Raw genomic sequence first — 72,089 nt, 5'->3', positions numbered from 1 at the left:
TAAGTGGAGAAATATGTGAAGCAGGAAAAATTACAGCCGATGGGGAAACAGAGTGTGAGGGAGAGAAGGGTGGGTCCTAGACCTGTGTTATAAATTTAAGTAAGGGTAGATTTGAGAGCATGAAAGTGAACATGGAAATGAGGTTCAGGGAGAACTCAGTAGTGGTCAGCATTGAAGGACATAATTCAGATTACACACAATAAATACATTCAAAATGAGAAAGGAAAACTTCCAAATGGAGCACCCACCATCCGCGTTTAAAATGACATTGAAGTTCAATAAAAAGCAGATAATTGCTAAACGTTGGCTGGTAAGTCAGGAACAGAAAATAAAAGTCAGCTCAAAATGGCAAAACGATTGACAAAGAGTGAACAGTTAGAGTACAACTGGAACCTAGCGAGTAATATTGGGGCAAGAACAAGGTGGGCTGTGGTGAGAGGCCTTTATTGACTTTGCTCATAATCACCCACATTAACACCAAATCTCACCTCATTAACATGCAGATGCCCATTCAATCATTCTCTGGATAGAAACTAGACACTAACAATTCCAGTCATGGAAAGAGGTCTGACTGGGAACCTGGTGATTCCCAAGGGGGAGGGGGGGCAGTGCAATCCCAAACCTGGCAAATTGACCTGACGGGACTGGGCTCAGGGCCGGAGGGTATGTAGATGCAGATGAGTTGGTTGGGGACTCGGAGAAGTGTGAGGTCTGAGAGGTTAACAGGGTGTGGGGGTGTGCTAGCAGGAAGGGCCATTTTATCCTTGAGGGTTCCCCTGTGTGCAGAGGAGGAGGCTGGAACTCAGTGTCTGAGGGAAGCCTGCTCTTGCCTTCCATCCTGCTGTGACTCAGAAATGAAGATGGCTGCACCTGAACATGAGGCCAGCAGGGTAAGTGTTTGGATGTGCAGCCTCGGGTGGGGGTGGGGTATCTGCAAGTCCATGCAATGGGAGGCCCCTTCAAAGGGCAAGGTCACTCAGCACACACCCAAACACTGAAGGGCAGACCCTTTAATATTGTACCTTGCAGCTCCTTCCCCAAACAGCTCAGAGCATTTAGTGTCATACAGGTTTACAGCATGGAAACAGGCCCTTCGGCCCAACTTGTCCATGCTACCCAGTTGGTACAATTAAACTTGTGCAGTTTGTATACGTTTAGTCCATATCCCTCTCTGCCTATCACAACCATGTACCTGTCTAAATGTTTCTTAAGTGACAATATTGTACTCACTTCTATCACTACCTCTGGGAGCCCATTCCAGACACTCACCACCTTCTGTGGGAAAATGTTGTCCCTCTCAACCTATTTGTGTATCTCCCCTCTCGGCCCTGTCTAGTACGATTATTACCAACACTGCCTCGACTGTTTTACTTGCTCTCATTATCTTCTCTCCTGTCATCAACCTTCTGTTATGTCTCCCTGCTCCTTTGGATGTCCCCCAACACCTGTCCTCATCTCCCTGCCAGATTAGTTTTACTCATCACAAGTGGCTCTCACAAATCTCCCCACCAGGATATTGACTCCCTCCAGTTCAGTTACAAAATGTCCCACTTGGGCAGATCACCTCTGCCCCAGAACATGTCCCAATGATCCAAGAATCTGAATCCCTGCCCCTGCACCAGCTCTTAGCCACACATTTCATCTGCTAAATCCCCCTTTTCTTGTTCTCGCTGAAACTAATAGTTCCCAAGTTACTTCCCTTGAGATCCTACATTTTAACCATCTGCTTAACTCCCTTTCATGACTCTTCAGGACCTCACCTCTTTTCCTCCCTATGTTGTTGGTACCAATGTGTACAATAACCTCTGCCCGCTCATCCTCCCCCTGAGGAATTCGATACAATGTTCAGAGACACCCTCAGCCCTGACACCAGGGAGGGAGCACACCATCCTGGAGTCTCGGTCACAGCCACAGATACCCTGTCTGTGACCCTGACTGGCGAGTTACCTAATGTTCTATGTAATTGCCTTCCCAAAGGTTTGCAGCTAAGCCATTCATGGTACCACAGGCCTGTCTGCTGCTGTTGCACTTTCCTGAGAGAGGTTATACCCCCCAACAGTATCCCAAATGGTATCCCTGTTAGAGAGGGGAAAAGCCACTGGAGACTCCTGCACTACCTGCCTCTCCTGGCAGTCACCCATCTCCCTGACTGAACCTGTGGTGTGGCTACATCACTGTAACTCGTGTCTATCACACTCTCTGCCCCTTGTATGCTCCTCAGTGGATCCAACTCTTTTTCCACCTCAACCACACAGTTTGTGAGGAGCTGTAGCTGATCACACTTCCTGCAGACTCAGTCGTCAGGGACACTAGACTATTCCCTGATCTCCCACATCTGGCAGAAGGAGCATTCCACTGCCCTAACTGCCATCTCTGTCAACTCACAGGAAGACAAAGAATAGAATTTTAACTTACCCGTACCACGTTGCTGATCACCCTCCTCACCGAGTATCCCAGTATCCACGAAAACTCACACTTAAACCTCCAGCAGCACTTCAACAGCAAAGCAGCCCTTCTCAAAATGGCCGCTCCAACAATGGCCTCTCGGCTGGAGCTTGCCTCCTTTTTGTTCACTCCTGGTGGCTGAGCTGATTCCTCCCAGAATCCTCCTCAGTCAGTTCTCAGCAGCACCTTTTGTTAACTTGGGAATATCTTGAATATCTTGGGAAGTCCAGTCATTTCTGCAGCACATTGGTGTCTCTAAAAAGTGAGAGCGTAGTTGCCAGGGTGACAGTGTCCTGAGATTTCCCTATTGCCTGTATACGGTAGCTATGGGTTACCTCCCACTTGGGGCGATGGAGCGGTGTGCAGTGACAGGGATGGCTGGGTCCAGTCCCTGTAATGCCAGATTTGCAGTTGGACAGAGACTCACAGGCAGATTTGATTGTAATGGTTGAACGCATAGATGTGAAAAACTATTTCCAATAACATGTCGCCTGTGCCACCAGCACATCTGCTTTCTCACTCTACCGCCAGGTCTCGGTGCTTCCTGAGGTCTGCGGCTGGTCTGGAGAAAGCCTGCCCTACACTGGAGCCCATTGGCCTTGGAGGGTCTGGTTGGGGGATCCTGAGGCTGGGTGGGTGTGCAGGGCCCTCACACACTGACTAACAGAGGCAGGTGCACCTCCCTCATTCTGACCACACAGAGAACAGGGAGAGGGCAGAGAGAGAGTGGGAGGGAGAGAGAGAAAGAGAGAGAGAGAGAGGGAGAGAGAGAGAGAGAGAGAGAGAGAGAGGGAGACAGAAAGAGAGACACAGAGAGAGAGGTTTAAATATGAGGAGAGGGAGAGGGAAAAAGTAAGATGTAGAAGATGGAGAGACAAATCGAAAGAAATGAATTTTCAGAATGGAATTGGATAAAAATTAGAAGGGGATAGATTTACAGGACGATGGGGAGAGAACTGAGAAGGGGAAGGGTGCTGTGTCTCTGTGACTCTACGTACAGGACGATAAGGATGGGACCGGGGGTGGGAATAATTAGACAGGTCAGGCCTTGAAGGAATTTGAATTCAAAAATGAGAACATTAAAAAGGGAAGTTGTTGGATCAGGAATGTTTGTTGGTCAATTAGCACAAAAAGAAATGGTAAACCAAACATGATAGGAGCTCAGAATGGGCACAGGTTTGACACTGTGAGGTTAAAGATGATATCAGTGGAATACTCGAATCTGGATTCATCAAACCCAGAGACGGTGTCGTGTGTAGCATCCCGGATGAAGCAGGCAGGAGACGGAGATATTACAGAGGGGATGGTAAACAAGCTTTGCAATGGAGAGGATGTAGGGTCAAACCTCAGGTTAGGGTTAAAGGGAGCCCTGAGGCTACAAACATTTTGGTTCAGCCTGAAGCCAGGGGGTGGATCAAGGCAAATGATAGAAAACTGAATGTGTGACAGGAACCAGGTGTGACAGGTATTGGGCTTCACAAGATTCAAGTGAAAATAGCAGGAGTCTAGTAGTTTATAAATCAACTGGGAGGGAGACAGAGACTTAGTTACAGCAGGAGCAGCAAGCAACAGAATGGGAAATGACAAGAACAGTAATAAAGTTAAACCATGATCCACAGAATTACCACCCAGACAGAGACACTTACCTGGAATACCAACAGCAGCGAGAGTCGGATAGTAAATGTGTTGAAAAATCAGAAGTATGTATCGGATCCGACGTTCCAAATACATCTGGTGATAATTTACAGAAAAATAGTCAATTGTCCCAGAGAGACTCCGGCCCATTGTGGGAACATTGCAGTCTGCTCTCCTCAGATTCTGATCTGTCATCTCTCCCTGTTTCGAGGAACGTTGCAGCTGAGACTCATTTATTAATAGAAGGAGGAATCCACCCAGAGACTCAGTTAGGGCCCACAGAGATTGACATTAATTACAGTCACTGAACAAACAGGGTCATTGAACTCCTTTCAATCCAGTGCCTTTGTCCCAGAGTAAAGTTAAACTTATACCTGGTCTGGGTAGAATGTGTGAGGGATGCTGAGTAAAGGAACAATGAAAATATGGGAGAGGGCCAAGAGGACTGGATGTTTGTAATAGTGTCCCCTAATGACCAAGATAAAATATAGTTTTATTTATTTGAAGAAGAGTTGAACAAGTGACAGCTATTATGGGCTTAATGGAGTTCTTTGATAAAGTAAAGTTCTTTGGAAATGCTGAGTTCAGCATGTTTCATGTTCCAGAAGGAATATGACTTCGAAAAGGTGAAGTGTTATTTAATTGACAGGTTAGGAAAATTCAAACATGTGAATTAAAGGACTAATGGCATTCTGACTATAACACAGACTGAGGGACATAACTCAGAGAGAAACACTGTCAGTCTCATTCATCGCTCACCACTTCCAACCAGTGGCTGTAATTCTTTCTCTCTCTCTCTCTCTCTCTCTCTCTCTGTGCCTTGTGGGTACCACCAGCATCTCCACCACCCCCACAGTAACATGGCCGTTTCCCACACAAGCCATCTCCTCCCCATGAGGACGAGAGTACTGAGGTGTAAAAGACACCCCACCAGCTCTGACTCTGAGACCTCGGTGGGAAGGTTAGCCTTAGAGAGTGTGGCAGCACAAGCTGGCGAGCACCTCACTGCCACAGCTCCGCAGCTGGCTGAGGAAGAAATGCCCCAGGCCGCTGGCACTCGGAGGGACCGGCAGTGACCAGGCAGCTACTCAGGCAGGAGAGGGACCCGTGGTGTCAGCAATCAGGACCCACATCTGAATGTACAGTGTTTAGCAGCAGGCAGGGAAATGGGAAACAATGGGTTCAACTCTTTGCAATTTATAGAAATGATTTGGATGGAGGTACTGAAGATATGGAGCTAAATGTACTGATGACACAAAGCTAACGTGGAAAGTGAGTTGTGAAGAGGACATGAGGAGCCGACAAAGGGTATGGATTGGTTCATTGAATGGGCAAAGATCTGGCAAATGGAGGAAAATGTGGGGAACTGGGAAACTGTCCATTGAGTCAGAAAGAATTAAAAACAAACACCTTATCTGAAAGGTCAGAGGTTGCAGAGCTCTGAGGGGCAGAGGGATCTGGGAGTCCTGGCCCATGAATCACTGAATGCTAGAATGTAGTTACAGCAAGTAATCAGGAAAATCTAATAGAACATTATGGCTTATCAGGAACAGAATTGAATGCAGGAATTGAAGGGAAGATGTGCTCAAAAAGATTAAATCTGTGATTAATTTGATGTAAAGTGGACAAGGACTAAAGCATGCTGGGAAATGGAAACCGGCCTTGACCAAAGTGATTGTGCTAATCCACATGCTGCAGAACCCAGGCAGGCTGCAGCTACCAACAGACAGTTTGTAACGAACCTGGTTATTGCAGACGCTACAATACACACCTGAAGTCAGGGTTGAATGGTGTCGATGCAATGTCATCCTCAGGATGATCGGAAACATTGAGATACGTACCAGACACGGGGGAGGGGGGGGCACCTCACACCCTTATTTGGAGGAGGGTATGTGTTCCCAGCACCTCCAGCAATGGAGACCTGAGGATGACCTGACCATCGTCATGCCAACGCCTGGCTGGGTCGGATTGATCAGGGTGATCGAGCCTGATCAATCCATTGGTTAATGGTGAAGACCCTCCCAAAAGGACACGAAGATTTAGAGTGTAAGAATTGCCACAACACTACGCTCAGGGCGGAAACTCGAGACAAACCACCAAGAAAGGAAGATACCCCTGAAATCATTGGGAGATGACCAGGTGACATCATGATGTGGGGCACGGTCGAGTTCTAGTGTGGGGGGATATGATCATCCAGAGTTAAAGTAAAGCACAAGATAGCATTTGTAGTGTAAATGGTTAAATTATATTGTATTTTGTTATGATAGTGTTAGTTGTGTCAAATAAATGATTATTATTGTTTATTATTATGAAGAGTTTTCTCAGTTCTTTTGCTGGATATGATTTAAAACACACTGTGTAGCAGGGACAACAAATTGGCCCCCCAAGATCAGACCTCGATAAGAAGTGACTTTGTCGCTCTGAGATCGAAGCCCGTGGAACCTAGGATTCCTTGAGATTTTGCCTGAGATGGTTGTTAAGAGGACAGCTGTCCCACGCGAAGGTCAGGGGTTCAAGTAAATCAAAGAGAACAGAATGGTCTAAACTGAACTGTGCTTTAAAAGATAAAACCACAGATGTTTACTCCTAAACCAACAAACGTCTGTACTGTGTGTCTGTGTGTGTGTCTGTGTGTGTGTGGGAGAGAGGCACAGAGTGTGTGTGTGTGACCGGGAAGGGAAAGCACTGAATGTCAGGAGACACCCGATGTGTTTAGGACCAGATCATAACAAAAGCCATACCCTCAGTCTTATCCACCCCTTATACCCCATAGTTTAATTGAAAATGACAGAGAATGACACGAGAGTAGAGTATGGGTAACAACGCTGAGACAGTATATTAGTTAGAAAAAGCGCTCCACGTGGGCAGAATTTTGTTGTAGCGATGAAATGGGCCCAGGATCCCCAGGGCAGAAGGACTGGGATAATTTTATCAGAACTCAAGGGAAACGTGCTTCCAAACTCGAGGAGTTCACAGCGATAATGTGCTGTCGACGGCAATTCTTAGGGACAGAGCGGGAATTAAATTCCATCTGTAAGGAACCAAGGGACGGAAAAAGGGAAATCCCGGAGTTAGAATTGAAAATGCAGCTCTGGTCCAGAGAAATCAAGTAAACCTCCTACCCACGGGGCAATACCATACCCAATGAGAATGAGCATACTGAGATCCCCAACACAGTGTCAGCTAATGAAGCTTCTGAGAAGGCAGGAAGGGAGTTGGGAAATAAATGGACTGTTTTAATAGGATGGTTATGGGAGGGGATTTTAATCTTCCAAACATAGACTGGGACTGCCATTGTCTTAAGAGTCTAGGTGGAGAGGAATTTATAAAGTGTGTACAAGAAAGTTTTCTGATTTAGTATGTGGATGTACCCACTAGAGAAGGTGCAAAACTTGACCTACTCTTGGGAAATAAGGCAGGACAGGTGACTGAGGTGTCAGTGGGGGAGCACTTTGGGGCCAGTGACCATAATTCTATTAGCTTTAAATTAGTGATGGAAAAGGAGAGACCAGATCTAAAAGTTAAAGTTCTAAATCGGAGGAAGGCTAATTTTGACGGTATTAGTCAAGAACTTTCAAAAGCTGATTGGGGGCAGATGTTCACAGGGAAAGGGACGGCTGGAAAATGGGAAAACATAAAAAATGAGATAACGAGAGTGCAATGATAGTATATTCCTGTTAGGGTGAATAGAAAGGTTGTTAGGTGTAAGGAATGCTGGATGACGAAAGCAATTGAGGGTTTACTTAAGAAAGAGAAGGAAACATATGTCAGGTATAGACAAGGTAGATCGAGTGAATCCTTACAAGAGTATAAAGGCAGTAGGAGGATACTTAAGAGTGAGATAAGGAGGGCAAAAAGGGGACATGAGATGACTTTGGTAAATAGGATTAAGGAGAATCCAAAGGGTTTTTACAAATACATTAAGGACAAAAGGGTAGCTAGGGAGAGGACAGGGCCCCTCAAAGATCAGCAAGGCAGCCTTTGTGTGGAGCCGCAGGAGATGGAGGAGACACTAAACGAGTATTTTGCATCAGTATTTACTGTGGAAAAGGACATGGAAGGTATAGAATGTAGGGAAATAGAGGGTGACATCTTGCAAAATGTCCATATTACAGAGGAGGAAGTGCTGGATATCTTGACATGCATAAAAATGGATCAATCCCCAGTACCTGATCAGGTGTACCCTAGAGCTCTGTGGGAAGCAAGGGTAGTGATTGCTGGGACCATTGCTGAGATATTTGTGTAATCGATAGTCACAGGTGAGGTGGTGGAAGACTGGAGACTGGCTAACATGGTGCCACTGTTTAAGAAAGGTGGCGAGGACAAGCCAGGGAACTATAGACCAGTGAGTCTGACGTTTGTGGTCGGAAAGTTGGAGGGAGTCCTGAGGGACAGGATGTACATGTATTTGGAATGACAAGGACTAATTAGGGAAGGTGAACATGGCTTTGTGTGTGAGAAATCATGTCTCACAAAACTTTTTTCACAAGTATCAAAGGGGATTAATGAGGACGGAGCAGTGGATATTATCTACATGGACTTCAGTAAGGCATTCAACAAGGTTCCCCATGGGAGACTGGATCGGAAAGTTAGATCTCACGGAATATACGGATTACTAGCCATTTGGAAACAGAAGTGGCTGAAAGGTAGAAGACAAGAGGATGGTGGCACAGGGTTGTTCTTCTGACTGGAGGCCTGTAAACAGTAGATTCCAACAAGGCTTGGTGCTGGGTCCACTACTTTTCGTGATTTATGGAAATGTTATGTATGTGAGCATAAGAGGTATAATGAGTAAGTTTACAGATGACATCAAAATTGGAGATGTTGTGGACAGCGAAGAAAGCTACCTCAGATTAAAATGCGATCTTGATCAGATGGGCCAATAAATGGAAGATGGAGTTTAATTTAGATAAATGCAAAGTGCTGCAGTTTGGGAAAGCAAATCTCAGCAAGACTTAATCATTTAATGGTAAGATCCGAGGGAGTGTAGATGAACAATGAGACCTTGGAGTGCAGGGTCAATGCTCCTTGAAAGTGGAGTCACAGGTAGATAGGAGAGTGAAGAAGGCGTTTGGTATGCTTTCCTTTATTGGTCAGGGTATCAAGTACAGGAGTTTGGAGGTCATGTTGTGGCTGTACAGGCTGTACACTGGTTTGGCCACTGTTGGAATATTGTGTGCAATTCTGGTCTCCTTCCTACTGAAAGGATGTTGTCAAACTTGAAAGGGTTCTGAAAAGATTTACAAGGATGTTTCCAGGGTTGCAGGATTTGAGCTATAGGGGAAGCTGTTTTCCCGGGAGCATCAGAGACTGAGGGGTGACCTTATAGAGGCTCATAAAATCATGAAGGGCATGGATAGGATAAATAGACTAAGCCTTTTCTAGGGCGTGGAGGAGTCCAGAACTTGAGGGCATAGGTTTAGAGTGAGAGGGGAAAGATATAAAAGAGCCCTAAGGGGCAGCGTTTTCATGCAGAGTGTGATATGTGTGTGGAATGAGCTGTGAGATGACGTGGTGAAGGCTGGTACAACTGCATCATTTAAAAGGCATCTGAATGGGTATATGAATAGGAAGGTTTAGTGGGATATGGGCTGGGTGCTGGCAGGTGTGACTAGGTTGGGTTCGGATATCTCGTCAGCATGAACAGATTGGACTGAATGATCTGTTTCCGTGCTATACATCTCTATGACTCTGAATCTATGACCTGGTCTGGCCTACATATGACTCCACACCCACAGCAGTGTGATTGATTCTCAGTTGCCCCCTGAACAGGCCGGGCAAGCCATTCAGTTGTACCAGTCATTGCAAAGTCTCAAAGAAATGAAACTGGACAGATCACCTGGCACCGCCCTCAGCACCGGAAAATGCAGGAACAGCCCTGTCGATCCTGCAACGTCCTCCTTACTGACATCTGGGGGCTACTGCCAACACTGGGAGAGCTGTCCCATGGGCTAGTCAAGCAACAACCGGTCATAGTCATACTCACAGAAACATACCTTACAGACTCTGTCCTAGTCACCACCATCACCATCCCTGAATATGTCCTGACAGACCCAGCAGAGATGACAGCACCATGGGGAACAGTCAGGAGAGAGTTCCCCTGTGAGTCCTCCATATTGACCCTGGACCCTACGAAGTCTCATGGCTTGAAGTTAAATATGGACATGCTAATTAACACATACCATCTCCCTCAATTGATGAATCAGTTCTCCTCCATGTTGAATCACACTTGGAGGAGCCACTGAAGGTGAAAGGACACAACATGTACCCTGGGTGGGGGGGGGGGGGGGGGGGGGATTTCAATGTTCACCATCAAGAGTGTCTCAGCAGCAGTACGACTGATTGAGCTGTTCGGGTCGGAAAGGACAGAGCTGTTAGACTGGGTCTGTGGCAGGTGGTGAGGGAACCAACAAGAGGGAAAAACTTACTCGACCTCATCCTAACCGTGATGAGGCTGCTCCTTTAACAAGGTGATGTTGGCCTTGGTTTTATTTTCAGGAGTTCGTAAAAACACAGCTTCTGAAAAGACTGGGTTTGATGGGTTTTAGGGCCAGTTTGATTATAGCTAACAGATACTGCCTCAGGCAAAAATCTTTCGAGATTTAGAAAAAAAGGTGAAATGGGAAGTGGCCAGTTCTCCCAACTCAGCTGCTCAATGATTTGGTCTTGTTTTTGGCAGCCTGGCTATTCACTGAAAGCAGTCAGGCAGGTTTAAAGCTGCTGGACCCAAAGGAGCAGGTCCGTGCTGATCCTCCTCTCTCTCTGACATCTCTCCTGGAAGACCCTGTGTTTGAGTTTACCTTGTGTGCCCAGTAGGATTGTCACAAACATTTGGAACAGCATCATTAAGTTGGGATAATTTGTTGGGTTTTCAGATAGGTTAAATTATTTGGTATACTGATGTCTTTTTCAGTGTTTAATTTGTCAATATCGAAAATAAATCCTGTTTTGTTTAAAACTATGTGATTTGACCAGTTGCATCCCTCCTGAAATATCTGCGTTACACCTTCTTCAAACAATTGGCAAAATGAGGGTCAGGGCTATTTTCTTGAAATGTTTTGAGGGGGTCGGGCCTGGTCTATAACAGATTGGGGACTCTTTGTGGGATTTGTTCTGCAGTTCCAAATTGGGATTAGGGTTGTTGGTCTCGAAGACAGTGGGTGGTAGGTGTTCGTGTCTTTTGTTCCAGGTGTTGAATTCAGTCGGGTCAACCAGTGCTTGGGATAGCAATGACTCTTTCAGTCACCAATAGATTTCTGGGGATGGAAGAAGTGACTTTGGGGGTTTTACAAGCTGCTGGAATTAGCGGACAAGCTGGGGTTGGAGCTATCTCCTTCCGTAAGGAAAGGAGAGATAATTACAGCAATTCAACACCTGGAACAGCAATAGCTCAGCATTTCAATTTGCAGAACAAAAAGGAAAAGAGAGAGAAAGAGAGAATAGGGCGAAAACGAGAGAAGAGAGTGAGGAAAAGTAGAAAGAGAGGGAGTTTGAACTTCAGAACATAAAACATTACCGTGCAGTACAGGCCCTTCGACCCTCGATGTTACACTGACCTGTGAAACCTATCTGAAGCCCATCTAACCTACATTATTCCAATGACCATTTAAATGCCCTTAAAGTTGCCGGGTCTACTACTGTTACAGGCAGTGCATTCCACACCCCTCCTACTAAAGAAACTACCTCTGACATCTGTCTTATATCTCTGACCCGTCAATTTAAAGCTGTATTCCCTCGTGCTGGAAATTGTCACTGCGACAGGAAAGCCAGTTTAAAGGGATGGTGATGAACACTGAAGGGAAGCTTGATGAGGAGGAGAGTGAGGATGAGCAAACCCATGGTAGCCAGGAGACTGGTGAGAAACTGTTTAAATATATTCAAGCATGGCCTCAAGTTGATGAGGAGGATATGGAAACTTATTCCATCTCAGTTGAAAAGGTGGTTAAAAGAATGCAGTGGCCAGTGACAATGTGGGTTTTGTTGATCCAAATAAAACTTGTCAGTCGAGCTAGTGACATATTTGCATGACTATCAGAGGAGGTATCAGAGGAGGTATCTGGGGGGTATGAGGAGGTGAACAAAGCCATTTTAAGTGTATTTGAGCATGTGCCAGAAGCCCACAGACAACGCTTCAGGATTCGAAGAAGGGAACCACTGAATTTGAAAGGATCAAACAAAGTAATTTTGATCAGTGCATTAAAAATGGAGCAAACATACAACGCTCAGAGAGAAATGATTATTTTGGAGAAGTTCAAAAATTCACTCCTTGAGCAAGTGAGAACTCATGTGGAAGAGCAGAGAGTTAAACAACAAGGTTAGCAGCTGGAATGGCTGGTGGTTATGAGTTGGTCTATGAATCAAAGTTTGTCTTCCAACATCGATATCAATCCGTGAGGGATAGTAATTGGGGAAAAGAGAAATCCTGACGTGGAAAGGGAAAGGTAGATCTCGGTGAAGATCATAAGGATAACTTACCCACAGGGTATAAAAGAAACACGAGAAAGAGACAAAACAGCTCTGTTTTTTTCACTGTAATAAATAGGCCGCATGAAATCACAGTGTTGGTGGGTTAGCAAAAGCACTGGGAAGCCAGATATAGGAAAACAGGATAAGCCAGTGAATTTTGTTAGAAAGATAACAAAAAGCACAGTGGAGGATAGAAAGTTGCACTGGGAATGTACAAGCAGGTCGGAGGTCAGTTAACGAGGAAGTGCCAGATCTTCTTAAACCATACACCTGTGAAGGTAAAGTTTACTCACATCGGGCAGGAGCAGCAGGTAAAGAGATTACAACGTTAAGAGATACAGGATCCTCTCAGTCTGTGATGATGAAAGATGAGGAGATATGTACCACTGAAGGTACATATTACCAGGAAAGATACGAGTAACAGGAATTCACAGTGAGACAAGAAGCGCTCAGTTATGTAAAGTGAGGTTAGTGTGTCCAGTGAAGAGTGGAGATGTTGTGGTGGGAGTACTGAACAAACTCTCAGCTCCAGCAATACAGTTTGTCCTTGCTAATGATATAGCTGTGTCACAGGTAGGAGTGCTGCCTCCTGTGGTTGAAAAGCCAGTGGAAACTCAGGCAACTGAGCTATTGCAGGACCTGTATCCTGGGATTTTACCTGACAATGTGGTAACAAGGTCACAGAGTCACCAGTTGAAACAGAAGAGATCAAAGAGTAAAGATAAGAAAGTTGAAGTGGAATTAATAGAGACCCCGTTTGATCACATGGTTGAGACAAGCCCGGAGCAGATAGATGACACAGCAGATATCTTTAGCTCAGATAGATGAACAGATTTACAGCAGAAAGATGAAAATTTAAGGCAATTATATCAAAAGGCATACACAGTAAACCAATCCTAATGTATCCCTGAACATTATTATCTTAAAAATTATGTCTTAATAGGAAATGGAGTCCATCACATATTCAGGCAGATGAGAAATGGGCAGAGGTTCATCAAGTTATATTGCCAGTGAGTTATAGAAAGGAGGTGTTGCGAGTGGTACATGAGCTACCTCTAGGGGGTCAGTTAGGAGTGAGAAAAGATCACGCTGAAATACAAGAACATTTTTGCTCGCCTGGACTGCACTGGTTGAATTTTGCCAGACATATCACATTTGTCAGGTAATTGGAAAACCCCAGGCTATAATAAAAGCTGCCCCTTTAATACCTGTTCCTGCATTTAAGGAACCTTTTATGAGAGTCATAATTGATTGTATCGGACCCCTACCAAAACCAAAAAGTGGGAATCAGTATATGTTAACAATCCAGGATGTGTCCACGAGATTTCCAGAGGCTGTCCCATTATGCAATATCACAGCTAAAAGGATTGTAGAGGAGTTACCCAATTCTTTCACGAGGTATGGTGTACCCACAGAGAAAATCAGATGAAAGATCAAACTTTACAGCAAAATTATTCAAGGAGGTTATCCAGAGCTTAGGAATAAAACAATTCAAACCTACAGTGTACCATCCAGTATCGCAGGGAGTACTAAAAAGGTGGTATCAGACATTAAAGACCATGTTGAGGGCTTACAGTCAAAACTATCCAGATGGTTGGGATGAGGGAATTTATACTTCTTGCGATCAGAGATGCACCAAATGACTCGACCAAATTCAATCCATTTCATAGAATCCCGACTGCATGGCAACAGGCCCTTTGGCCCATCATGTCCACACCGATCCTCCGAAGAGTAACCCACCCAGACTCATTCCCCTACTCTGTATTTATCCCTGACAAATGCACATAACCGACACATCCCTGAACGCTATGGGCAATTTAGCATGGGCAATTCACCGAACCTGGACATATTTGGATTTGGGGAGGAAACCGGAGCATCCAGAGGAAACCCAAGCAGACACAGGGTGAATGTACAAACTCCACACAGTCAGTCGCCCGAGACAGCTCAGAAGAAAGAACCAAGTCCAGAGGATTCTGAATTGGGCATTCCACCAATTAAATTGGACAAGGATGAAGTTGTCAAAAATTGGGATAAATGATTGAGTTACCTTCCAGTGGAAAATCAAAATGACCTGAAAGTTATTGCTCTCACATGGGGAGGTATGTGGGAAGAAGCTGGGAAGTACTTCCCGAATTATGTATGTTGTCGATGAGAGGAGATGCTGTTCCGATTAAGCAAACTCCTTACCGGAATAACCCTCTAAAGTTGGCACAGGTTCAAAAGGAGATTGAACACATGCTCCAAGATGACATAATCGAAGCGAGTTACAGTGAGTAGAGCTAAACCATAGTCATGGTGCCAAAACCAAATAGTACCCAACGGTAAGGTGTGGGCTATTGCAAAGTCAACGCAGTTACAAAGTCTGAAGCATATCCACTTCCGTGTTTGGAAGACTGTGCTGAAAGTGTGGGAGAAGCAATGCGTATTTCTAAGTTAGATTGCTCAAAAGATACTGTCAGGTGCATTTGTCCGAAAGTGCAAAGACAATTTCAGCTTTCGTAACACAGAATAGACTGTATCAGTTTAAAGTAATGTTGTTTGGAATGAAAAATGTGCCAGTCATGTTTCAGAGACTAACCAATAATATCACTGCTGGATTACCCAACTGTGTCATATATATTGATGACCTGGTGATTTTTAGTCACATACGGAATGAACATTTGCAACGATTTATCAGACTTGTTCCATCAACTTCGGAAGGCAGGCTTGGTGATAAACCTGGTTAAAAGTAAACGGTCAAAGCCCAGGTCACCTTCCTGGGCCATGTTATTGGACAGGGATAAATGACCCCATGGGATACAACAACCAAGGGAATTGGGGAGTATCCCATGCAATCGACAATAAACGCAGTACTACAATTCCTGGGATTGAGTGGACTTTCCCAAATTTTAGCAGTATGGCTGCTCTACTCACGGAATTGCTAAAGAAAGGCAAGGCATTTCAGTGGACATTGGACTGTCAGAGGCATTTGACAGCCTGAAAACTGTGTTAGCTACTGTCGCAGTACTAGCTACACCGAATTGTGCAAAGCCATTCAAGGTGGCTATTGATGCAAGTGATGTGGGTGTTAGTGCTGTGCTCTTGTGGGAAGATGCATATCTGAGACAATCTTACACACTAATCATAACCCATTGAAATTTCTGGAGAAATTTAAGGGCAAAAACGCAGTCTGTTCAGATGGAGCCTGTTGCTTTAGCTATTCAATTTGAAAATTGTGCACGTGGCAGGATGACAAAACATGATTGCAGATGCAGTGGCGAGACTTGAATGAGAAATGGAGGCATTCATGGCAGGAGTAAAATAGACTGAAATAAAATGTACCAATGCATGTTTGTGTGATTGTTGTCATTGTAATGTATGTGTCTGTTATGAAGTACAAAGAGTTTACAATTAAGGGGTTTTAAATTGAAGCCAGCTTTGGTTTAGTGGGTTCATTTCATTTTAGGGTGAGGTACGATGGTGCTGCTTGTTTAACAAGGTGATGTTATACTTGGTTTCAGTTTCAAAAGATTGTAAAAACACAGAGTCTGAAAAGTCTGGGCTTAGATGTGTTTTTGGGCCAGTTTGATTAACAAATAACAGATACTGCCTCAGGCAAAATGCTTTCAGCTTTTATATCAAAACAATGAAAGGGGAGAGGCCAGTTCTCACAGCTCAACTTCCCTGTGGTTTGTTTTGGGTTTTTTGGCAGTCTAGCTATTCATTGGGAAATGTCAAGCTGTTGTAAAGCTGCTGGACCCAAAGGTGCAGGTCCATGCTGATCCTCCTCTCTCTCTCTGACATCTCTCCTGGAAGACCCTGTGTTTAGTTTACCTATGGTCTTCCAGGGGTGTTTAAAGGGTTTTGTTGCATGCATTTGAAACAACATCATTAAGTGCGATAATATGTTGGGCTTTCAGATAGGTTACGATATTTGGTATGCAGTTGTCTTTTGTTTCTGTTTAATTCAGTAATCTTGGAAATAAATTTGTTTTGCTTAAAACTATGTGGTTGGACCAACTGCATACCTCCTGGAATATCCACGTTACAATTGCTTTAAATAACGAACACAGTTCGGATCTTGACTACTGTAAGAATAATCGGGTAGTTATGGTCAGGGATTTTAACTTTCCAAACCTTGACTGGGACTGCCTTAGTGTTAAAGGTTTAGATGAAGAGGAATTTCTTAAGTGTGTACAAGGCAATTTTCTGATTCGGTATGTGGATGTACCTACTAGAGAAGGTGCAAAACCTGACCTACTCTTGGGAAAGAAGGCAGGGCAGGTGACTGAGGTGTCAGTGGGGGAGCACTTTGGGGCCAGCAACCATAATTCTATTAGTTTTAAAATAGTGATGGAAAAGGATAGACCAGATCGAAAAGTTTAAGTTCGAAATTGGAGAAAGGCCAATTTTGACGGTATTAGGCAAGAACTTTCAAAAGCTGATTCGAGGCAGATGTTCGCAGGTAATGGGACGGCTGGAAAATGGGAAGCCTTCAGAAATGAGATAACAAGAATCCAGAGAAAATATATTCCTGTCAGGGTGAAAGGGAAGGCTGGTAGGTATAGGGAATGCTGGATGACTAAAGAAATTGAGGGTTTGGTTGAGAAAAAGAAGGAAGCATATGTCAGGTATAGAACAGGATAGATCGAGTGAATCTTTAGAAGAGTATAAAGAAAGTAGGAGTATACTTAAGAGGGAAATCAGGAGGGCAAAACAGGGACATGAGATAGCTTTGGCAAATAGAATTAAGGAGAATCCAAAGGTGTTTTACAAATATATTAAGGACAAAAGGATAACTAGGGAGAGAATAGGGACCCTCAAAGATCAGCAAGGCGGCCTTTGTGTGGAGCCATAGAAAATGGGGGAGATACTAAATGAATATTTTGCATCAGTATTTACTGGGGAAAAGGATATGTAGGGAAATAGATGGTGACATCTTGCAAAATGTCCAGATTACAGAGGAGGAAGTGCTGGATGTCTTGAAACGGTTAAAGGTGTATAAATCCCCAGGACCTGATCAGGTGTACCCGAGAACTCTGTGGGAAGCTAAGGAAGTGATTGCTGGGCCACTTGCTGAGATATTTGTATCATCGATAGTCACAGGTGAGGTGCCGGAAGACTGGAGGTTGGCAAACGTGGTGCCACTGTTTAAGAAGGGCGGTAAAGACAATCCAGGGAAGTATAGACCGGTGAGCCTGACCTCGGTGGTGGGCAAGTTGTTGGAGGGAATTCTGAGGGATAGGATGTGCATGTATTTGGAAAGGCAAGGACTGATGCAGGAGAGTCAACATGGCTTTGTGCGTGGGAAATCATGTCTCACAAACTTGATTGAGTTTTTTGAAGAAGTAACAAAGAAGATTGATGAGGGCAGAGCAGTAGATGTGATTTATATGGACTTCAGTAAGGCGTTCGACAAAGTTCCCCATGGGAGACTGATTAGCAAGGTTAGATCTCATGCAGTACAGGGAGAACTAGCCATTTGGATACAGAACTGGCTCAAAGGCAGAAGACAGAGAGTGGTGGTGGAGGGTAGTTTTTCAGACTGGAGGCCTGTGACCAGTGGAGTGCCACAAGGATCGGTGCTGGGTCCTGTACTTTTTGTCATTTACATAAATGATTTGGATTCAAGCATAAGAGGTACAGTTAGTAAGTTTGCAGATGACACCAAAATTGGAGGTGTAGTGGACAGCGAAGAGGGTTACCTCAGATTACAACAGGATCTGGACCAGATAGTCCAATGGGCTGAGAAGTGGCAGATCAAGTTTAATTCAAATAATGCGAGGTGCTGCATTTTGGGAAAGCAAATCTTAGCAGGATTTATACACTTGATGGTAAGTGTATAAATCCTGTTGCTGAACAAACAGACCTTGGAGTACAGGTTCATAGCTCCTTGACAGTGGAGTCGCAGGTAGATAGGATAGTGAAGAAGGTGTTTGGTATGCTTTCCTTTATTGATCAGAGTATTGAGTACAGGAGTTGGGAGGTCATGTTGCGGCTGTACAAGACATTGGTTAGGCCACTGTTGGAATATTGCATGCAATTTTGGTCTCCTTCCTATCAGAAAGATGTTGTGAAACTTGAAAGGGTTCAGAAAAGATTTACAAAGATATTGCCAGAGTTGGAGTATCTGAGCTCCAGGGAGAGGCTGAACAGGCTGGGGCTGTTTTCCCTGGAGTGTCGGAGGCTGAGAGGTGACCCTATAGAGGTTTACAAAATTATGAGGGGTATGGATAGGATAAATAGACAAAGTCTTTTCCCTGGGGTCGGGGAATCCAGAACTAGAGGGCATAGGTTTAGAGTGAGAGGGGAAAGATATAAAAGAGACCTCAGGAGCAACTTTTTCACACAGAGGGTGGTACGTGTACCGAATGTGCTGCCAGAGGATGTGGTGGAGGCTGGTACATTTGTAACATTTAAGAGGCATTTGGATGGGTATATGAATAGGAAGGGTTTGGAGGGATATGGGCCGGGCACTGGCAGGTGGGACAAGATTGGTTTGGGATATCTGGTTGGCATGGACGAGTGGGACTGAAGGGTCTGTTTCCAGGCTGTACATCTCAACGACTCTATGACTTCCTTGAAATGTTTTGAGGGTGTCTGACCTGGTTATAACACTCAGCAATCTGCCATGAGCAGATACATCTGTCCATGACAGTGTCAGGAACAGCGATCACCATACAGTCCTTAAGGAGACAAAGTCTCCCTTTCACAATGAGAATAACCTCCATCGTGTTGAGTGGTTCTATCCCAATGCTAAATGGGACAGACTTCAAACAGATCTAACAACTCATGGGTTGGCATCCATGGTGTGATGTGGGCCATTAACAGAAGCACAGTCTGTGACCTCATGGTCCAGCTCATCGTCAACTCAACCATGACCATCATGCCAGGGATCACCCGTGGGTCAATGGAGAGTGCAGGGGAGCATGCCAGCAGTAACACCAGGCACAGCTGAAGATGTGGTATCAACCTGGTGAAGCCACCAAACTGAACTACTTGCATGTCAATCAGCATAAACAGCAAGTGACAGACAGAGCTAAGCGAACCCATAACGAATGGATCAGATCGAAGCTCTGCAGTCCTGCCACATCCAATCGTGAATGGTGATGGGCAATTAAACAACTCACTGGAGGAGGAGGCTCCACAAATATTCCAATCCTGAATGATGGAAAATTCCAGCAAATCAGTGCAAAAATATAAGGATGAACATTTTGCAGCAAACTTCAGCCAGAAGTACTGAGTGGATGATCCATCTCACCCTCCTCCAATGTTGCCCAGTATTACAGGTACCAGTCTTAAGGCAATTCGATTCACTGCAATGACATCACAAAATGGCTGGATACACTGGATGCTGCAAAGGCTATAGGCACTGACAACATTCCAGCAATAATACTGGAGTCATGTGCTCCAGAACTTGTTGCTCCCCAAGCCAAGCTGTTCCAGTACAGTTATAACATTAACATTTACTCAACCATGTGTAAAATTGCCCAGATACGTCCTGTTTCTATGAAGCATTTCAAATTCAACCCGGCCAGCTACCGCACCCTTCCATCTATTCTCGATCACCAGTAAAGTGTTGGAAGGTGACATCAGCCGTGCTATTGAGCAGCTCCCAGTCAGCAATAACCTACTCAGTGACGCCCAGTTTGGGTTCACCAGGTCCACCCAGCTCCTGACCTCATTACAGCCTTGGTTCAAATATGGACAAAAGAGCTGAATTCCAGAGGGGAGGTGAGAATATAGCGTAACATCAAGACCAATTGGACTGAGTGTGGTATCAAGGAGTCTGAGCAAAACTGGAATTAATGGAGGACAAGTTCCCCAGTGGTTGGAGTCAGGCCAGACACAGATGAAGATGGTTGTGATTATTGGAGGTCAGCCATCTTAGCTCCAGGACATCTCTGCAGGAGGTCCTCAGGGTAATTTCCTTGACCCAATCATCTCCAGCTGCTTCATGATAAGGTCCTGAGAAGCAGCTTCCCTCCATCATAAGGTGAGAAGTGGAGATGTTCACCGATTATTTGACAGTTTTCAGCATCACTCACAACTCCTCAGATATTGAAGCAGTTCGTGTTCAAATACAACAAGATCTGGATAATGTCCAGGCTTGGCTTGACAAGTGGCAAGTTATATTGACAGCACACACATGCCAGTCTATGACCATCATCAATAACAGACAATCTAACAACTGGCCCTTGAATTTAAATGGTGTGAACATCACTGAATCCTCAAATGTCAACATCCTGGGGATTATATTGACCAGAAACTCCACTGGATTCGCCACATAAACACAGTGGCAACAAGAGCAGGTCAGAGGCAGGGTACACAGTAATGAGGAAATCATCTCTTCACTTCCAAAAGCCTATCCGCCATCTACAAGGCAGAAGTCGGGAGTGTGAGAGAATGAGTGAATAAGTGAAGTTCCAACAACACTCAGGAAGCTGACACCATCCAGGACAAAGCAGTCTGCTTGATGAGCACTACATCCATAAGCATCCATTCCCTCGAACTCCGATGCTCAGTTGTAGTGGTGCGTAGTATGTGCTGTAGAAAATCACCAAAGAACATCAGACAGCAACTTCTAAACGCACAACCACTTCCATTCAGAAGGACAAGAGCAGAAGATATATAGGAATGCTACCTCCTTCAAGTTCCCCTTCCAGCCCCTCACCATCCAGATTTGAAATAGATCATCGTTCCTCCACAATGACTGGGCCAAAATCCTGGAATTCCCTCCCTAATGGCATTGTGGGTCAACCCACAGCAGGTGGACTGCAGCAGTTCAAGAAGGTAACTCCCCACCACCTTCTCAAGGGGCAACTAGGGACGGGCAATAAATAGCGGGCAGCCAGCGATGCCCAGATTCCACCAATGAATATGTAATTTCCTCGACACATCTCCATGCTGTTCTCTATACAGATTCATCCCCTGCACTGTCTGATACTCTGACTAGTGACATGGTGAATGCCTGTCACTCTGCACTAAACACTGAGATAAACCTAACAGCCCATAAGTAAACACAAAGTGAATGAGCCTTTAGAAAGTTAGCTCAGAGCCAGATGCATGAAATGTGCCCATGCCCCTGACTGTGAACCAACCTGGCCGAAGCAGGTACGACATCACTGTCTCTGAGCTCCACAGTGAAGGGTGAGTTAATCTGAAAGCAGCCAGAATGATGTGGTGAGGCTGGGGTGTGGTGATGCCCACACACACCGACAAAGTGTGGGAGAGGACAGTGTTGATGGAGCATGCAGTGAAATGGTGCTGATGGTGGAGATGGATGAAGACCTGGAGAAGCAAACAGTGAGCTCCTGCCTCCAGGTAACTGCCCAGGCTTTCCTGTTGGGAACTGGCACCATCTGGTTTCCATAGGAACTGAAGGAAGGATTAGAATCTCCATCGAAATGAGGCAAGACCAGCTCCTAATGAGATAGAACGGCATGAAAATGAAGTGGTCACCCCTCACTAGTGAGATTCAGAATTGGCTGCTTCAACCAGAAATGGGAAAATTGGAAATAGGTTTCACAACAAAATGTAATGCTTTTATTCTTGCCATATTTCCCCAACTTTCTTGTCTTTGCTCATACAACTCAAGGCAGCAGAAAATCCAACTCTATAAAACTTACTAACAATGTAATTTTTAATCTGCTGACAGGATTGAGGATCCCACAATTGCTCAAGCCAAGTACTGTCAATGCTGGTCATCCTGCAGGACCACATGGACACCAGAACCATGATCTGACCCCTGACCCCTGAGGGTCTTGACCTCAACATGGAATAGAATTGGCCCTGTCAGTGACTTAGAATCCCTACAGTATAGAAACAGACCCATCAGCCCAACAAGTGCACACTGACCCTCCGAAGAATAACTCAAATAAAACCACATTCCACTGTCTATATCTACCCCTGACTAATGCACCTAACCTACATCTCCCTGAACAATGGGATGGGCAATTTAACATGGTCAATTCAACAAACCTGCACACCTTTAGATTGTGGGAGGATACCTGAGCATCCAGAGTTATTGGGGCAGGTGACACCGCGCTGCTGGCATTCTGCTTGAACTGAGCATAGAAAGCATTGATGGTATCGGGGAGGGATGTGTCTTTGTCTGCTATCTTGCTGAGCTTCATTTTGTATCCCGTTATGTTGTTTCGGCCTTCCCACAGGCAGTGGTTGCCTGAATGGTTGGTTTGGACATCTAACTTGGCCCGTATTGCCTCTTAGAATTTCTGATGGCTTTGCGGAGGTCACATCTGGATTTTCTCTAATGGTCTGGGTTATCCAACTTGAATGCTGAGTGCCTGGTGTTCAGTAGGGACTGGATTTCCCAGTTCATCCAAAGTTCCCATTTGGGGAACAGCCGGAGTGACTTTGGCACGCAATCGTCCATGGAGTTGCTCATGACCTCTGTGACTGTGGTGGTGTAATCGTCCAGGTTTTTCGCTGAGTATTTGAACACAGTCCAGTTCACTGATCCCAAACTGTCCTGCAGATGCTCTTCCACTGCCTTGGACCAGCATTGTATTTCTTTCTGAGAAGGATCCTCCCACTTTAGCTTCTCCTTGTAAGCTGGGAGGAGGGACACAACATTGTGATCTGATTTTCCGATGTGTGCTGCAGGGGGTGGAGCTGTCGGTGTGTTTGATGGTTGTGTAACACTGGTCCAGGATGTTGGGTCCTCCAGTGGGGCAGGAGATGTGTTGGTGGGACTTTGGCAGCGCCCTCTTGAGGTTGGTTTGGTTGGGGGTCACCAGCCACGATGAATAAGGCCTCGGGGAATTTTGTCTTGGAATGTTTATGGCGGTGTAAATTTAATCCAGGGCTTTCTTCCTGGTTATCCTCCTCGGGGTCAAGACACTGATAGGGCCGATTCCGTTCCCGTCGAAGTCAGGTCACTGCAGGGTCAGAGGTCAGATCATAGCTCCGGGCATCCATGTGACCCCTATGGGAAGCTGATGGGTCTGCTCTGTGTCCTATAGGATGACCAGCATTGAAAATAATCAGGCCTGGGATCCTCAAACCTGTTGGTAGATTAAAAAAGAACATTGTTCGTTAGTTTTACAGACTTGAATTTTCTGCTGCCCTTGAGTGGGTCTGAGCAAAGGTAAGAAAGTTAAAGAAATATGGCAAGAATCAAACCACTATTCCAGATAAAAGAGCGAATTCTGAATTGCACTAGTGCGGGGTGACCACTTCATTTTCATGCCGAAATATCTCATTAGGAGCTGATCTTGCCTCATTTCGATGGAGATACCAATCCTCACTTTAGTTCCTATGGAAACCAGATGGTGCCAGTTCCCAACAGGAAAGCCTGGGCAGTTACCTGGAGGCAGGAGCTCACTGTTTGCTTCTCCAGGTCTTCATCCATCTCCACCATCAGCACCATTTCACTGCATGCTCCATCAACACTGTCCTCTCCCACACTTTGTCGGTGTGTGTGGGCATCACCAAACCCCAGCCTCACCACATCATTCTGGCTGCTTTCAGATTAACTCACCCTTCACTTGGAGCTCAGAGACAATGATGTCATACCTGCTTCTGCCAGGTTGGTTCACAGTCAGGGGCATGGGCACATTTCATGCAGCAATATCGGATGCATCATCTGGCTCTGAGCTAACTTTCTCAAGGCTCATTCACTTTGTGTTTACTTGTGGGCTGTCAGGTTTATCTCAGTGTTTAGTGCAGAGTGACAGGCATTCACCATGTCACTAGTCAGAGTATCAGACAGTGCAGGGGATGAATCTGTATAGAGGACAGCATGGAGGTGTGCAGAGGACATTATTTATTCATTGGTGGGATCTGGGTGTCGCTGACTGGGCTAGTATTTATTGCTCAGCATTAGTTGCACTTGAGAAGGTGGTAGTGATTTACCTTCTTGACCCGGTGCAGTCCACTTGCTGTGAGTTGACCCACAATGCCATTAGGGTGGGAATTCCAGGGTTTTGACCCAGTGACAATGAAGGAATGGCGATGCATTTCCAAGTCAGGATGGTGAGGAGCTTGGTGGGGAACTTGAATTCCTATGTATCTGCCACCCTTGTCCTTCTAGGTGGAAGTATTTATGGATTTGGAAGGTGTTGTCTGATGATCTTTGGTGCATCTTGTAGATTTTACATACCTGCCACTGAGCGTCAGAGGGGAAGGGAGTGAATGCTTGTGGATGTAATGCCAATCGAGCGGCCTCCTTTGCCCTGGATGGTGTCAAGTTTCTTGAGTATTGTTGGAACTTCACTCATTCAGGCAAGTGGGGAATATTAGAACACACTCCTGGCTTGTGCCATGGGGAGTCAGGAGGTGAGTCACTCTCTGTCGTATTATTAGCCTCTGAACTGGTCTTGTCATTACTGTGTTTATGTGGTGAGTCCAGTGGAGTGTCTGGTCAATGCTAACCCCCAGGATGTTGGCATTTGGGGATACAGTGATGGCCACACCATTGAAAGTCAAGTGTCAATTGTCAGATTGTCTCTTATTGGTGATGGTCATAGCCTGGCTGTGTGTGCTGCGAATGTTACTGGCCACTTGTCAGCCCAAGCCTGGACATTGCATTTTAACACAAACTGTTTCAATATCTAAATGATGCAGAACATTGCTCAGTCATCGCTGAACATCCCCACTTCAACTTTATGAGGGAGGAAATGTGCTTATGGGCACCTTATGCTGAAGCAGCTGGAGATATTTTTGCCAAGGGCAGGACCCTAAGGAACTCCTGCAGAGATGTCCTGGAGCTGAATTAACTGACCTTCAACAACCACAACCATCTTTCTATGTCTCTGGTCTGACTCCAACCACTAAGGAGTTTGCCCCAGTCATCCCCCCCATCCATTCGCCCATCAATTCAGCTTTGCTAGGGGTCCTTGATGCCACCCTCAGTCCACTTGGCCTTGATATTACAGTCTGTCACTCTCACCTCCCCTTTTGAATTCAGCTCTTTTGTCCATGTTTTAACCAAGTCTGTAATGTGGTCAAGAGTTGAGTGGGGCTGAAAATGTGTTGCTGGAAAAGCAGGTCAGGCAGGTCAGGCAGCATCCAAGGAGCAGGAGAATCGACGTTTTGGGCATGAGCGCTTCCTTAAGAGTTGAGTGCTCCTGGTGGAACCCAAACTGGGCGTCACTGACCAGGTTATCACTGAGCAGGAGCTGCTCAATAGCAGTGCTGATCACAACTTCCATCACCTCACTCGTTATCAAGAATAGACTGATGGTTTGGTAATTGGCTGTTTTGGATTTGACCTGCTTTTTTCTGTACAGGACACACCTGGGCAATTTTCCACACGGTCGGGTAGATGCCAGTGTTGTAACTGTACTGGAACAGCTTGTCGAGGGGAGCCGCATGCTCTGGAGCACATGTCTTCAGTATTATTGCTGGACTGGTGTCAGGGCATAGAGCCTTTGCAGTATCCAGTGTCTCCAACCATTTCATGATGTCATGTGGAATGAATCGAATTGGCTGAAGACTGGTATCTGTAATGCTGGGGCCCTTGGACGGGGGTGAGATGGATAATCCACTCAGCACTTCTGACGGAAGATTGCTGCAAATGTTTCATCCATATTTTTTGCAATGATGTTCTGGGCTCTTCCACCATTCAAGGTGGGAATATTTGTGGAGCCTCCTCCTCTAGTGAGTTGTTTAGTTGTCCACCTCCTTTCACAGCTGGATGTGGCAGGCCTGCAGAGCTTAGACCTGACCCATTGATTGTGGGATCACTTGGCTCTGTCTATCACTTGCTGTTTATGCTGATTGGCATGCAAGTAGTTCAGTTTGGTGGCATCACCAGGTTGACATCTCATCTTCAGCTGTGCCTGGTGTTATTCCTGGCATGCTCTCCTGCACTCTCCATTGAACCAGGGTTGATCCCCTGGCTTGATGGTCATGTTTGAGGGGGGGATGTGCTGGGCCATGAGGTCACGGATTGTGCTGCTGTTAATGGCCCACATCACATCATGGATGTCAAGTCTTGAGTTGTTGGATCTGTTTGAGGTCTGTCTCATTTGTCACACACATTCGTACCACACAACACGATGGAGATGACTCTCAATATGAAGACAGGACTTTGTCTCTTTAAGGACTGTACAGTGATCATGCTTCCTGATACTGCCATGGATAGAAGCATCTGTAGCTGTCAGATTGGCAATGAAGGGGTCGAGTATGGTTTTTCCTCTTGGTTCCCTCACCACCTGCCGCAGACCCAGTCTAACAGCCCTGTCCTTTCTGACCCGACCAGCTCAATCAGTCGTACTGCTGCCGAGACACTCTCAATGGTGAACATTGAAATCCCTCCCCACCTCCCCTCCCTCCCCCCCCCCCCCCCCCCCCCACCCAGGGTACATGATGTGTCCTTGTCACCTTCAGTGGTTCCTCCAAGTGTTGTTCAACATGGAGGAGAACTGATTCATCAGCTGAGGGAGGACGGTACATGGTAATCAGCAGGAGCTTTCCTTGTTCACGTTTAACCTCAAGCCATGAGACGTCATGGGGTCCACAGTCAATGTTGAGGACTCACAGGGTAACTCCCTCCCAACTGTATACCCACTGTGCTGCCTCCTCTGCTGGGTCTGTCAGGACATATCCAGGGATGGTGATGGTGCTGACTGGGACATAGAATGTCAGGGAGGATTCAGTGGGTATGACTATGTCGGACTAGTCTGTGAGACCCCTCTCACAATTTTGGCACCAGTCCACAGATTTTAATAAGGAGGACTTTGCAGAATCGACAGGGCTGTTTCTACATATTCGGGTGCCAAGGTCGGTGCCAGGTGATCCGTCCAATTTCATTTATTTGAGACTTTGTAATGACTGGTACAACTGAATGGCTTGCCAGGCCAGATCAGGGGCAATTGAGAATCACTCACACTGCTGTGTGTCTGGAGTCACATGTAGGACAGACCAGGTGAGGACAGCAGATTTCCGTCCTTATCGGAAATTAGTGAACCAGATTCTTTTGCAGATTTTTTTTAAACAATGTACAAATTCCACGATCTGTCGTGGCAGTTGTTCCCCAGAGCATGACTGAGTTATTGGATCGATGGTCTCCTAATAATATTAGAAGACCATCACCTCTTTGCCTCCACTGCATGGAGGTTAATGGGAGATTGAATAAAATTATTTAAAAAATCACTCCACACCAGGTTATAGTCCAACAGGTTTATTTGGAAGCACTAGCTTTCATAGCACTGCTCCTTCTCCCTTGAGAATGTGACTTTTAAAAAAGGTTTTGTGATTTACATATGAGAAAACTGAATCCAACATGGTCATTCTAACAGATGAGAGACTGAACAAACAATCCAGGTTCTTTTCAAAACATGATTTCAGTTCTGTCACACTGTAAACTTTTGCTATAAATTCTGTGTCTTAAATTCTTATTCCAGAGCAGAGTTCCAAAAGCTACTGCTTCCAAATAAACCGGTTAGACTATAACCTCGTATTGTGTGACTTTGACTTTGTACACCCCAGTCCAACACCGGCATCTCCAAATCATGGGAGACTGCAAGAAGGTGTCTTGGGGACTGTATGGAGGTCTATAGAGGACAGCATGGAGGAGTCTTAGGGACTGCATGGAAGTGTACGGAGGACTGCATGGAGGTGTACGGAGGACTGAATGAAGGAATGGAGAGGATTGAATAGAGATGTAGAGAGGATGTCATGGAGCTCACAACAATGACTCTTCTTCCTCAGGAGGCTAAGCAAATTCAGCACATTCATAAGGACTCTCACCAATGTTTATAGCTGCACCATATGAAGCACTCTATCTGGGTACATCACAGCTAGGTACGGGAACAGCTCTGCCCAGGACCGTAAAAAAACGACAGAAAGTTATGAACACAGCACAGACCATGACACAAGCCAACCTTCCATCAATTGAAACCATCTGTAGTTCACGTTGCTGCTGAAAGACAGGGAACACCATCAAATACTCCTCCCACCTGATCAGACTCTCTTCCAACCACTTCCATCAGGCAGGAGATGTAGAAACATCATCACACACAGCCACAGCTTCTTCCCTGCTGTTCTTCAACTGCTGAATGGACCTCTTTAACTTCAAATGTAATACTGATCTTGCATTTGTGTATCTCCTTTGCAGCTGTAACCCAGCATGCCTTGCTCCACCTCAATAACCAATGATCTGTCTGTATGTTATGTTGTATCTCTACTGCCCGCGAAACAAAACATTTCACTGTACTTCAGTCCATGTGATAACAATAGATGAAATGCTGTACATGGGTCTGAAATGGTTAATGTTGATTGAGTGTAAAAGGACAATCCACAGTGACCATGACATGGTGGGAGGATCTGGGAGGAGTCGAACAAGAGATCAGATCCTTCTGACAGTCTCTGTTACAATGGACAACACATCCTTCTGATGTGGAAATAATCACTGAGAGGCAATGAGCCCCACCCTGTTTATTAGAAGAGACTTTGGCTCCAGTTAGGAAACAGTTCTCAGGGCCATCATATATCGAGAAGATTGTAAGTAATTGGAGTTATAGAATTTAGTGTAAAAATGTATTTAATCGGTTGTTTTTAGAGAAGTTTTACAAACATACACATTTGTTAATCTTACAAAGGGAAAGAGGCCAAATCTTTCCAAAACCGTCCACAAAAACAAAGTTATCTTGGACAGTCACACAGCCGCACATATTCCCAGAACGGTCCCTCACCAGTGGGTGGGTTGCAACAAAGCAACTGCATTAGAAACATTTACATTATGCTGCAATTGATGAAGAAAAAGATTCAAAATTATCACTGAATAAAGGCTGGATTTTTAATAATTTTACACACAAGTATTAATAATGTTTTGCTTTAGTGAAAAGGCTGTTCATGTCGAAGAGAGAAGACGTCTCCAGTCTTTTGTCAGCTAAAACTGCCCTTGAGAATTAAAGCCATGGATACAGCAATGCTTAGAGGCCTGTCATTCTGAGATAGAACAACAGTCTTTAAACAAAGGCATTCTGGATTAGTGGTGCTGGAAGAGCACAGCAATTCAGGCAGCATCCGAGGACAGGCAAAATTGACGTTTCGGGCAAAAGCCCTTCATCAGGAATCGATTCCTGATGAAGGGCTTTTGCCCGAAACGTCGATTTTGCCTGTCCTCGGATGCTGCCTGAATTGCTGTGCTCTTCCAGCACCACTAATCCAGAATCTGGTTTCCAGCATCTGCAGTCATTGTTTTTACCTCTTTAAACAAAGGCAATTGATGCAGATGGGAAAGCCAATTAAAATAACCATTAACACATCATGAGCAGGTTGGTGTCAAACAGTAAGTTTTAATTAACATTGAGCACAGGGCCAAATGAACTACAAAACAAGGGTTCACACACCACATTGTGAGAGCTCTCAATATCCTGGGGGAACTTGAAGTGTGCTCCTGGCCCAGGTTGGGTTTTGCTTGATCAGAGGGATGCCTTTTTTGGGTTTAGCAACTTTCAAAGACAGGAGTCAGGGGCTTTTGTCAATCTGAGCACTTGAGGTATTCTGTCTCAAGGAAGGAAGTGGTTTTGTATCCGGGAGTTAGGTTTCAGACCCAGTTTGATGCCTGTCTTGTATTAATGACAAGGATAACTGGACAAGTGAATGGCAATGAGAAGAGAGACGCTCAGTTCAGGACTGAAGGTGTCATATTGAATGCACACAGGATAAGGAATAAGGGAAATGAGATTGTGACGCAGATCAAAATTGGCAGGTATGACATGGTGGGTGTCACAGAGACTTGGCTGTAAGGGGTTCAGGTTTGGGAGATGAATATTCAATGATATACATCCTATCAAAAACAAGCCATGTGGGCCGAGGGAGTGGTGATGCCTTATCAGTATAAAATGAAATTAACTCAATAGTAAGAAACAAAGTCAGGTCAGATGGTGTAGGATCTGTGTGGGTAGAATAGTGGAACTGCAAATTTGAAAAAGACATATTTGGAGTTATATACAGGCCTCCAAACAATCCTCAGGAGCTGGGGTACAAGACACACCAGGAGATAGAAAAGATGTGTAGGAAAGGCAAAGTTGCAATGATCACGGGGGATTTTATTATGTAGGTGGATTGAGAAAATCAGGTTGGTTGTAGATTGCAAGAAAAGGAATTTGTGGAATGTCTAAGAAATGGCCATTTAGAGCAGTTTGTGGTGGAGCCCACGGGGGAACAGGCAACTCTAGATTTAGTGTTGTGCAATGAGGCAGACTTGCTGAGAGAGCTTAAGGTGAAGGAATCCTTCGGAGGCTGTGATCATAATATGATTGAATTTACTCTGCAATTTGAAATGGAGAAGATAAAATCAGGGATAACGGTATTACAGCTGAATAAAGGAAAGTACAGAGGCATGAGGGAGGAGCTGGGGAGAATTGACTGGGAGAGGAGCCGAGCAGGAAAGACAGTGGAACAGCAATGGCAGGAGTTTCTGGGAGTAGTTCAGGAGACACAGCAGAGATTCATCCTGAGGGAAAAGGAAGCATGGTACAGGGAGGATGAGGTAACCATGGCTGACGAAGGAAGTCTGGGATAGCATAGAAGCAAAAGCATGTAATGTGGCAAAGGGCAGTGGGAAACCAGAGGATTGGGAATTTACAAAGACAGAGGGCAACAACAAAAAAAGAAATAATGAGGGAGAAGATTAAATATGTGATTATGTATAAAATATATTAAATATTTAGAAGGAGTCAGGCAAATTATGGAAAATGATGGACCAATCAACCGAGCCTTGGTTGTGGGTAAGATCCTTGAATCCATTGTGAAGGATGAGAGTTCTGAATACTTGGAAGTGTCTGGTAAAATAGAGTGGAGTTAGCATGGTCTCATCAAGGGAAGGTCAAATCTATAGAATTCTTTGAGGAAGTAACGAGCAGATTAGATCAAGGAGAGACAATGGATGTTGTCTACCTGGATTTCAAGAAGGCATTTGACAAGGTGCTGCAAAGGAGGCTACTGAGTAAGGTCAGGGCCCATGGTGTGAGATGCCAGGTGCTAGCATGGATAGAAGTCTGGCTGTCTGGCAGAAAGCAGAGGGGGGTAAAAGGGTCCTTCTCAGGATGGCAGCCGGTGACAACAGGTATTCTGCAAGGCTCAGTGTTGGGACCCCAACTTTTCACTTTGTACATTAATGATCTCGATGAAGGAACTGGGGGCATTCCAGCTAAGTTTCCAACTTATACAAAGATAGGTAGAGTGACAGACAGTATTGAGGAGGAGGGCAGGCTGCAAGAGGATTTGGACAGAGTAGGCGAGTTGTCAAAGAAGTGGCAGATGGAGCACAATGTGGGAAAGTGTGAGGTCATGCACTTTGGTAGGAAGAATAGAGGCATGGGGTATTTTCTAAATGGGGAGAAAGTTCAGAAGTCTGGAGTGCAAAGAGACTTAGGAGTTTTAATTCAGGATTCTCTCCAGGTAAACTTGCAGTTTGAGTCAGTAGTTGGGAAGGCAAGTGCAGCAAAGGCTTTTATCCTGTGAAGACAAGAACATTAAAGCAGGAGTGTACTTCTGAGGCTCTTTAAGTCTCTATACGGCTCTGGTCCGAACACTTTTGGAGTATTGTGTGCAGTTTTGGGGCCCATATCTCAGGAAGAATGTACTGTCCTTGGAGTGTGTTCAGAGAAGATTCACAAGAATATTCAAAGGGGTCAAGATTCAAGAATCAAGAGTAGCTTTATTTGTCTTTTCTACCATATACAACCGATACAGGAAAAAGGAGACAGAGTTCCTCCAGGACCAAGGTGCTACATGGACAGCACAAACTACATGATCATACACAGGGCAGCATAGAGTGCAAAGAAATGCAAAACACGCAGGACAGCAGAGTAATTGAAATGAAATATTTAAAAAAATTACCAGGAAAGAAAAGCTTAACATATGAGGAACATTTAAGGATTCTGGGTCTATATTTGATGGAGGTTAGAAGAATGAGGGGGGATCTGATTGAAACATACAGAATAATGAATGGCTTGGACAGAGTAGATGTTGGGAAGATGTTTCCATTGGCAGGAGAGATGAGGACCCAGGGCAAAGCCTTAGAGTAAAGGGAAGGCCTTTTAGAACGGTGATAATGAGAAACTTCTTTAGCCCAGACAGTGGTGAATCTATGGAACTCATTACTACAGAAGGCTGTGGAGGCCACATCATTGAATATATTTAAGACTGAGGTCGACAGGTTCTTGAGTATCAAAAGGATCAAGGATTACAGGGAGAAAGTGGGAGCATGGAGTTGAGAAACATATCAGCCATAATTCAATGGTGGACCAGACTCATTGGGCTGAATGACCTAAATTCTGCTCCGATGTCTCAGGGTCTTAAAACAGTTTTGTCTCTTGCATGTTCTTCCAATCAAGTTTTGTTGTCAAATGCTTTACTCAATGAAATTGAACACAATCAGATATTGTCCACTATTTCAGTGTCCCTGTCTCGCCTCATGTATAATTGAGTTCAAACAAATTGAACTCATCCAAACTCTGCAAACTCCCTTTAAAACTGACAAAGAATTTGTGGCAACACATACCACACATATTTCACATTACTGTACAATAGTTTGTGGAAGGATCTTTCTGATAACAATGGACGAAGGCTCGCTGATGGCTTGTATGGAAGAGATATGTGGACTCATCACTAATGAGGGATTCAATGGGATAGAAGATAGGTGGAAAAGTGGTTTAAGGCTTCAGGAAGATCAACCAAGAACTATGGCAGATCAGACTCAAGTGCAAACTGACCTGCTCCTCATTCATATTAGTGTGTTCACATCTATCCCAGTGAGAGTGCAAACCAAACTCATTGTCTCTTTGTCGTAGACACTAGAGAGGACAGATTGTCCCAACTGTATCGGTGTCATGTACATTGAGTAGAGTAGACTGACCGCACTGTCTCTATATCATTGACCCAGAGATAACAGGCCAATCACACTGTGTCTGTAGTAGATCATCAGGCCTGCCAACTGAACATACTCAGTTTCTGTCACAAAGATTGGAGAGAGCAGACTCCCTTCACTGTGTCTGTATCACTGACCCCACAGAGAGGGGATTGGATTGATTCTGAAACTGAATTCTTCAATCCATCTCATAATTTAATGAGCTTTCCCATTCGAGTAAGAGGGTATTTTACCATGTTCTTCAGCTGTTTCCTGAATTTAGTCTGGGTCACGACATATATACAAGTGTTTGTGCAGCAACTTAGGAGCTGGAGAATGAATCCGATATCTCGGACAAAATAATGTAGATGTATGGCCCGATACCCCATCTGACTCATGCGTTTCCATAGAGAGTATAGCATGAACACTGACCATAACAGGATGAAATTCCCTGAGATAACAAACAATAAAATGATGGACTTCCTTCGACTCCCCATTTCTGGGTCACTGGGATTCTCCCCACTGCTGTGAGCCTGAAGTCTCCTGCGGGCTCTGCTGGCCACTAAAATGTGCCTGACACTTAAAGCATTGAGCAGCAGAATCAGAACAAATGGCACTGCTGGGTTCAGGATATAATGAAGGCACTCGATTGTTCCCCAGACTGGAGATGAGAGAATATCAGTTGGTACTGAACAAAACCAGGGCTGATTCCTGAGCAAATACTGAGATGTGAACATAAAGTACCAGAAAATGTTCTTCAAACCACTCAGCACAGTCACTGTTCCCAGAACCACAGCTGCTGTCTTCTCAGTACAAAATTTAATTTGCACATTTGGGCAGCAAATGGCCACATATCGATCAAAGGTAAAAGTGACTGTAAACCAGACAGAACAGTCAGTGGCTGCAAAAAGGAAGACAGCATGGATATTACAGATGGGGATGGACCGTAGGAAACGTAACTCTCTCTTATATATGATTGGAATGTGTCTCAATAGCAGATCGAGGATAATAACTAGTATGTCTGCTGCTGACATCGCCACCAAGTATCGCGTAATACATTTTGAAAGACCACACTTTCCTTGCAACAGAATTATAATTGTTATGATGTTTGCTGTGGGGAAAGAAAATAAACAGGAAAATTAATCAAGCTGGTAGAATAGTTACCAATTACACAGAGTACATCATGTGATTTCTTTGTGTGCCCCTGTTAGTGAAAATGTATTGATGTATTTATACGCATTATCATGTAACCTGCTGGATCCAAAAAAGTCAGCCATTATTTAGGAAGTCATGTTTGGGTTGAAACAGAAAATGAAGAAATGCAGTTTGAGAGATGATGTGAAGATAGACACTATGCTGACATGTTATTAAACTGTAAACAAGGGAAGCTGAAAATGTGTTGCTGGAAAAGCACAGCAGATCAGGCAGCATCCAAGGAGCAAGAGAATTGACGTTTCGGGCATGAGCCCTTCTTCAGTAAACAAGGGAATGCAGGAAATATCACAAAGACCATGAGATATATGCTTTAGTTTCTGAAGTAGAACAGATGTCAGTGACCCTGTATTGGGGTGGTGGAAATGTCCTGTTCTTCATCTTTACAGAGTCATTCAGAATTAGTGTGGACAGATCATCCCACTAGATTCTTAGTATCCAGTGACCATGCTGGATATCAGCACACATATTCTGCTCCTGATCATTATCCAATGAAGGTGGATTAATGTGAGGGTAGCTCAGTCGATGTTATCCTCTGATACCTACTCAGAGGTAGTTTCCATGTGCAGCTGATGGCCTATTGAGTTGAGATGGTAGAGGTTGCTACTTTGGAAAAATCTATCAAAGGGCTCTTCCACATCTTCCACATGCCGCACATTGCTGCTGGGCTGCATTCATGGTGGAAACCGGCAATGTTTGTGGATGTGGTGCCAGTCAAGGGCGTTGCTGTATTATCAAGTTTCTTGAGAGTTGTTGGAGCAGACGTCACCCAGACACTCATGACTTGCCCTTTGTAGATAGTGGTCAGATTTGGGGGAGTCAGGAGGTGAGGTACATATTAAAGAATCACCAGTCTCTGAGATAGTCTTGTAACACTGGTATTTATATAACTGATCCAGCTCAGACAATGGTCTATTGCAACCCCTCGCCCCTCCCCCAGGATGCTGACACTAGAGAATGCATTGATGTCATGAAAAATAGTTACAATCTCTCTTTTTGGAGATACCTGACAGTTGTGTGGAGCAACTGTTACTTGTCAGCTCAGGCTGGAATATTGTACAAATGTTGTTATATATGGACATAGTATCTGACAGATGTTGGAGATCAGAATCAAAGAGTGTGGTGCTGGAAAAACACAGCCGGTCAGGCTGCATCCGAGAAGCAGGAGAATCTACATTTCAGGAATTCTGATGATGGGCTTATGCCTGAAACATCAATTCTAGCTCCACAGATGCTGCCTGACCAGTTATGCTTTTCCAGCACCAAACTCTTCGATCGTGTCTGATGAGTCAGGAATGGGACTAAACATTGCAAACAATCAACGAACATCCTGAATTCTGACCGTTTGATGGAGGGATTGTCCATGATGAAGCAGCTGAAGATAACTGGGCCGAGGACACTTCCCTGAGGAACTCCTGCAGCGATGTCCTGGAGCTGAGGTGACTGACTTCCAACAATCACACCCATCCTCCAATGTGCCAGGAATGACCACGACCAATGAGAGGTTCATCCCATTTCTCATTATTTTAAGTTTCCTTCAGGTCAGACTTGGGCAATTGCTGGTTTGGTGTCACCTCACCTCACCTCACCTTAGGAGTTTAGCTCTTTTGTCCTTCTTTGGATAATAGTTGTTATGAGGTCTGGTGCTGGGCAACTGAACACCAGTGAACAAGTTATTGCTGAGTGAGTGCAGCTCTGTAGCACTCTTGATGACACCTTCCACAACGTTGCTGTTAATTGCGATTAGACTGATGGGGCGGTAATTATTTGGATTTGATTTGTTCTACTCTTTGAGATTTACCTGTTTAAATCCAAATATTAATAGGTGGTTGCAAGTCCAACTCAGGATATGGCTAGTATTGGAGCTATTAACCACTGACAAGGTATTTTCAGGTCCATTACTATATAGTGGCTTAAGTGTTTCTTGTGTTACATCCTGGTGAGCACTGGAGAACTTCTACTGAAGCACAATCCAGCATGCAGTCTGCATACCCAGGAAAGGAAAAGGGAGATCAAGTTTAATAATCACCCAGTTGTCAGAAGGAAGCCATTCAGCCCATCGTATCTGCATCGGCTGTCTACACGTTTTGGCACAGTGCCGACCACTTGCCCTTCCCCATTCCCCCGACATTCATTCAATTTCAATAATCATTCAAATCCCTCCTCACTGTCTCAGTACAACCGGACCAATGCTCCTTCCCCATCAACTCTCAAGGTGATTACTTATTAGGAATGGGACCTGAAAATTTAACATATTTCAGAAATGAAAACCATTAGCTCAACTTGTTCTCTTTCACAGGATACCTCGTGATCCAAACTTACAACAAGCTTCCATTACTCTGTTGGATCAGGTTAAACTTATGGAGAGATAAGTGAACATTTCAGGTTAATGCTGTTCCAACAGCACTCCCAGCCTTTTCTGTTCTTATTTCAGATTTCCAGCTCCTGCAGTATTTTGCATTCGTTCATTGATTTTATAACTTTCCATTAATATTGGCAGAATGGTCCATTTCTCTGAAATCTCAGGGACTGTTTTGAGTGACCTCAATGTAATTCTGGGAATACTTTCTCAACCCCCGTGGTGAATGGGGAGACTTTCAAAGACTTTTGGATTGCAAAACATCTCAACTGGTCATAAGTCACTATACCTCAGTGTAGAATGTATTTTTATTACACCACTGTCAGAATGTGGTAATCATATTGTTCATTATAAAATTGTATCTACATGTAATATAGCCACAGAAGTGAGATGGATAGGCTCGACTGAGTTACAATTTTGTGCAAGTCATGTGATGCAGTAAGATGATGGAAAAGTTTAATTCAGAGGATGTAAAGATCCTTTATTTCAAAGTTTATTGAGTGTGGATTTGCATATTAACTAGTGACACCCGCAGACTGGAACAGGCAAAACAGTCATGAAGAGGGACAATTGCACTGTAGTCTCACTAATTGGTCATTTTAATAAATAAACAGCAAGGAGAAATGAATTTCAAAACCAGAGTAGATTAGATTACATTACAGTGTGGAAACAGGCCCTTCGGTCCAACAAGTCCACACCGACCCACCGAAGTGTAACCCACCCATAACCCTACATTTACCCCTTACCTAACACTACGGGCAATTTAGCATGGCCAATTCACCTGACCTGCACATCTTTGGACTGAGGGAGGAAACTGGAGCACCCAGAGGAAACCCACGCAGACACGGGGAGAACTTGCAAACTCCACACAGTCAGTCGCCTGAGGCGGGAATTGAACCCGGGTCTCTGGCGCTGTGAGGCAGCAGTGCTAACCACTGTGCCACCGTGCCACCCACAAGCTATCACGGAAAGGACAAGTAAGTAACAAATTCATCAACTGACTGAGTAGATACAGAGCTTTACTCAATATAACACAGAACCAAGTGTCAAACTGTGGATAAAGTAAAGGTTTATAAGACACTCAGGGAAAGGCACTGATCGGTTCCAGTTAAGAGGCAAGTTTGAGGGCTGCAGCTTGAGGATGGGTGTTCCATTGTGAATGCGACAAATGCCCTTTGCTCAGTATCAAAACTTTATGTTTATTGTGGGAAATGTACTCAAGTCTGTGAAACTTATGAAAACGCTGATTATTCTCAAGTGGTTGTGGAGCCAATCCAACTGTAAGTCCCTTTCGATGAGCTCTCCCAACTTGGTGTGCTATTGTAACTGACCTAAGGCTTGCAATTACATGACATCAAAGTTCAGAAATTATATCAGTTTCAGTCAGATTAAAATCTTTACAGTCAGGGCAAGAAGGAAAAGAAAAGATATAGAAAGCAAACAGGAAATGCTGGAAATTCTCAGCAGCTCTGGCAGTGCCTGTGAGGAGACAGAGTTAACATTGCAGGCTGCTAACCCTTTGTCAGAACTGGAAATGTACTGAAACAGGATTTAAACCAGTCATGGAAAGGAAGGAACAACAAATGAAAAGATCTGTGGTAACCCGGGAGACAGGAGACATTAGATGGGAGAAGGGATGAAAATGAAAAGCAAAATGGGATCGTACCAGGACAAGTAAAGGAGGAAAAATTATAATATGAAATCCAAACATCATCATCAAAGATGCTTCCCAAAAAATGGGAGAATGTTTACATTTAACACTGAGTTCAACAAGTTCAGATCAAAAATTCGAACTCATTCGCTTGTTGTGATAGAGTGATGATTTTGCATTTATACTTCAAGATATATATCTTTTCTCTCTTTACCATTTTGTCTTTCATGACAATTCTTTTTGTCCTTTTACCTCTCCTGTCTTCCACCCAAGTACAGACCTTTCCACGTTCTCCCCAGCCATCTCATTTCCCTGCCTAATTTAAATAAACTGCTCTGACCACTCCCAGTTCTGACTACAGATCTCTAACCTGAATTCCTGACTGTCCCACTCTCCATGGATGCTGCCAGATCTGTTGAGTACTTTGAGCAGTGTTTTTATTTCAGATTGGCAGAATCTGTGGTATTTTACTCCACACCGGGGGGGTGGGAGGTGGGAATGGTGTTGGTGGTTAAGTGTTTGACTGGCTGATAGATTCCCTCAGCACTAACAGGTCGCACAGAATTCGATTATGACAAAACTTTGATTAGAAATGAGTCCACTGCAAATTCAATGATAACATAATCACAATTGGCACCTCATTGTAATTCAGGGAAGTGGTACATCAGGTTTGGAGCAAAAGGAACACCTGAGGATGAAACAGGGATTTCCTCAGTAGATTGAGAAGTAAATAAACTAACAGGATCATATTGAATGGGAAAAATAATAGATTACTCCATATCATTGAGGATTGTAACAATGTTCCGATGGACTTTAATCAGGGTTGTGTTTAATAGGTAGTTTACAGACTACAGGGTTATAAACATCAGTGCTCCCCTATTGTTCCACTGGATCTGCTGAGGCACATTCTGGGTTATAGGGCAAGATTTCAAACTTTGATAACATGATTCGGGGAAATAAGTGAGGAAAATTGTACAGGAAATCAGGTTGCATTGTCAGGCAGTGAAATGATAGGATGGATGGCAAATGTGTGAGACAACGCATCTTGTTCAGAAGAATATTTATTATCTGGGTTTACACATGGTCACTGAGCCCAGCAATAGCGTTGTTAGTGACTGGACAGAGTTCTGTAAGCCCACCATCGGGTACTGACAGTGGACACTCTCGAACAGTCGAAGGTACTGTTTGGACTGTACCATATCTGTAGCCTCGGGTGGTCTCTGCATTCTCACTGATGTTGGTATCTGCACAGAGGGCTTAGCCAGGCTGGGAACAGTTTAAAACACCCACAGTTGCCGTGAGAGATGAAAGCGGTTGGGCATGTAGTAGGGTCTATAATGAGCGATTGGCCTCTGATTGATGTTCTCTCCTGCCAATCCTTCTGTCATGTGTCCTCAGCGATGGGCCATTGAGTCATAGAGTCACAGAGCACACAAACAGAGCTTTCTGTCCAACTGGTCCATGTTTCCTGAGCTGAATTAGTCCTATTTTCCTGTATTTGTCCCATATCCCTTTAAACCTTTCCTATCCATATACCTGTTTCAAATTGATTTAAACGTTGTCATTGGCCCAAACACTACCACTTCCTCTGGTAGCTCTCTCCATTGAAACACTATACTTTGAGTGATAAAGTTGCCCCTCAGGTCCCGTTTAAATCTTATCGTTCTCACCTATAACTTATACCCTCTGGTTTTGGACAAGTTTGCTAAATGCCTTCTTCACCACCCTGTCTGCCTATGATGCCACTCTCATGGTGCTATGTGCCTGCATCCCTTTGTGTCTGTGTTCGATAACTCTCCCCACGGCCCTACCATGAACAGTGCTGACTCCTTGGTGTGGTTACCTACAGGGGGGTGGTGTAGAGGAAGGTGTATTGCAGGTGGGGTTGAGCAGGTCATTGACTCAGCTTGTGGGGGAGTAGACCTTCTCCAGTACAAATACAGGAACATTCTCTCACAGCCAACAGTTATGGCACAGAGACCCTAGCCTGGTTTTGGATTTTGTCAGACATTGGTTTGGATAGACTGGGCAATTTGGACAAAAGAGGGACCATGGGTCACTTGGAGCTTGGGAATAGATTGGCGCATAAGCAATGAAACATAAGAAATCCAGGAACTGGCATTGTACAGGTAAGTTAATCGTAATTGAGCAACAGTTTTGAGAAACACTGCAAGACACAATCTAAAAGTCTTCAGTTTGCCAACAACTCTGTTATTTTTGGCTGCCAGTCTTCAGAGAGCAGACTTGTTTACTCCTGATGTAGCAGAAAAGGGGGTGGGTGGGTATGTTGGTCAGGATGAGGAACTGCGAAGGTGAGTTGACTGAAAAGGTCCCTGTGATAAGACACATTGTGGAATTGGGGGCCACAAAAATCAGTGCCAGGAAAGAGCATGAGTTTGACAAAGCTTGGGTTCAATCCCCTCCAATCGGAAGGGGGCTGTGAAACCAGAAAGAGTTCAGAAAAAATTTATAGGGATGTTGCCAGGGTAGGAGGATTTGAGCTATCAGGAGTGTCTGATTGGCTGGGGCTGTTTTCCCTGCAGTGTTGGAGACTGAGGGTGAACATATAGTGGGTTATAAAATCATAAGCAGCATGGATAGGGCAGAAAGACAATGCCTTTAACCTGGTGTGGGGGAGTCCAGAACTGGATGGCACAGTTTTAGGGAGAGAGAGGGAAAATTTAAAAGGAACCTAAGGGGTTACCTTTTTGCAGAGGGTGTTACATGTATGGAATGAGCTGTTAAAGGAAGTGGTGGAGGCTGTTATACAATTTGGATGGGTGTATGAATACGAAGGGTTTAGAAGGATATGGGCCAGGTGCTGGCAAATGGGACTAGATTAGTTTGGGATGTCTGATCGGCATGGATGAGTTGGACTGAAGAGTCTGTTTCCATGCTGTAAAGCTCTCTAACTCTTTGACTGTAAATGGATTGGTAAGATTCTGAACAATCTCACTGATCCTCATCATTTGGCCAAGGATGGGGTTCGAGTCAATGGACAGGGATTAATGTCAAGAACATTAATAGAATGAAATATGATTTACAGATTTAATGGGTGGGCATGTGCTTAGCAGGAACAGCAGCAAGGAGACAGAAAAAACTGGCAGGAAAAGCGATGCAGTTAATGATTACTTTTAGCGTTAATAGCAGGTGAGAGACTTACCAGGAACACCAACAATAACAAGGGTGGGATAGTAAATACGCTGAATAACCAGGAGTATATAATGGATCTGAGTTGTTAATGACATCAAGTGGTAATTTGCAGAAATATAATCAATTGTTGCTGAGAAGCTCCTGCCCATTGTTGTAAAATTCCGATCTTCTGTGTTCAGATTCCAACCCATGGTTGTAAAATTCCAATCTATTGTTCTCAGATTTGAATCTCTCTTCTCCCGAGCTCCCAGTCTCTGGAGCTGTCGGTCCCTGTTAGTGCTGGGGGTGATGCTGGAGGTGATGCTGTCACTGATACTATAGCTTTGTACATTGTAAGGAATTTGTAATTAATAGACAACGGAAACCCTCCTGGGAGACGTCTATGATTCATGGAGTTTGACATTAATTACAGACACTAAACAAACCAGTTCAGTTAAACCCTTTCAATCCAGTACACTATTCCCCCAATGGAATAGGACTTGTACCCACCTTGGACTGCACGTATGTGACTTACTGAGAGAGGGAAAGATAAAGGCATTGACCATAATCTTTCAATTCTCTGGAAGATATTGAAGCGGTTCCAAAGAAATGGGTTATCACAAACAATGCATCTCTGTTCAAAAAAATGTGAGAGAAATAATTGCTGTCATTCAGCCAATCATAAGGGTATAAGAACATAAGGACTAGGAGCAGGAGTAGGCCATCCGGCCCTCCAAGCCTGCTCCAAAGTTCAATAAGATCGTGGCTGGTCTTTTCCTGGACTCGGCCCCATTTACCCGCCCTCTCACCGTATCACTTAATTCCTTTATTTTTCAAAAATATCTACCTTTACTTTAAAAACATTTACTGAACTAGCATCAACTACATCCCTGGGCAAGGACTTCCATCGATTACTAACCCTCTGAGTGAAGAAGTTCCTTCTCAGTTCAGTCCTAAATCTGCTCCCTCTAATCTTGAGGCTGTGTCCTCTCATCCTATTTTCACCTTCTGGTGGAAACATCCTCTCTACTTCTATCTGATGTATTCCCTTCATAATCTGATATGTTTCCACAAGATTCCACCCTCACTCTTCTGAATCCCAATGAATATAATCCTAATCCACTCAGTCTTTCCTTATAAACCAACCCCTTCAACCCTGGAATCAACCTGGTTAACCTCCCCTGCACCCCCTCCACATTCGTTCTCAAGACCAAACTGCACAGCGTACTCCAGGTGTGGCCTCACCAGTACCTTGTACAGCTGCAACATTACCTCTCTGCTTTTAAACTCAATCCCTTTAGCAATAAAGGACAAAATTCCATTTGCCTTCCTAATAACTTGTTGTACCTGCAGACCAACCTTCTGCGATTCATGCACAAGGGCACCCCGGTCCCTCTGCATAGCAGCAAGCTGCAGCTTTTCTACCGTTCAAGTAATAATCTGTTTTACTGTTACTCCGACCAAAATGGATGACTTCACATTTATTAACATTGTATTCCATCTGGCAGATCTTTGCCCACTCACTCAGCCCACTCACTCAATGTATCTATATTCCTCTGCAAAGTTTCACAGTCCTCTGCACACTTCATTCTGCCACTCATCTTGGTGTCACCTGCAAACTTTGACACCCGACACGTGGTCCCAAACTCGAAATCATTGATATAAATTGTAAATAATTGCTGTCCCAACACCAATCCCTGACACACATCACTATTTACTGATTGCCAACCACAATCGCACTCATTTATCCCCAATCTTTGCTTCCTGTTAGTCAACCAATCCTCTGTCCATGCTAATACACTACCATAACACCATGAATCTTTAGCTCATACAGCAGCCTTTTGTGCAGTACCTTGTTGAAGGCCTTTTGGAAATCTAGGTACAACATCTCCACTGGGTCCCCGTTGTCCACCTTGCTTGAAATGTCTTCATCGAATTCCAAACAATTTGTCAAGGGAGACCTGCCCTTCATGAATCCATGGTGCATATGTCCAATGGGACAATTTGTATTGAGATGCCCTGCTATTTCTTCCTTGATAATGGACATAGAACATAGAACATAGAACATGACAGCACAGTACAGGCACTTCGGCCCTTGATGTTGCGCCAACCTGTCATATCAATCTGAAGCCCATCCCACCTACACTATTCCATGTACGTTCATATGCTTGTCCAATGATGACTTAAATGCACTTAAAGTTGGCGAATCTACTCCCGTTGCAGGCAAAGCATTCCATACCCTTACTACTCTCTGAGTAAAGAAGCTACCTCTGACATCTGTCCTATATCTATGACCACTCAATTTAAAGCTATGCCCCCTCATGCTCTCCATCACCAAACTTGGAAAAAGGCTCTCCCTGTCCACCCTATCTAACCCTCTGATTATCTTATATGTCTCTATTAAGTCACCTCTCAACCTTCTTCTCTCAAACGAAAACAGCCTCAAGTCCCTCAGCCTTTCCTCGTAAGACCTTCCCTCCATACCAGGCAACATCCTAGTAAATCTCCTCTACACCCTTTCCAAAACTTCCACATCCTTCTTATAATGCGGTGACCAGAGCTGTACACAATACCCCAAGTGCGGCTGCACCAGTGTTTTGTGCAGTCTATAGCCTAACCTCTTGATTCCGGAACTTGATCCCTCTATTAATAAAAGCTAAAACACTGTATGCCTTCTTAACGACCCTGTAACCTTGGTGGCAATTTTCAAGGATCTGTGTACATGGACACCGAGATCTCTCTGCTCATCTACACGACCAAAAGTTTTACCATTAGCCCAGTACTTTGCAATCCAGTTACTCTGACCAAAGTGAATCACCTCACACTTGTCTGCATTAAACTCCATTTGCCACCTCTCAGCCCAGTTCTGCAGCTTATCTATGACTCTCTGTAACCTACAACATCCTTCGTCACTATCCACAACTCCACCGACCTTAGTGTCGTCTGCAAATTTACTAACCCACCCTTCTATGCCCTCATCCAGGTCATTTATAGAAATGATGAACAGCAGTGGACCCAACACCGACCCTTGCATTACACCACTAGTAACTGGACTCCAGAATGGACATTTCCCATCAACTACCACCCTCTGTCTTCTTTCAGCAAGCCAATTACTGATCCAAACTGCTATATCTCCCACAATCCCATTCCTCTGCATTTTGTATAATAGCCTACTGTGGGGAACCTTATCGAACGCCTTGCTGAAATCCATATACACCACATCAACTGGTTTACTCTCATCTACCTGTTTGGTCACCTTTTCAAAGTTCTCAATAAGGTTCGTGAGGCACGACCTACTCTTCGCAAGAACTCAAGAATCTTCCCCACTACAGAGATGAAGCTCACCAGTCTATAATATACCATCTTTTGTTTATGTCCCTTTTTCAACAGTGGTGTCACATTTGCTGTTTTCCAATCTACTTAGACTGCCTCAGAATCGAGTGAATTTTGGAAAATTACCGCCAGTGCACGTGGTATTGTTCCTGCCATCTTTTTTATTCCCCTGGGATGCAGGGCCAGGAGCCTTATCTATCCTTAGCTCCATTAACTTACCCAAAACTAGCTCTTCTGTAATAATGATTGTTTCCAGGTCCTCACCTACCTTTGTCTGTTTGTAAATTACTGGCTTGTTATTAGTGTCCTCCTCTGTGAAATCTGAGACAAAATACCTGTTCAATGCCTCGGCCATTTCCTCATGTCCCATTACTAAATGCCCCTTCTCATCCTCCGAAGGACCAACATTTACTGAAGCCACTCTTTTTTTCATTGTATGTATTTGTGTAAACATTTGCTGCCTGTTTTTATATTCTGCACCAGTTTGTTGTCATGTTCTATCGTACTTTTCTTAACAGCTCTTTTTGTGGCTTTCTGTTGGCATTTAAAGTTTTCCCAATCTTCTAGTTTCCTGCTGTTCTTAGCCACTTTGTGTGCCTCCTCTTTCACTTTGATAGCTTCCCTTATTTCCTTAGACACCCTGGGCAGATTACCCCTTTTCTTACAGTCCTTCCTTTTCACTGGAATACAGTTTCCCTTCGCACTTTGAAAGTTTTCTGTGGAAGTCCTCCAATGCTTGTCAACTGTCCCACCATGAAAGTTTTGTTTCCAGTCCCCTTCAGCCAGGCCCTCCCTCGTTCTATTGCAGTCCCCCTTGTTCAAACACAGGACCCTGGTTTTGGATTTTGTCTTCACACCCTCCATCTGTATTCTAATTACACCCATACTGTGATCGCTCCTTCCAAAAGGCTCCCTAACTGTGAGGTCATTAATTATTCCTGTCTCGTCACACAGGACCTGGTCTAAGATAGTTTACTCCCTCGTCAGTTCCATTAAATATTGTTCAAGAAAACTAGCTCGGATATGCTCAACGAACTCCTCCTCACGGCAACCCTTCCTGAGCTGGTTCAACCAATCTACGTGTAGATTAAAGTCTCCAGCTATAATAGCCGTACCATTAGTTATTTCTTTGTTTATTTCCCAATGCAATGTGATGGCATTATTTGGTGGTCTATACACTCCACTTATCAGTGACATTTTCTTCTTAGAATTTCTAATTTCCACTCAAATAAATTCAACCTCATTCTCCATAGAACTTATATCATCTCACAGCACAGCTCTGATGTCGTCCTTGAATATCAAAGTCACATTACCTCCCTGACATTCCTGTCTGTTCTCCCCAACAGTCTGGTATCCCTGGATATTTAACCCGCAGTCAATCAGTTGGGGCATTCTGCCTCCTCTTGTTTAAAGTAAGGACAGCGTCAGTAACATGTTGTCTAAGGCACTGACAGCAGAGGTATATGTTGAAAAGCTGTTGTTCAGGGTGAAGGGAGACAAATTGATTGATTGATTGATTGTCATGTTCCCCTCAGTGCAGTGAAAAGCTTTGTTTACAAGCAGTGCAGGTAGATCACTGAAAACAGGGATGTACAGATCATAGGGTGAGTAGGGACTTGAACAGAGGCGTACAGGTTACATCCCATAGGGTGTGCACGAGGCAAGATTAACATTAACAAAGTCAGCATTATTTGAAGTTGGAGTTTCCATTCATCACTCTAATAAAGGCTGGGAAGAAGCTGTTCCTGAAGCTGCTGGTGCGTGTGTTCAAGCTTCTGTATTTTCTGCCTGACGGGCGAGGTTGTAGGAGATCATTACTGAGGTGGGAGGGGTATTCGATGATGTTGGCAGCCATTCCATGGCAACGAGCCGTGTAAATGGAGTCCATGGATGGAAGGTTGGCTTCCGTGATGGTCTGAGCTGTGCACACAACCCCGTATAGTTCCTTACTGTGCTGGGCAGAGCAGTTTCTACACTCAAACAGAATGTTTCCTGTGTTGCATCTGTAGAGTTTGGTGAGGGACTTTATGGACAGGCGAAATTCCCTGAGCTGCCTGAGGAAGAGGAGGCGTTGTTGTACCTTCTGGATCATCACATCTATGTGGGAAGGCCAGGACAGATTGTGGGTTATTGTCACTCCTAGGAACTTGACACTCTCCACCCTCTCAGCCTCAGCTCCATTGATGTAGAAAGAGGCATGTTCTCTTCCTGTCTTTCTGACGTCAATGATCAGTTCTTCAGTTTTGCTGATGCTGAGAGAGAGGGTGTTCTCGTTGTACCAGGTCACCAGGCCCTCTATCTCCTTCCTGGTGTTTGATATCCATCCTCCCACAGTGGGGTCTGCAGCAAACGTGGAGATGATGTTTGTCTGGAATTTAGCCACACAGCCGTGGGTGTACAGGGAGTACAGTAGGGGCTGAGAACACATCCTTGGGGGGCTCCAGTGTTGAGGGTTATCGTGGAGGAGGTGCTGCTGTCTATCTTCACTGATTGTGGTCTGTGGGTCAGGAAGCTGGGGATCCAGCTGCAGAGGGTGGAGCCGACACTCAGAGTCTCTGAGTTGGGCCTCCTAGGGGTCATGTAGCCGATGCCATTCCAGGTTGAGATCAGGACGCAGTGGGGTCAGAGGTCAGATCGTGGTTCAGGGTGTCCACGTGGGTCCTTTGGGAAGTCAATAGATCTACTCTGGATCCTACAGGATGACCAGCATTGAAAGTACTCAGGCCTGAGCCACCATTGGATCATCAATCCTGTAAGTAGATTAAAAAGAACATTGTTAATAATTTTTACAGAGTTGAATTTTATGCTGCCTTGAATGATGTGAGCACTGACAAGAAAGTTGGGGAAATGTGGCAAGAATGAAAGCATCAGATTGAGTTGTGAAAAGCATTTCCAATTTCCCTGTTTCTGGTTTAAACAGCGAATTCTGAATCTCACTAGGGAGAGGTGACCACTTCATTTTCATGCCATTCTATTTCATTAGGAGCTGATCTTGTCTCATTTCGATGGAGATTTTAATCCTTCCTTCAGTTCCTATGGAAACCAGGCAGTTACCTGGAGGCAGGAGCTCACTGTTTGCTGCGCCGGGTCTTCATCCATCTCCACCATCAGCACCATTTCACTGCATGCTCCACAAACACTGTCCTCTCCCACACTCTGTCCGTGTGTGTGGGCATCACCAAACCCCAGCCTCACCACATCATTCTGGCTGCTTTCAGATTAACTCACCCTTCACTGTGGAGCTCAGAGACAATGAGGTCGTACCTGCTTCTGTCAGGTTGGTTCACAGTCAGGGGCATGGGCACATTTCATGTCGCGACATAGGATGCATCATCTGGCTCTGAGTGAAATTCTAAAGCCTCATTCACGTTGCATTTACTTGTGGGCTGTCAGGTGTATCTCAGTTTGAGTGCAGAGTGACAGGCATCACACAATGCAGGGGATGAATCTGTATGGTGGACAGCACAGAGATGTATGGAGGACATTATTTATTCGTGGATGGGATCTGGACATCATTTGCTGGTCAGTATCTGGCCAGCTCTAGTTACTCTTGAGAAGGTGGTGGTGAGTTCCTTCTTGAACCGCAGCAGTTCACCTGCTGTGGGTTGACCCACAATGCCATTAGGGAGGGAATTCCAGGATTTTGACCCAGTGATAGTCAAGGAACCATGATGCATTTCCATGTCAGGATGGTGAGGGTCTTGGTGGAGAACTTGAAGGTGGTGTGTTCCTAAATATAGCTGTTCTTGTCCTTCTAGATGGAAGTAGTTGTGGGTTTGGAAGGTGCTGTCTGATGATCTTTGGTGATTTTCTACTTTGCATTTTGTAGATACCACACACTGCTAGTACTGGGCGTTAGCGATGGAGGGAGTGGATGTGGTGCTAATCAAGAGGTCTGCTTTGTCCCGGATGGTGTCAAACTTCTTGAGTATTATTGGGGCTGCACCTATCCAGGTGGGTGGGGAGTGTTCCATCTCACTCCTGACTTATGCCTTGGAGATAGTGGATAGGCTTTGGGGAGTCAGGAGGTGAATTACTCACTTTGGTACACCTCGCTCGTCTCTGACTTACTCTTGTAGTCACTGTGCTTATGTGTTGAGCTCAGTGGGAAGGTTCTTATGGGGACCTTATCATGAAGCAGCTGGAGATGTTTGAGCCAATAACACTACTCTAAGGAACTCCTGCAGCGATGTCCTGGAGCTGAGATGACTGACCTCCATAACCACAATCATCTTCCTCTGTGCATGATCGGAATCCAACCATCGGGGAGCTTGAACCCAAGTGATTCCAGTTTTGCTCGGACATTTTGATGCCACACTTGGTCCAATTGGACTTGATGTCACAGGCTGACACTCTCACCTTCCCTCTGGAACTCAGCTCTTTTGTCCATGTTGGAACCAAGGCTGTAATGAGGTCAGGAGCTGGGTGGTCCTGGCAGGTCTCAAACTGGCCAGGGTATTGCTGATCAGGAGCTACTCAATACCACTGCTGATGTCAACTTCCATCACTTCACTGGTGGTCAAGAATTGACTGATGGGGCAGTAATTGGCTGGGTTGGATTTGCCCTGTTAAATATGTACAGGACATACTTGGGTAATTTTCCATGTTGTTGGGTAAATGCGAGTTTTGTAACTGTACTGGAACAGCTTGGCTAGGGGCGCGGCAAGTTCTGGATCAGATGTCTTCAGTATTATTGCTGGAGTGTTGTCAGGGCCCATAGCCTTTGCAGTGTCCAGTGTCTCCCACCATTTTGTGATATCATGTGGAGTGAATCGAATTGGCTGAAGACTGGTATCCGTAATGCTGGGGCCTATTAAAGGAGGGTGAGATGGATCATCCACTCAGCACTTCTGGCAGAAGATCCCTGCAAATGCTTCATCCTTATATTTTACACTGATGTGCTGGAATCTTCCATCGTTGAGGATGGGGATATTTGTGAAGCCTGTTTCTCCAGTGAGTTGTTTAATTATCCACCACCATTCACAACTGGATATGGCAGGACTGCAGAGCTTAGATCTGATACATTGATTGTGGGATCACCTAGCTCTCTCTATCACTTGCTGTTTGTGCTGATTGGCATGCAAGTAGTCCAGTTTGGTGGCATCACCAGGTGGACACCTCATCTTCAGCTGTGCCTGGTGTTGCTCATGGCTCCCCTACACTCTCCATTGAACAAGGGTTGATCTTCTCTCTTGATGGGGTCATGGCTGAGTGGGGGATATACTGAGCCATGAGGTCACAGATTGTGCTGCTGTTAATGGCCCACGTCACATCATAGATGCCAACTCTTGAGTTGCTCGATCTGTTTGAAGTCTGTCTCATTTCCGCACAACAGGATGGAGGTCATTCTCAATGTGAAATTGGGACTTTGTCTCCTTAAGAGACTGTTTGGTGATCATTCTTCCTGATACTGTCATGGACAGATGTATCTGCAGACGACAGAGCCACACCTTCTTCCCTGCTCTTCTGAGACTGCCAAATGGACCTCTCTATCTTCAAATCTAATGAAGATTTCTATATCTCCTGTGTAGCTGTAACCCTGGATGCCTCGCTCTGTCTAAATAAACAATGATCTGTCTGTATGTTATGATTCATAGAACATAGAACATTACAGCACAGTACAGGCCCTTCGGTCCGCGAAGTTGTGCCGACCTGTGAAACCAATGTGAAGCCCATCTAACCTACATTATTCCATTATGAGCCACATGTTGAACTAATGATCATTTAAATATCCTTAAAGTTGGCGGGTCTACTACAGTAGACAGGCCATTCCACATCCTTATTACTCTCTGAGTAAAAAACCTACCTCTCTCATCTGTCCTATATCAAGCACCATCAACTTAAGGCTATGTCCCCTTGTGCAAACCATCACCATCCGAGAGAAAAGGCTCTCACTGTCCAATCTTTCGAACCCTCTGATCATCTTGTATGGCTCTATTACATCACCCTCAACCTTCTTCTTTCCAACGCCTTCCCTCCATGCTCGACAACGTCCTGGTACCTTTACTTTGCACTCTTTCCAATGTTTCCACATCGTTCCTGTAATGTGGTGACCAGAACTGTACACAATACCTCAAGTGCGGCCGCAACAGATCTTTGTACAGCTGCAACATGACCTCATGGCTCCAAAACTCAATCCCTTTACCAATAAAAGCTAACACACCATATGCCTTCTTAACGGCCCTATCAACCTGGTGGCCACTTTCATAGAACATAGAACGTAGAATGTTACAGCACAGTACAGGCCCTTCAGCCCTCAATGTTGCGCCGGCCTGTGAAATTAATCTGATGCCCATCTAACTTACACTGTTCCATTATTATCCCTATGTATATCCCATGAACATTTAAGTGCCCTTAACATCGGTGAGTCTACTCCTGTTGCAGGCAGTGAATTCCACGCCCCTACTACTCTCTGAGTAAAGAAACTACCTCTGACATCTGTCCTAAATCTATCACCCCTCAATTTAATGCTATGTCCCCTCGTATTAACCTTCACTGTCTGATGACAAAAGCTCTCACTGTCCTCTCTGTCTATCCCTCTGATTATCTTATATGTCTCGATTAAGTCATCTCTCAACCTTATTCTCTCTAATGAAAACAACCTCAAGTCCCTCAGCCTTTGCTCTTCAGATCTTCGCTCCATACCAGGCAACATCTTAGTAAATCCCTTCGGAACCCTTTCCAAAGCTTCCACATCCTTCCTATAATGCGATGATCAGACCTGCATGTAATACTCCAGGTGCAGCCTTACCAGTGTCTTGTACAGCTGAAGCATGACCTCATGACTCCAAAGCTCAATCCCCCTTCCAATAAACGACAACACAACGTCTGCCTTCTTAACAACTCTGAAAGTGACAACTTTCAGGGATTGATGGACCTAGATACCAGGATCTCTCTGTTCATCTACACTGCCAAGAATTTTACCATTACCCCAGTAATCTGCAATCCTGTCACTTCTTCCGAAGTGAACTACCCCACACTTTTCTGCATTAAACTCCATTTGCCACTTCTCAGCCCAGCTCTGCATCCTATGTATGTCCCTGTGTAACCCACAACATCCTTCGACGTTATCCACAAATCTGCCGATCTTAGTGTCATCTGCAAATTTACTAACCCATCCTTCTACGCCCACCTCTAGATCATTTATAAACATGACAAACAGCAGTGGCCCCAAAACAGATCATTGTGGCACACCACTGGGAACTGAGCTCCAGGATGAACACTTCCCAACAACCACCACTCTCTTGAGCTCCAGGATGAGCACTTCCCAACAATCACCACCCTCTGTCTTCCTTCAACTCGTCAATTTCTGATCCAACCCACTAAATCACCTTCAATCCCCAAACTCCATATTTTGAGCAATAGCCTGCCATGTGGAACCTTATCAAACGCCTTAATGATGTCCAGTTCCACCACATCAACCACCTTACCTTCATTCACCTGTTTTGTCATCTTCTCAAATAACTCAATAAGGTTAGTGAGGCATGGCCAACCCTTCATAAAACCAGGTTTGCTGTCTCTCATCATATTATTCCTTTCCAGATGATTATACATCCTATGTTTTATAACAATTTCCAATACCTTACCCACAAACAAAGTAAGGCTCACTGGCCTATAATTAACACTGTTATTGTAGGAGAGAGAAGATGTCTCCAGTCTTTTATCAGATAAAACTGCGCTTGCCACTTAAAGCCACGGATACACCAATGAACAGAGGCCTGTCGTCCTGAGATAGAACAACAGACAGTGCAAAAAAAGGCAAGTTATGCCGATGGGAAAGCCAATTAAATTAACCATGAACACATTATGAGAAAGTTGAGGTCAAACAATGCGTGTGAACAAACATTGAGCAGGGGGAGAATCGAACTACAAAACAAGGAGTCGAGTGCAACATTGTGAGTGCTCCCAATATCCTGAGGAAAGTTGGAGTGTGCTCCTGGCCCAGGTTGGGTTTTGCTCGATCAAAGGGATGCCTTTTTGGGTTTAGCAACTTTCAAAGACAGGAGGCAGGGGCTTTTGTCCATGTGAGCACTTGAGCTGTTTTGTCTCAAGGAAGGAAGTGATTTTGTATCCAGGAGTTAGGTTTCAGAGCCAGTTTGATGCCTGTCTTGTATTTATGATGAAGATAACTAGGCAAACGAATGGCTGCAAGGGGATCAGGATTAGGAGTTGAATATTCAAGCATTTTCCTCCTATTGAAAAGATAGGCAGGTGTGCAGAGGGGGTGGGTTTGCCATATCAGTAAGAAATGAAACTAAATCAATAGTAAGAAACAAAGGAGGGTCAGATGGTGTAGAATTGGGGAAACGCAAAGGTTAAAAAAATAGTGTTGGAGATATGTCCAGGCCTCAAAACAGTATTCAGGAACTGGGACACGAGATACACCAGGAGATAGAAAAGATGTGGAGGAACGGCAAAGCTACAGTGATCATGGGGGAATTCAATATGCAGGTGGATTGGCAAAATCAGGTTGGCAGTGGATTGCAAGGAAAGGAATTTGTGGAATGTCTCCGAGATGGCTTTTTGGAGCAGCTTGTAGTGGAGCCCATGGGGAAGCAGGCAATATTGGATTTAGTGCTGTTCAATGAGGCAGACTTGATAAGGGAGCTTAAGGTGAAGGAACCCTGAGGAGGCAGTGATCATAATGTGATTGAATTTACTTTGCAATTTGAGAGGGAGAAGATAAAATCAGAGATAATGATATTCAGGAGACACAGCAGAGATTCATCCCGAGGAAAAAGAAACATGGTACAGGGAGAATGAGGCGACCATGGCTGACTAAGGAAGTCAGGGATAGCATGAAAAAAAAAGGAATCATATAATGTGGTGAAAGGCAGTGGATTGGGAAGCTTACAAAGACCAACAGAGGTCAACAAAAGAAGAAATAAGGAGGGAGAAACTTAAATATGAGGGCAAGTTAGCCGGTAATATAAATGAAGACTGTATGAGTTTCTTTAGATATATAAAGAGCAAAAACGAGGCAAACGTGGGCATTGGGCTGCTGGGAAATGACACTGGAGAGATAGTAGTGGGGAACAAGGAAATGGCTAAGGAACTGAGTAATTGCTTTACCTCAGTCTTCACAGTGGAAGACAACAGTAATATCCCAAAAATACAAGAGCGTGAGGGGGCAGAGCTCAGTATGGTGCCCATCGCCAAGGAGAAGGTGCTAGAAAAACTGAATGGTCTGAACGTGAATAAATGATCTGGACCAGATGGACTACTCCTCAGAGTTCTAAGGGACATAGCTGAAGAGATAGTGCAGCAATGTCAGCATGGTTTCATCAAGGGGAAGTCATGCCTGACAAATCTGTTCGAATTCTTTGAGGAAGTAACAAACAGGTTAGACAAAGGTGAGCCAATGGATATTGTCTACCTGGACTTCAAGAAGGCCTTTGACAAGGTGTCTCATTGGATGCTACTGAATAAGATAAGGACCCATGATGTTAGAGGCCAGGTGCTAGCATGGTTAGAAGTCTGGCTGTCTGCCAGAAAGCAGAGAATGGGAGTGAAAGGGTCCTTCTCAGGATGGCAGCTGGTGAGAATTTGTTATTCGCAAGGCTCAGTGTTGGGACCATAACTTTTCACTTTCTACATTAATTGTCTCAATGAAGGAATCGCGGGTACTCTGGCTCAGCTGCAGATGATACAAAGGTGGTTAGAAGGACAGGTAGTATTGAGGAACCGGGAGGCTGCAGAAGGATTTGGACAGGTAAGAAGCGTAGGCAAAGAATTGGCAGATGGAGTACAACGTGGGAAAGTGTGAGGTCATAACTTTGGTAGGAATAATAGAGACATAGATTATTTTCTAAATGGGGCAAAGAATCATAAAACTGAAGTGCAAAGAAACTCTAGTCTAGGATTCTCTCAAGTTAAATTTGCAGGTTGAGTCAATAGCTCGGAAGGAAAATGCGATGATGGCATTTATCTTGAGAGGACTTGAATACAAAAGCAGGAATGTACTTCTGAGGCTCCATAAGACTCTGGTCAGACAACATTCAGAGTACAGTGTACAGTTTTGGGTCCCCCCCATCTGAGGAAGGACGTACTGGCCCTGGAGCATTTTCAGAGGAGGATCAGGACAATGATCCCAGGAATGAAGAGGTTAACATCTGAGGAATGTTTGAGGAGTCTGGGTCGATACTTGATGGAGTTTAGAAGGATGAGGGGTGATCTTAGGTAAATATACAGAATACTGAATGGCATGGATTGAGTGGATGTTGGGAAGATGTTTCCATTGGGAGGAGAGACGAGGACCCAAGGGCACAGCTTTGAGTAAAGGGAAGATGTTTCAAAATGGAGATAAGGAGAAACTTCTTCAGCCAGAGAATGGTGAATCTATGGAATTCATTGTCACAGAAGGCTGTGGAGGCCAGGTCATTGAGTATATTTAGAACTGACATAGATAGGTTCTTGATTTTCAAGGGGGTCAAGTGTTATGGGGAGAAAGTGGGAGAATGGGTTTGAGAAACATATCAGCCATGATTGAATGGCAGAGCAGACTCATTGGGCTGACTGGCCTCATTTCTGCTCCTCTATTTTATGGTCTTATAACACTTGTGACTTTTGCATGTTCTTTCAATCGAGTTTTGTTGTCAGATGAGTCAGCTTTACTTCACGAAACTTAATGCAATCAGATATTATTCACTATTTCCAAGGACCTGTCTTACCTAATGAATATTTCTGCTGAACCTGAAACACTTGAACATCACAGTTTGAAGCAGTTAGTCCAAAAGTCTTTTAATTAGTTGACTTCAAACACATTGAACTCATCCAAACTCTGTAAATTCCCTTTTAAAACTGACAAAGTATTTGTGGCAGCACATACAACATGTGATTCACCTCACTGCACAATAGCTTGTGGAATGATCTTCCAGATAACAATGGGGGCAGGCTCATTGATGACTTGTCTGGAAGAGTTATGTGGACTCTTCACTAACAAAGGATTCCATGGGGCTAGAAAGTAGGTGGAAAAGTAGATTAAGACTGTTGCCAGAACAACCATGATCTTATCAAATGGCAGATTATAATGCAGGGGATAATTTGTTAAATTAATATTAATAAATTAATGGTCCTGAAAATATCTTGTCAGTGGCAAATGGCTCCAATACTTATTTCATATTTACTTGTTTGTTCACATAGTCTGTGGAATGCTCTTCCAGATAACAATGGAGGCAGACTCACTAATGACTTGTCTGGAAGATTAACATGAACTCGTCACTAACAAGGGAAGTCAGTGGGGTTGGAAAGGATGTGGAAACAAGTATTAAGGTTGCAGCAAGATCAACCATGAACTGATCAAATCCCAGATCAGACTCAAAAGGCTAACTGACCTACTCCTCATTCATATTCGTGTCTTCCCATGTATCCCATGAAGGGCAGACAAACCTCACTGTATCTTTGTCACACACCTTAGAGAGGGCAGATTGTCCCTACTGCATCTATATTACACACATTGGGGAGAGCAGACTGACCCCATTGTGTCTATATCATTGACTGTGGGAGAACAGACCATTTACTCTGTAGAGCACCAGGACTGCCAACTGAACATATTCAGTCTGTATCCCAAAGATTGGAGAGTGCAGACTCCCCTCACTGTGTCTGTACCACTGACCCCACGGAGAGTGGATTGGATGGATTCTGAGACAGAACACATTTCTAATCCCTAAATCCTTCAATCCACCTCATTATTTAATGAATTTCACCATTCGAGTAAAAGGGTATTTTATCATGTTCTCCAGCTGTTTCCTGAACTTATTCTGGGTCACGACATATATACAAGTGTTTGTGCAGCAACTTAGGAGCTGGCGAATGAATCCGATATCTCCTACAAAATAATGTAGATATAGGTCCCTGTACCCCATCCGATATGTGCATTTCCATAGAGAGTATAGCAGAAACACTGAGATTCTGTTTTGGAAGATGCTGTGACAAGGCTGTTGCAAAGTTGCTGCAGTACATCTTCCACGTGCCACACTTTGCTGCTGGGTGCATTTTTGGTGGAAGCTATGAATATTTGTGGATGTGGTGCCAGACAAGAGCACTTTATTCTGGATATTATCAAGTTTCTTGACTGTTGTTGCAGCAGAGTTTACCCAGGCAAGTGAGGAATATTCCATCACACTCCTGACTTGCCCTTTGCAGATATTGAACAGATTTTGGGGAGGCGAGAGATAAGAAATGTATCACAGAATTACCAATCTCTTACATGATCTTGTAACAATGGGATTTATATAAGTGGTCCAGCTAGTCTGTGGTCAATGGTAACCCCATTCAACCGCGGCCCAGGATGTGGACAGTGCGGGATTCAGTAACGGTAAGACCAATCAATGTCAAGAGAAATGGTTGGATTCTCTCTTTTCGGAGATACCTGACACTTGTGTGGCACACATGCTACTTTTAGTTCAGGTCTGAATACGGCCCAAGTGTTGCTATATACCAGCATAGTGTCTGACGAGTCAGGAATGGGAAAAACTTTGTGAATAATCAACAAACATCCTGAATTCTGACCTTATGATGGAGGGATTGTCAACAGTGAAGCAGCTGAAGATAACTGGGCCGAGGACACTTCCCTGAGGAACTCCTGCAGCGATGTCCTGGAGCTGAGGTGGCTGACTTCCAACAATCACACCCATCCTCCAATGTGCCAGGAATGATTCCAAACAATGAGAGGTTCATCCCATTTCTCATTATTTTAGATTTCCTTCAGGTCAGACTTGGTCACTTCCTGCTTTGATGTCAAGTGCAGACTCTCTCACCTCAGGAGTCCAGCTCTTTTGTCCTTGTTTGGATATTAGTTGTTATGGGTCTGGTGCTGAGCAACCCTGCAGAGCTGGACACCAGTGAACAAGTTATTGCTGAGGGAGTGCAGCTCGGTAGCTCTCTTGATGACACCTTCCATCATGTTGCTGTTAATTCCGATCAGCCCGAGGGGGTGGTAATTATCTGGGTTTATTTTTTCTACTCTTTGAGATTTACCTGTTTAGATCCCTATGTTAGTCAGTGGTTTCAGTTTTGTACTGGAACAAATTAATCAACTGATTGAGTAGATACAGAGCTTTACTCAATATAACACAGAACCAAGTGGCAAACTGTGGATAAAGTAATGGTTTGTAAGGCACTAAACATATATCCTGAGGGAAAGGCAGCGATAGGCTGCAGTTAAGGGACAAGGTTGAGGACTGCAGCTTGAGGACGGGTGTTCCATTGTGAATGTGACAACTGACCACTGCCCTTTGCTCAGTGTCACCACTTTGTGTCTATTGTGGGAAATGTAATCAAGTCTGTGAAACTTGTGAAAATGCTCATTATATTCATGTGGTTGTGGAGCTAATCCAATTGAAAGTCCTTTTCGATTCGCTCGCCCAACGTGGTGTGTTCTTGTAATTGAGCTAAGGCTTGCAATGACATGATAGCAATGGTCAGAAGTTATATCAGTTTCAATCAGATCAAAATCTTTACAGTAAGGGCAAGAAGGACAAGAAAAGATGATAGAAAGCAAACAGGGAATGCAGGATCGACAGGGCTGTTTCTGCATTTTTCGGTGCCTAGGTCAGTGCCAGGTGATCCGTCCAGTTTCAGATCATGGCTCAGCTTCCAGTGTGAACGGCAGGAAGCTGCACCCTCTGCTTCACAGAAATCGGGCTCAACCCATCCATTCCCGACTGCGCACTTCAGGCTGATGGTTTTTCTATCCATCGTATGGACTGTGCATTGTCCTCAGGTAAGGCAATTCTGGAGGGGTTTGCTTTGGATTCAACAACTTGTGGTACATGGGCATTGCAACCCTGTGCAGCCATTGTTCCCCAAACCTTGAATTCCTCACCGTCAAATGCCACCCCTTCTATCTCCCACATGAATTTACTGCTGCTATACTAACTGTTACATACAGACTGCCACTAGCGAAGTTTGAGGAAGCTCTGGATGTGCTGTACTCCACCACTAACACCCTGGAGACAAACACTCCGAGGCCCTGTTGATTATGACTGGCGACTTCAAACAAACCAATCTTAAGAAGGTGTTGCCCAAGTACCACCAGAACAGTACCTGCCCCACTAGGGGCCTGAATATTTTAGACCATGGCGACACCGCTGTGAAGGATGCTTACCGCTCCATCCCCCGCCCTCATTTCCAGGTACTCCGACCACAATGCTGTGTTTCTTCTCCAGGCTTATAGGCAAAAGCTCAAGCAGGAGTCCCCCTTGCGGATGCAGTGCTGGTCGGAGGAGGCAGAGGATCAACTCCAGTGCTGTCTGGAATTGGCTGATTGGGCCATGTTCAAACAGTCCAAAGGTACTTTGGACGAGTACGCCACCCCTGTCACAGACTTTATCAGCAAGTGTATGGAGGACTGCAAACTGAGGAAGTAAATCCAGGTGTTCCCCAACAGGAAACCCTGGATGAATCAGGATATATATAACCTGATAAAAACCAGACATGAGGCCTTCAGATCAGGAGACACACTCAAATATAAGGAATCCAAGTATGACCTTCGCAGAGCCATTAAGACAGTCAAGGACCAATGCCTCTCCAAACTAGAAACCCAGACAGATACCCAGCGACTATGACAAGGACTGAATGACATCACAGGTTTTAAAAAGAGACAGTGCAAGATAGCAGGCGATGACGTATCCCTCCCAGATTGTCTCGACACCTTCTCTGCTCACTTTGTGAGGTAACGCCGATTCCGACAAGTCCTGATGAACCTATCCCAACAGTCACTGCTTCAGAGGTCAGATCAGTTTTCCGTCGGTTGAATCCAAGGCAGGACAAGACGGAGTACCAGGCCATGCACTCAGAGCATGTGCAGAACAACTGACAGAGGTCTTCTCGGACATCTTCACCCTCTCCTTGCAGCAGGCCACTGTCCCTGCCTGTTTCAAGAGGCCAACATCATCCCTGTGCCTAAGAAGGCTCATGCAGCGTGTCTCAATGACTACCACCAAGTGGCCCTAACTTCAGTGGTCATGAAGTGCTTTGAAAGGCTGGTCATGGCATTAACCAACTCCAGCCTTCGCACTACTCTTCACCCACTCCAATTTGCCTATCGGACCAACAGATCCATGTCAGATGCCATATCACTCCTCCCTAGAACATCTCGACACCAAGAACAGCTACGTAAGAATCCTACTCATTGACTACAGTCCAGCCTTCAACATATTATCCCCTCGAGACTGATTACTAAACTTAGTGACCTCAGACTAAGTCCCACTCTCTGCAACTGGATCCTCAGTTTCCTGACCCACAGGCCACAATCAGTGAAGATTGTGGTCAATATTTCATCCTCACTAACACTCAACACTGGAGCCCCCAGAGGTGCGTACTCAGCCCCCTACTGTACTCATTGTATACCCATGACGGCCTCACCAAATACCACACTAATGCCATTCACAAGTTGACTGATGACACCATCATAGTCGGTCAAATCTCAGATAACAATGAAACAGACTACAGATGGGAGGCGAAAGACCTGGAAAATGGTGCACTGAGAACAACCCAGCTCTCAATGGCAGCAAATCCAAGGAATTCATTATTGACTTTCGGTGGGATGCTGCTCATGCCCCCCTACACTAACAGCAAACTGAGATTAGGCAAAATGGTTCACTGTGTCCACATCACAAGCTGCAGTTAAGCTATATAACCAACTCGCCACTAACCATTAGAGTGCGGAAGTAGACTGATAAAATGAGGAAATATTAACCACACTCTGCAAAAGGTGAGCCTTTGTAATGGGAACTGCTAGCCACACCCTGCAAACTGCAAGTCTTTGTAAAGATGAACTAATCGTTATGATTTAACTTCTTTATAAATCAAAATCATTGGTTCAAGCAACTATCAATAAAACGATATCATGCATTCATTGATTGTTACTATGCGATCATGCTCCATGTCTGACTATGAACAGTGTGTATAAACCTTATGCAAACTCTGCAAGTTGTTGGATTCTTTTGATTGCCAAGAAGTGTTCATACTTCTGGGTGAATCAGAGTCTGCCAACCCAGTGCTGTATCAGACAATAAGTGATTGTTTTTGTGATTGACAAAGAGTCGTTGACAGGTGTGTTCATTGACCGATCATGGAACTGAGAGACCCCTCCTGAGGGTTCACTTCTTCCGATTCACTCCTGGGTCCCCAGAGCATTGACTTAGTTTCTGGATTGTTAGTCTCATAATAATAACAGGAAGCATCATCTCCCTTCCCCCCACTGCACAGAGGGGTGGAGAGGACTGCATGGAGGGGAAGAGAGGACTGCTTGGAGGTATATAAAGGACTGCATAGAGCATTAGAGAGGACTGCTTGGTGGTAAACAGAGGACTGCATGAAGGCATTTAGAGGCCTGTAGTGAGGGGTACAGAGCAATGTGTGGAGGGGTATAGAGGACTGTATGGAGAAGTGTATGGAGGTGTATAGCAGAATGGAGTCATATGGAGTTGTATGGAGGACTGCACAGAGGTATATAAAGGACTGCATAGAGGGGTACAAACAACTGTAAGAAGGTGTATGTGGACTGTATGTAGGTGTAAAGAGTACTGCATGGAGGTGTGTACAGGACTGCATGAAGGTATACAGAGGACTGCATGGAGAAGTATAGAGGAATGCATGGAGGTGCATAGCAGACTACATGGAGATATACAATGGATTGCATGGAGGGGTATAGCAGACTGGAATGTCATGGAAAGAGAACCTCATGAAGGGGTATAGGGGACTGCATGGGGGTGTATAGCAGACTTCATGGACGTGTATAGAGGACTGCAGGGAAGTCGAAAGAGGACTGAATGGAGGTATATGGCAGACTGCATGGAGTGTATAGCAGTCTGCAATGAGGTGGGAAGAGGACCTCATGGAGGGATATAGGGGACTGTATGGAAGTGTATAGAGGACTGCATGGAGGTGCATGCCATATTTAATGGAGGGGTATAGAGGACTGCATGGAGGTGTACAGCAGACTGCATGGTGGTGTATAGAGGACTGTATGGAGGTTTATGGAAGACTTCTTGGACGTGTCAAGTGGACACATGGAATTCACAACAATGCCTCTTCTTCCTCAGGAGTCTCAGGAAATTCAGCACATTCACCACGTTTTGTAGCTGCACCGTAGAAAGCACTCTAACTGGGTACATCACGGTTTGGTGTGGTAACAGCTCTGCCCAGGTCCATCAAAAACTCCAAGAAAGTTCATTAGGAATGGTGAAGTACTTATGCCCATAACGCTGACTCTCCTGTTTCGCGGGAGCTGCCTGACCTGCTGCCGCACTTCAGTACCACCTTTTTGAACTCTGACTCTCCAACATCTGTGGTCCTCACTTTCTCCTACTCCTCATTCAGATTGGTTTGTTCACATGTATCCCAGTGAGGGCAGACCAAACTCACTGTGTCTTTGACACACACCCTAGAGAGTGCAGATTGTCCCTACTGCATCTGTATCACACACCTTGGATAGAGCAGACTGACCCTTTGTGTCTATATCATTGACTGTGGGAGAACAGACTCTGTGTCTGTAGTGGATCACCAGGACTGCCAACTGAACATACTCAGTCTGTACCACAAAGATTGGAGAGAACAGACTCACTTCACTGTGTCTGTATCACTGACCCCACGGAGAGTGGATAAGATAGATGCTGAGACAGAACACATTCCTCATCCCTGAATCCTCCAATCCATCCCACCATTTAATGAATTTCCCCATTTGGGTAAAAGGGTATTTTACCATGTTCTTCAGCTGTTTCCTGAACTTAGTCTGGGTCACGACATATATACAAGTGTTTGTGCAGCAACTTAGGAGCTGGAGAATGAATCCTTTTTCTCATACAAAATAATGTCGATATATTGCCCTATACCCCATTGAAAGCATTCGTCTCCAGAGACAGTTTACCACAAACACTGACCATAACAGGATGAAATTCCCTGACATAACAAACAGTAAAATGATGGACTTCTTCGAGACCCCATTTCTAGGTCACTGGGATTCTCCCCACTGCTGAGAGCCCAAAGTCTCCTGCAGGCTCTGTTGGCCACTAAAATGGAGGAAAAAACAAGGGCTGCAGATGCTAGAAACCAGAGTCTAGATTATAGTGGTGCCGGAAAAGCACTGCAGGTCAGGCAGCATCCGAGGAGCAGGAAAATCAAGGTTTCAGGTAAAAGCCCTTCATCAGGAATAGCATGTACCTGACACTTAAAGCATTGAGCAGCAGAATCAGAACAAATGGCACTGCTGGGGTCAGGATATAATGAAGGCACTCGATTGTTCCCCAGACTGGAGATGACAGAATATCAGTTGGTACTGAACAAAACCAGGGCTGATTCCTGTGCAAATACTGAGATGTGAACATAAAATACCAGAAAATGTTCTTCAAACCACTCAGCACAGTCACTGTTCCCAGAACCACAGCTGCTGTCTTCTCAGTACAAGATTTAATTTGCAGAGTTGGGCAGCAAATGGCCACATATCGATCAAAGGTAAAAGTGACGGTAAACCAGACAGAACAGTCGGTGGCTGCATAAAGGAAGACAGCGTGGATATTACAGATGGGGATGGACCGTAGGAAACGAAACTCTCTCTTATAAACAATTGTAATGTGCCTTAATAGCAGATCGAGGACAGTAACCAGTATATCTGCAATATCGCCACCAGATATCGAGTAATACATTTTGTAAGACCACACGTTCCTTGCAACAATAGTATAATTGTTATGATGTTAACCGTGAGGAATAAAACAATATGGAAGTTTATCAAGTTGGTCGAAAAGTTAACAATTTCACAGAGTATTTTGTAAGATTTGCAAATGTGTCCTTCTTTCTGAAAATATATTGAAGTATTCATACCTATGTTCGAGTAATCAGCTGGACTCAAAAATTACCATCCAACAAAATCAGCCATAAAGAAAAAAATACATATGTGGTATGAAACAGAAAATGAGGAACAGCAGTTTATAAGAGATTCTGTGAAGATTGACACTGTGTTGACAAATTATTTATATTGAAAACAAGGGAATGCAGGGGAAATCACCAAGACCATGAGAGGTATGTTTCAGTTTTTGAAGCAGAACTGAGGTCAGTGACCCTGTATTAGAGTGGAGGAAATGATCAGGTTCCTGCTCTTCATCTTTACAGAGTCATTCAAACTTAGTGCGGAAGAACCTCATTCACTAATATCAAGTGACCATCGAGCATATCATCACACATATCCTGCTCCTGATCCTCATCCAATGCAGATGGATTTATGTTATCATATATCTGTGTATATTGTTCACTCTCATATTTACTTAGGGATTTTGTGTAATAAAAGAACAGTAGTCCTTGATTATCATCTTTTATCATTCATAAAATATGGGTGATGCTGGTTAGGTCAACATTCCATGTCCATCTCTGATTGCCCCCGCTCAGACGCTGCCAAGCTGCCTTCTTCAGCTACCGAAGTCCATGTAATGTAGGTATACCCACAAAGATGTGAGGGAGGGAGTTCCACCATATTGACTCTGTGATAGTGAAGGAACAGCAATATGGCCCCAAGATAATTTCGCTGTGCAGCTGATGGCTGATTGCTTCGAGATGGTGGAGGTCACAGTTTTGGAAGATGTTGTGAAAGGGCCTTTAAAACATTGCTGCAGTGCATCTTCCACAAGCCTCAGATTGCAGCCACCGTGCATTGATGTTAAAGCAGAGAATGTTTGTGGATGTGATGCCAATCAAAGGGCTTGCTATACACTGGATGATGTCAAGTTTCTGGTGTATTTTAAGGCTAAACTCATTCAGGCAAGTAGAGAGCATTGCATCACACTCCCGCCTTGCCCTTTGTAGATGGTGGTAAGGCTTTGGGGAGTCCAGAAGTGAGGTATGTACCACAAAGGTACCAACCTCTTATGTGGTCTTGTAACACTGTCATTTCCAAAGCTGGTTCACTTCAGTCTGTGGTCAATGGTAATCCCCCAGGAGATTGGGAGTGGGAGATTCAGTGATGGTAAAGCAATTAATGACAAGTGAAATGGTTATATTCACTCTTTTTGGAGTTAAGTGGCACTAGTCAGCCCAGGACTGAATATTGGTCAGGCAGTGCTACGTGTGGATGTTGAAATTTCCTGTGACCAGCAAATGGGGAATGATACACAATGTTGTACAACAATCAACAAACATCCTGAATTCTAACCCCAGGATGGAGGGATGGTCAGTGATGAAGCAGCTGAAGATGGTTTGGACTGTATCATTGCTGCATCATTGGATGGTCTCTGCATTCTCACTGATGTTAGTTTCTGCACAGAGGGCTTAGGAAGGCGGGAAACAGTTTAAACCAGCGCACTGTTGCCATTGGAGATGAAACTGGTTGGGCATGTTTGGGGTCTAAAATGAGGGAATGCTTTCTAGTTGATAGTTTCTCGTGCCAGTCCTCCTGCCATGGATCCTCAGCTCTGGGCCGTAGAATTGTCAAGTCATAGAGCACGGAAATAGGTCTTTTGATCCAAATTGTCTATACAACCCATGTTTCCTCCTCTGAACTAGTCCCACTTTCCTGTATCTGTCCCATATTCCTCTGACCTTTCCCATCCATGTATCTGTCCAAGTGTGTTTTGAATGCTGTCATTGTAGTCGCCTCTACCACATCTTCTGGCAGCTCGTCTCATACACGCACCACCCTCTGTGTGGAAAAGTTGCCCCTCAGGTCCATTTTACATCTTTCCCCACTCTCCTTAAACCTATGCCCTTTAGTTTTTGGTAAGTGTGCCAAACGCCTTCTTTACCACCCTGTCTACCTGTGATGTCACTCTCATGGTACTATGTGTCTGCATCCACTGGTGTCTATTTTCAATAATTCTACCCAGTGCCCTACCATTAACTGTACTGACTCCTTGGTGTAGTTAACTACATGGGGGTGGTGTGGAGGGAGGTGTATGACCGGTGGGGTTGAGCAGGCCATTGAATTAACTTGTAGTGGAATAGACCTTCTCCAGTACAAATACAGGAGCATGCTCTCATAGCCAACAGTCATGGCACTGAGACCCTTGCCTGGTTTTAGATTTTGGCAGGTAGGGGTTTGGACACATTTTGGCAGTTTGGACAGAAGAGGGGTCAAGGGTCACTTGGAGCATGGGAATAGAGTGGCGCCCAAGCAGTGGAATAAATAACACATCCAGGCACCATTCATTGTCCCAGTAAGTTCATTGTAGTTGAGGGAAACTTTGAAGAAACAATGCAAGGCACATTCTAAAAGTCTCTGGTTTTCAGACAGCTCCATTCCATAAGACCATAAGACCATAAGACAGAGGAGCAGAAGTAAGGCCATTCGGCCCATCGAGTCCACTCTGCCATTCAATCATGGCTGATGGGCATTTCAACTCCACTTACCCGCATTCTCCCCGTAGCCCTTAATTCCTTGTGACATCAAGAATTTATCAATTTCTGCCTTGAAGACATTTAGCGTCCCAGCCTCCACTGCACTCTGTGGCAATGAATTCCACAGGCCCACCACTCTCTGGCTGAAGAAATGTCTCTGTATTTCTGTTCTGAATTTACCCCCTCTAATTCTAAGGCTGTGCCCACGGGTCCTAGTCTCCTCGCCTAACGGAAACAATTTCCTAGTGTCCACCCTCTCCAAGCCATGTATCATCTTGTAAGTTTCTATTAGATCTCCCCTTAATCTTCTAAACTCCAAGGAATACAATCCCAGGATCCTCAGCCGTTCCTCATATGTTAGACCTACCATTCCAGGGATCATCTGTATGAATCTCCTCTGGACACGCTCCAGTGCCAGTATGTCTTTTTTCCAAAGTGCAAGACCTCGCATTTTCTCACATTGAATTCCATCAGCCATTCCCTGGACCACTCTTCCAAACTGTCTAGATCCTTCTGCAGCCTCCCCACTTCCTCAGTACGACCTGTCCACCTAACTTTGTATCATTGGCAAACTTCGCTAGAATGCCCCCAGTCCCTTCATCCAGATTATTAATATATAATGTGAATCTATAATATATAATATATATATATAATATATCGTGTGGCAGCTAGTTCTGAGAGAGTGTATTTGTTTCACCCTGATGTCGAGGGGTGGAGGAGGATGGGGATCAGGAAATGTTGGTCAGGATGGGGAACTGGGAAAGTGAGTTGCCTGAAAAGCTTCCTGTAATGAGATACATGTTGGGAACAGTGGCCACCCGAGTCAGTGCCAGGAACGAACACGAGGGTGACCCAACTCGGTGTCAAATGGGTCTGTAAGATTCTGAATACTCTCACTGAGCCTCATGAATTGGCCAAGGATGGGTTTGGAGTCAGTGGATCGGGATTGACATTTATGGTAGGAACGAAAGACAATGACTTTGGTCTTTCCAATTTGAAATGATAAGAACATTTCTACGGTGAAATATGATTTACAGATCTCATGGGGAGACTTTGACACTTAGCAGGAATGCCAGCAACAGCAGCAAAGGGGACAGAGTAATTTGCAGGAAAAGCGATGCAATTGAAGTTAATTATAAGAGTTAATTAAGAGTTAGAGACTTGACAGGAACACCAACAATAACAAGGGTGGGATAGTAAATGTGTTGAATAACCAGGAGTATATAACGGATCCAATTTGTTAATGACATCAAGTGGTAATTTGCAGAAATATAATCAATTGTTGCTGAGAAACTCCTGCCTATTGTTGTAAAATTCCGATCTTCTGTGTTCAGATTCCAACCCATGGTTGTAAAATTCCAATCTATTGTTCTCAGATTTGAATCTCTCTTCTCCCGAGCTCCCAGTCTCTGGAGCTGTCGGTCCCTGTTAGTGCTGGGGGTGATGCTGGAGGTGATGCTGTCACTGATACTATCGCTTCGTACATTGTAAGGAATTTGTAATTAATAGAAGAGGGAAACCCTCCTGGGACACAATTAAATTACATGGAGTTTGACATCAAATACAGTCACTGAACAAACACGTTCATTTAACCCTTTCAATCTAGTTCACTATTCCCACAATGGAGTAGGACTTATAGCAAACTCGGACTGTATGGGCATGAGTCACCGAGAGAAGGAGAGATAGAGGCATTGACCATAATCTTTCAATTCTCTGGAGATATTGATGTGGTTCCAAAGAAATGGGTGGTTATAAATAATACACTCCTGTTCAAAAATGTCTAGAGAGATAATTGCTGTTCCCAAAGTCAGTCAGTTGGGGTACTCTGCCTCCCCTAGTTTAAAGTAAGGACAGCTTCAGCAATATGTTGTCTGACAGCAGAGAGACATGTTGAAAAGCTGTGGTTCAGGCTGAAGAGAGACACATTGATTGTTGATTGACTGATTATCACGTTTACCTGAATATAGTGAAAAAGCTTCACTTACGAGCAGTACAGATAGATCCCAGTAAGCAGGCATGTACAGATCACAGGATGAACAGAAACGTGGACAGAGGCGTACAGGTTACATCCCACAGGGCGTGCACGAGGCAAGATTAACATTTACAAGGTCAGCGTGATTTGAAGTTGGAGATTCCATTCATCAGTCTAATAACGGCTGGGAAGAAGCTGTTCCTGAAGCTGCTGGTGGGTGTGTTCATCCTTCTGTATCTTCTGCCTGATGGGCGAGGTTGTAGGAGATCATTACTGGGGTGGGAGGGGTCTTCAAAGATGTTGGCAGCCATTCCCCGGCAAAAAGCCGTGTAAAAGCATCCATGGATGGAAGGTTGGCTTCCGTGATGTGCACACAACCCCTTGTAGTTCCTTACCGTGCTGGGCAGAGCAGTTGTTACACCGGGACAGGATGCTCTCTGTGTTGCGTCCGTCGAGTTTGGTGAGGGACAGACCAAATTCCCTGAGCTGTTTGAGGAACAAGATGCGTTGCTGTGTCTTATGGATCATCGTATACACTTGGGAAGTCCAGGACAGATTGGCGGTTATTGTCACTCCCAGAAACTTGACACTCTCCACCCTCTCAGCCTCAGCTCCATTGATGTAGAAGGAGGCATGTTCTCCTCCTGTCTTTCTGACGTCAATAATCAGTTCTTCAGTTTTGCTGATTCTGAGAGAGAGGGTGTTCTCACTGCACCATGGCAACAAGCCCTCTATCTCCTTCCTGATGTTTGATATCCATCCTCCCACAGTGGGCTCTGCAGCAAACATAGAGATGGTGTTTGTACGGACTTTAGCCAGACTGCCGTGGGTGTACAGGGAGTACAGTAGGGGCTGAGAACACATCCTTGGGGGGCTCCAGTGTTGAGGGTTATCGTGGAGGAGGTGCTGCTGTCTATCTTCACTGATTGTGGTCTGTGGGTCAGGAAGCTGGGGATCCAGCTGCAGAGGGTGGAGCCGAGACCAGAGTCTCAGAGTTTTGTGATCAGTCTGGAGGGGATAATGGTGTTGAAGCTGGAGATGTAGTCGGTGAACGTGGTCTGACGTAGATGTCCTTGTTATCCAGTGAAAAATCACACAACACCAGGTTATAGTCCAACAGGTTTAATTGGAAGCACACTAGCTTTTGGAGCGCTGCTCCTTCATCAGTGACAATAACTGACAATCTGACCTGTACTTCCCAAATATATGTGATGATCCACAAGACACAGCTACGCCTCTTGTTCTTCAAGCAGCTCAGGGAATTTGGCCTGTCCCTAACCAAGCTCTCCAGCTGTAACACAGAAACCACCTGATGAAGGAGCAGTGCTCCAAAAGCTAGTGTGCTTCCATTTAAACCTGTTGGACTATGACCTGGTATTGTGTGACTTTTAACTTTGTACACCCCAGTCCAACACCGGCATCTCCAAACCTTGTTATCCAGATGTTCCGGGGATGAGGGCAGGGTTGGGAAATGCTAAGGACCCGTTACTTCGGGAGACAAATTTCAGGTGATCGAGGTAGGCTGGGAGACCAGGGCTGAGGTGGGCCATAACCACTCTCTCGAAGCATTATCAAGGTCAGAGCCAATGGGCGGTTATCATTCGGGCACATTGCACCGGCTTTCTTAGGTACTGGGATGGTGGTGGTCTTCTTGAAGCAGGTGGGGATATTTATTTGTCGGACGGAGAGGGTGAAGATAGCAGCTGGTCCACACAAGATCTGAGTGGACAGGCAGAGACTCCGTCTGGGCCTGTCTCTTTCCTTGGATTGACACCGAGGAAGGCTAATCTGGCATTGGCAGCATTGACAGAGGGAACAGGTGCCCAGGAGCTATTGGGGCAGGTGACACTGCGCTGCTGGCATAGAAAGCGTTAAGTGCATCAGGGAGGGATGTGTCTTTGTCTGCTATCTTATGCGGCTTCCTTTTGTATCCTGTTATGTTGTATAGGCCTTCCCACAGGCAGTGGGTGTCTGGGTTGTTGGTTTGGACCTCTAACTTGGTCCGGTACTGCCTCTTGGCATCTCAGATGGCTTTGCGGAGGTCATATCTGGATTTTCTGTATGGGTCTGGGTCGTCTGACCTGAGTTCTGCTTGCCTGGTGTTCACTGGGGACTGGATTTCCGAGTTCATTCAAGGTGCCCATTTAGGGAACTCTCAGAATGACTTGGGCACATGGTCCTTCATGGATTTCATCATGAAGTCTGTGACGTTGGTGGTGTAATCATCCAAGATTTCTGCTGAGCACTTGAATACATTGATTCCAACCAGTCCCAGAGATGCGCTTCCACTGCCTCGGACCAGTATTGCATTTCTTTCTGTGAAGGATTCTCCTGTTTTAGCTTCTGCTTGTATAGTGGGAGGAGGGACACAGCGCTGTGATCTGATTTCCGAAGTGCGCCGCGTGGGGGTGGAACGGTCGGTGTGTTTGATGGTTGTGTAATACTGACCCAGGATGTTGGGTCTTCTATTGGGGCAGGAGATGTGTTGGTGGGACTTGGACAGCACCCTCTTGAAGTTGGATCGGTTGAAGTCACCAGCCATAATGAGTAAGGCCTCAAGGAAGTTTGTCTCAGAATGTTTATGACGGTGTAAATTTCATCCAGGTCCTTTCAGGGTCACTACATCCGAGCACCAGGAGGTGTTGATCAGGAAGCATCCCCATCGCCCTCACCCTCCCCAAGGATGACGTGTGGTTGATGCGTTGTATAGAGGACCCGTCAGATTCCCAGGAGCAGTCAGGGATGGCAGGGGTGAGCCAAGTCTCCGTGAAACTGAGCACACAACCGCCTTTCAATTCCCTCTGTAGGTAAGTCTGGATCTGAGTTCAGCCATTTTGCTTTCGATAGACTGGGCGTTTGCAAGGAGTATGCTGGAAAGGGGGGTCTTGAAACCGTGTTGTTTCAACATCACCATTAGGCCAGCAGGTGTTCATTGTTTCCTTGCAGTTTTCTGGACAGTTCCAGGAGTTGGAGAGCAAGTCTGCTGCTCCTGAGGGTAAGTGAGTCAGGCCTGGTCAGGCAGGGCCTCCTTGAGTTGGAGTAGCCGAGGGATTGGGGACTGAACCAAGGCTGGTTGTCCTCCTTGGGATCAAATCACTGACAGTGCCGATTCCATTCTGGGTCGAGGTCAAATTGCTCCGGGGTCAGGGTTCAGATCATGGCTCCAGGTGTCAACGTGGGTCTAACAGGAAGCTGATAGGTCTGCTCTGGGTACTACAGGATGACCAGAATTGATTCCTGAAGAAGGGCTCATGCCCGAAACGTCGATTCTCCTGCGCCATGTATGCTGCCTGACCTGCTGCACTTTTCCAGCAACACATTTTCAGCATTGAAAATACTCAGGCCTGGGCGACCATGCAGTCCTCAATCCTTTAAATATATTTAAAAGAACATTGTTTGTAATTTTTATAGAGTTGAATTTTCTTGCTGCCTTGAATCGTCTGAGCAAAGGCAAGAAAGTTGGTGTAATATGGCAAGAATGAAAGCATTAGATTTGTTGTGAAAAGCATTTCCAATTTCCCCCTTTCTGGTTTAAACAGGGAATTCTGAATCTCACGAGTGAGGGATGATCACTTCATTTTCATGCCGTTCTATCTCATTAGGAGCTGGTCTTGCCTCATTTCGATGGAGATTCTAATCCTTCCTTCAGTTCCTATGGAAACCAGATGGTGCCAGTTCCCAACAGGAAAGCCTGGGCAGTTACCTGGAGGCAGGAGCTCACTGTTTGCTTCTCCAGGTCTTCATCCATCTCCAC

At 44.8% G+C, this 72,089-nt stretch overlaps 1 protein-coding gene across 1 annotated transcript; it reads right to left on the bottom strand.

Moving 5' to 3' along the window:
* Window positions 1-33,561: 33,561 nt before the first annotated feature.
* LOC148148633 (putative G protein-coupled receptor 139) lies at window positions 33,562-68,863 on the bottom strand. Its single transcript, XM_087992351.1, has 4 exons — window positions 68,731-68,863; window positions 63,205-63,292; window positions 41,738-42,048; window positions 33,562-34,463 (listed from the first exon to the last, which is right to left on the bottom strand). Exons 1-4 carry the CDS (start codon window positions 68,861-68,863, stop codon window positions 33,562-33,564), a joined length of 1,434 nt encoding a protein of 477 aa, XP_087848477.1.
* Window positions 68,864-72,089: the final 3,226 nt, after the last annotated feature.

This window comes from Chiloscyllium plagiosum, unplaced genomic scaffold, assembly GCF_037043375.1.
Source record: "Chiloscyllium plagiosum isolate Xiang-an unplaced genomic scaffold, Cpla_swu_hap1 HiC_scaffold_12, whole genome shotgun sequence".
In the NCBI taxonomy this organism is placed as follows: Eukaryota; Metazoa; Chordata; class Chondrichthyes; order Orectolobiformes; family Hemiscylliidae; genus Chiloscyllium; species Chiloscyllium plagiosum.
Note: the sequence above shows the minus strand (reverse complement) of the source record. Positions and strands in the feature narration are given on the sequence as shown.

Coding starts and splice junctions, on each gene's coding strand:
- LOC148148633 (XM_087992351.1), bottom strand. CDS start 68,863: ATGATCCATAAGACACAGCAACGCATCTTGTTCCTCAAACAGCTCAGG. Junction 42,049..63,204: donor CTCAATGCTTTAAGTGTCAG/GTACATGCTATT, acceptor CAATGTACAAAG/CTATAGTATCAGTGACAGCA. Junction 34,464..41,737: donor TGTTATTGTTGGTGTTCCTG/GTAAGTCTCTCA, acceptor CTTTCCCCACAG/CAAACATCATAACAATTATA.